The sequence below is a fragment of the Saccostrea cucullata genome, unplaced genomic scaffold (assembly GCF_032062105.1).
Source record: "Saccostrea cucullata isolate Sc308-1 unplaced genomic scaffold, CSIRO_AGI_Scuc_v1 ctg4572, whole genome shotgun sequence".
Taxonomy (NCBI): Eukaryota; Metazoa; Mollusca; class Bivalvia; order Ostreida; family Ostreidae; genus Saccostrea; species Saccostrea cuccullata.
This window is the reverse complement of record NW_026922105.1, coordinates 5,214-77,302: the sequence shown is the minus strand read 5'-3', so window position 1 is coordinate 77,302 and position 72,089 is coordinate 5,214. Positions and strand designations below refer to the sequence as shown.

The following is a 72,089-nucleotide window of genomic DNA, read 5'->3' as shown; positions in this document are numbered from 1 at the left end:
AAACTAGATTAAATCTAATAAATCTGATGCTGAAGGAAAGCAGTCTAGGAATTTTGATATTGGACCTGTCATTGGTCTAACATGAAAAATTTCAGATTTAAAGTCATTGAACTCTGACTTTACAGAATAATATAATGCGAAGGAGTTTTCTTTCATACAAGGGCAGCACATAAATCTGACAATACAAGTGCAAGTGGGGGTGCTAAACAAATATTTCTACCAAGATTTGGTCAATACATAATTTGCTGGACCCTCCATCAAAATATTTCTCCCAGTTGCCATTTTGTCTTTAAGTCAAAAAGTTGTATATCAGCTACTTCATAACCTGTTGCTAGAATGGTCCAGTGGTTGGCATGGTCTTGTTTTATTCTAAGGATGCTGACACAAAACAAAGCATTCACTGCTCAATTTCCTGCAAACAATTTTTTAATCCTTAACATCTTGAACTGGACATTTTTTGTATAAATTTTAAAAGTTACCTGGCATTCATAGGAGCAATCATCTTTCCCTTTGGATGAGCCATATACAAGAGAGAGGCCTCATATCTGACTGACTGCTCCTCATCATATAGAGCTGAATACAGCAGAGTCTCAGCAGCCTAGATATCCAATATCAAACTGAATAACTGTTAAACTTGTGCATTTTCACTGTTTAAAATTCATTCAAATATCTGTGCAATATTACAATTTTAGTGTGCTGTAATATGAGCATTTCATAAACATATTAATCATCTAGTTTGAATTTTTTTAATAAAGAAACAATTCAATATCTGTAAAAATTCGGGATGTCAAATCGGTCAATTTTTAGTACTCGGTTACTCGGACGTTTTTCCGATCGAGTACCCGGGTACTCGGTAAAAAGTATAAATAAATATGAACAAGTAAATTGATGACTGTAAAACATTGTAAACTCTTCGACTTGTAGAAATAAAACCACATGCTTTGATTGGAGGTTTACCCATAAATGTATTTCTATCGTAACAATGATAAGCACTTCGTGCCAGACAAAATTTAATATAACATTTTTTTTAAATATCAGATAAACACAAGAACTAAAATCATAAAACGTTCACACTATTTTTGTTTAAAAAAAAACTCGTTCCATAATTGTAACTCTTTTGTTGCATTTGACGTTCAGGTATCAGTCGTCACAGCTACGTAATCAAGTTGAACTTGGACTTGATCTTGAGTTCTCATAACAGAGCGGATATACGATTTTCGCACACTTTTTCACTCCAATATTTTATAGCATTACGGGACAGTATTTTGTAGTTTGGTGCAACGATCGCCATCAGTTTTTAAAATCTTTGCATTCAACCATTTGTATTGGCGTGTAATCAGACTCAAACATATCAACAATTGCACGTGTAATATCATCTGTCTCTTTTTCGAGAACTTACTGCTTCTCGGAGAATTGACAAAATTATCTAATTTTTTAACATAACAGACCTTAAACGATGTTCTTTAAAAAACAAACAATTAAAGCAAATCATAAATAAGGGTGGAAGACAGCCAAAGGTGAGAAAAGTCAGGCAACAGGTGCTTGGTCACGATAATTACTATATAAACACTGCCAAAGGCGATAACGGTCATTTAGAGGTGTGGGAAACCCTAATTACTGTATATACAAGTGCAATGAGCATTTTACGTTTTAAAACAGATTGTTTAAAGCATAAATAAATAAGCTAAGAAATATTCAAAAATATACATCCGAGTAACCGAGTACTGATTTTAGTATTCGATACTCGGACTCTCTCTTACTTGCCCTTCCTTAACCGGGTACTCGTTGACATCCCTAGTAAAAATACAAAAAAAAAGATAAAATAATTTCGCTTGGCAGTTCAAAGCCAACTTTATACATGTACATCAATTATTTCCATACAAACTGGGTGTACATTTAAAGACAATATCTGTAAATGAAAATAGTTTCATTAGCCAACAGAATGCTAACTGAAAGCAATGCAAAGCAGCAATACAATTCAGTCAAACCTCATTATTTCAATATCAATGGAACCAAAAAAACTTTCAGATATTTATTGATTTAAAATATCAAGAGTAAAATCTGGTTTCAACTTTTTGGCATTTATATACGTACATGTTCATGGTGGTATTTGCGGAGGGCATGACACCCCGCCCTTTTTATCCATGGTGAGTTTGTGCTGTTGATATGAGACAGAATGTAGTCATAGGATTCATCTAGCCTGGCATTCCCTAGGGTCTCCAGTAGGATCACTTTATGGTGGTCATAGTCCTCCATCTCCCTCCTTGACATCAGAGCTCTCTTCTGTCTGTATATCCATGGGTCTGAAATTTTTATATTAGGAAATAAGCAGAACACAATTTCTGTGGAAAGTCTACCATACATTTGCCCTCTGCATACTTTGATGTTTTTTTCATAAAAACTACTTCCATGAATATTTAGAACTTCATTAGCTCTTAAACCTTACTTTGACAGATTTTTAATATTCTACTAAACATGAGGTGTGTCCCAGGAAAACTTATTTAAAATCTCAAAAACTACCTAACAAAATTATTCAATTTATTTTCTTTCTGAAAATCATTTTTTATTTGTGGGAACCCTTTTTGGTGTAATTCTGCCAGTAAGCCTGCTCACAAAATTATTTCTCGGACTATACTCATATATGATTACTAATTTAATTCAGCCTTACCATGCACTCCAAGAGCTGAGTGAACCCAATTCATTATCTGTCTTGCTCTCTCTACTTGCCCTTCCTTAAACAGTTTATGGCTTACAGCTCCTAGGGCCAACATGCATCGACTGTGTGTATCATTAATGTAAAAGGCTGCAGAAAACTTCTCTTTGTGTATAACAGCATCTTCAATTGTTTTCAGCATAAACTGTATACATGTACAAGAAAAAAAAATCATTTCTGTTATTAGTCACATAACTGATATATCAGCAGCAATGAGTTTGGCTTACAACATTCAATATGTAGGTTACATGTACTGTAAAACATATTTGCAGCTTTATTAAGGCAAATTTTTGAATCATTATAAATTTAACTCATTGTATCTGTTCATGATGTTGAAAGATTGGCTTCAAGAAAAAAAACTAACATTTTGCTATTAGCCTGATTTCAACTACTATGCTCTCTATTACAATTTTAAATGCTTACTGTATAATATAAAGCAACTGATAATCATCTGGTCAAAATACTAAAACTTTCTTTTAACGTTTAATTTATAGAATCTAACGGTATACAATTATATAGGAGTCTTTTTCATCTCAAGTTTCTTCATCCTTCTATCAACACATATAAAATCTGCATTCTTACTCAAAATTTTTTTTGAAGAAATCTAATAACTGAAATATGCCTTCGGCTCTGGTGAGCTACAAAGGTGTACTATGTAGTTTAACTGGGTGCATGGAATAACTGGCTTTAGTGTCTTTCTTTTTTAATTTACCTCAGTTGGGGCTCTGTCACTGACTGCAACATGTGTCAGAATCTTTTTGACAAGGGTGTGATCGGGAGTAGGACTAAGTAAAACTTTCTCTACCAGTAGTCTCTCAGATAGTTCTGTGTTCATTGCTCCAAAAGCATCGACCATATTCTCTATAGCTCTTCGATATTTAAAAACCCTGGATATTTAGAATCTTTTCATCAGTTAAAAAAGGGAAGTTTTAAAAAAATCCAAAAAATTGTCCCACTGTGGATTATTTGAAATTGATATCAACAATAATACTTTCAGTTACAACATGTACCAACCTGATTTTGAAAAAATAACTTACATTGGCTTCAAAACATTGAAGTAAAAATCAGCTATGTTCACAATTTCTTCCTCTGGTAACCCCAAGAGTTGATTCACAATGTTACGGAAACATAACCCAGATACTGGAGATCCTAAATTTGAGATAAATTGAGTTTTGAGAGCTTTTATAAATCTTCAATATCAAATCCTTTTTTTTTTTTTAAATTCAACATTTAACATCACTACAAACTTAACAAACCTTGTTCTGGTTGATTTTCCATACAAGTCAAGTTTGAAATTATGTGTCTTCTGCATTCTGTCACATTAAGATGTTTTGGGTTGTGTTTTACCTGCAATTTAATAATTGCATAGGACTACTCCTAATTGGTAATTAAAGCATGAAGAAACTCCCTGGAGATGTCATATTTTTAACCTTTATCTTAATTACATGGCAATTTGGGTATAAAAGTTTTATTACTGCAAGGATTGAACAACATAACCAACAATATACATTTCTGATAAATACCTTTACTTTTTATTTCATTTTAAGCCTGTGCAGAGTAAATATACTGGGGTAAACATGGTATCTGTCTTAACACTTTGATTGAAAAAAAATACCTCTGTTTAGGATTGCCTTTCTTTTTCTGACAAAATATTCAATATGTCTTTTATTATCTAAACCAAACACTTGATCAATTTCCAATCATTTTTTGTTAATATTCAATCTATAAACTTTCATTTCAGAATAAAAACATTGCTTACAGAGCCAAGATGTATTGGAGATTTCAGGAGTTGTTTACTGGGCTTAATCCACTCTCCTTTGTCCATATGTCTTGTAAGGAAACTCAAATGTCCTTGACTTGTGTAGGTCATTTCAGGGTATTCTACAATACAAAATTACAGTCAGCAATAATACTGCAAATTCTGTTGATTAAGTTGCATGATATTCACTATAAATATGTTTGCCATAAAAAAAATCAGCAATGCATAAAGTGTCTCTTTAACATGCATTATAAAATCAATTTTAAAATCAATTAAGAGAAAAAAATTACCTGTTGTACTAAATTCATTTACAGCTTTAACTTTTCTCATGCCATAAAGAGGATCAAACCTAAAATACAAGAAATAAAAACTTCAAATAAAGCTCTCGTTCTACCTGTCCATCAACCTTATACTACAAACATTCTACTAGTACTTTTACTAGTAACTTCTACAATGTTATGATTATGCAAAGTCACAATATTTGTTCTATGTTGACAGGATTATTTTTTGATTGTTTTTGTATGTCTTTCATGTTCTTTAGACATTCTGTGACAAACTTCCATGAATTTTTTTTTTAACTGTGTAGACTACATAGTTTTAATTTCTCCAACAAGAAAAATAAATGTATGTCTATACAGTAACCCAGGTCAATATGATCAGGCATCTCTTTTTTCTTTCCCTCTCCATACAAACATACCCTGGAGGTGTCTTTGGAGATGTAAAGTCTTCCTCAATCAGGACACTATGAATTGTTCCAAGATAGTCATGGTAGCGCATCGTCTAAAATTTTTAGAAATAGATAAAAGCATATTCACTTCATTTGTAAAACTTCAATTTGAAAATAGAAATATATACATTTGTTGTATCTCTCTATTATATAAACATACGGAGAACATATATCTTCAATTCTGTATGAAGTTTGTCCGAGGTCAGAGGTCAATACGTGACCTAATCACACGGCGCAATAATATCTACCGGTGCATATAAATATAAAATGACTTGCTCTACTTGCTTTTCATGTATAAAAATGAACAAAATATGCAAGTAGAATAATAATTATTTTATTTACAACGTTTACAAGTATTTCATATAGTATTTTGGCTATCGATTTAACCTAACGTGTACATGGAGAATATACCGTTTTTGTTTACAAGTTTTATGTCACTTTGTTTCAGCTGTACAGTCTCTAACGTTTATCCTTATTTTTGGGGTAGACTTTTAGTTAAATCTTCACGATAAACTATAATTTTTTCATCAAATTCTACTCACGATAAATGTGTAAATCTGTTGGAAAATATCAAAGCATTGCAATCACGCCGCGCCACAAACAACTGATACACACCTCGGCGCTGTCGTAGTTCAATGTTAAGTTTTCGCTAGTGTCCCCGTGATTTGTTTACATCATAAATATGCCTTTAGTTATTGAAATCGTAGGTTAAAAGTTTTTGATCTGAAATACTTGGTTGTAAATAAACTGGCACGTTCAAGTGTTTCCATCCATCAGATCATCCATTCCTTTATGGCGACCGAAATTCCTCCAACTTTTTATCATCAATCTTCGGACGTGTTTCTTGTGTCTTTTCAGCATTGATTATCAATTTTCACGAATAGAAATATTTCCGGACAACAATCTGTTCACTATTACTGATCACAAGTAGCCTTTCACAAAATAGTCCCTTAGAAATAAAATCCTTAGCCTTATAAGTCAGTAATGAATTCGAAGCGTAACCGCCATTCAAGCCGATTTACACCTTGCGTCATTTTTCAAAATCTACGACGGACGGTTAGTGCAATAATTTATATTCGAAAATATTTAGTCGTCTGTCTCAAATGTATATATAAGTAATAAATAAGAAGTTTATAAATTTCAATGGGAATTGAAGTGGGTCGATACGTGATCAAATCTTCTGAGAAGGCCTTCGGCCTTCACAGGATTTGATCATGTGACCGACCCACTTCAATTTCCATTGAAGTTTATAAACTTCTTATTTATTTCTTAAATATGTCCATAGGACAAGAATGTCTATCCCAGATTTCATTAGTAATAGTTAACATGACAATTCAAATAAAAGTATAAAAATTAAATGCATACAATTATTCCTATGAGCTGATTTTGTGAAATTTTGATTCTGACAGGGCAAAACTGAATTTCCTACAAAAGTTCAATCTACCATCTACCATTATAAGAGGTATATTTTTACCTTTTGATATGAAGCCTTTGCATTTTTCACAGGATGGTTGAGTCTTGTCTTTTTAAATTCTAAACCATCTTTAATTGAAGACACTGTATATGTAGCATTGTGCTCCCCTATTTGAGGAAAATCAAAGTTATTTAACAATCAATGAATATATTTTTATCTGTACAAAAATTTTTAAGTGATTCTGGTAGTTTCAATTACCGTATAATCCCTATTAACTGCCCCTGTCCCTATAAGTGCCCCCTTAGGTCTTTTTCAATTGTCAGGAAATAAGGGCCCCCTAAACAGTGATTAAAATCAACTAGAGTCGTATCAAAAATTGAAGAAAGTGAATATGAAACTTGTCTATTATTCAATTTCTCATTGGAAAATGAATAATTTAGCATATCTTCACTTTAAGTAAAGTTAGATGTTTTAGTGGTTCCTTGTATTTACTTTTTTTTCAGAAGATTTTTTATAAGTTAAAATACGATATTAAATATTATAAAGAGAATACCAAAATAAATAAATACCTCTTTTTGCAATTTTCTAAGTGCCCGGGCGGTAAATAGGGATTATACGGTAATTATTACAGCTTAACACTAGAACTCTAGTTAGTTATATACTTATCATGTAAAGAATGTATGTTTAACAAGTTTGAATATCAATGTTGTTTGTTTTCTCTACTTACAGTAAAACTCATTTATAACAAACTCACTCAGATCTATGAAATTACTTCGCTATATTCATAATTCACTATATCCATATAAGGAATTTGTTAAATTTATATAGCTGGGGATCCAAGTTAACTTCACTCTATCCGCGAATTCATATATCCCTGTTCGTACTAAACAAGTTTTGCTTTACAGACATTGACATTTGTAGCCATTTATGGTGAGAACCTCATCAGTTGTTCGAACTTATGTTCAAACCATTTGTATATTATTTACACAATAAAATATTTTCTATTCAACAGGTCAGGAGGATTTCAAAATATGGAAGTCAAGAACTATAACTGAAAGTTGCTATAAATATACATCGTGCACGTAAATATTTTCCAGTCCAATCAGACAACAGCATTTTTAAACACCCCAAAACATAATCCAGAGAAACAAAAAGAGAACACGTGCTTTTGTTTTTTTCTTCAAAAAGATTTTTTTGACAAAAAATCTTAAGAATTAAACTGGCAATTTTGGAAGAATAAGGTATTCCCCATATATTTACTGTGAACAAACTTAACATTTTCATCTTGAAAAAAAAATACTGCACGTGTACAAATATGCCATTGTTTACGGAAGAATAGATCACACCGTCAAGTTATCAATTATAATATTTGGAGAACATACGCTATGTCGGTAAAAATAATTCTGCTTATAGCTGTCCGATTTGCATCGATATCGCATTGTTTTCATACGTATAAGACTACTGAATACATGTGTTCATCGTTTAGACTACATGTAGTCTTAATTTAAAGTATCACGAGTTTCATGAGCGCTGAATACCATGTTATGTACACTTTAAATGGACACAAGAAAAGGTGTAAAAGGTAGAGAAAAGGGGGTGTAGATTAATGCTTGAGACTGGACGTTAATTTTAATAAACACTCAGGGAATAATAAAACTATTCTTAATATATTCCCATTAGAAAATATTTTCATGCCTGGCTCTAAAAACTGAAATTTGGCCGTATTTATATCAAATTTCTTGACATAAGTTAAATTTTTGGGATTACAACCTCGTATTGACGGATGTTTAATCCCACTTAGAATTTATTCTAAACGCTCAAGTTATGTTTGTTCACGGTAGATTTGTCATATATGCTATATCATTCCTAAATGGGCATAAAGTTTACAAAAAAATTGTTTTAAAAAAATCTTTTGAGCAAAAAAGTTTAATACCACGTGTTTTATTTATTTTCTCATGGGTTTGTCTAAATGCCGTTATCTGATTGGTCAGAGAGATAGGCACCTTGTTTATCCTGTGTATTTATAACAATTCACGGTTATCTTCTTGACTTCCATATTTGGAAATCGTCCAGACCTGTTCAACTATGTATGCAGTTAGTTTGTTTAATACCTAGGAGCAGAGGAAAAGATTTTCAAAGAATTAATGCATTTTCACTATATAATGAATAGAGCCCTGCCCCAACACCAGAACCCCGACCCTGGGGCCATGAAATTCACAATTTTGGTAGAGGACTCAATGCTTATTACAATTATGCCAACAGTTTGACTGCTGGTGTCCAGGTGAAAAGAACTAGGTTTTTAAACATAGGACAGATGAAGACGGACAAAAACGGATAGCAATATGTCACCTGAGTAGACTCAGGTGACCTAAAAATAGTCTACCTTCACTTCCATTCTCTGAAACATGGTAAGTAAAAACACCACTGCTTCTCCTGCCAGGAATCTGAAATACAGATACACTACTCAATCATGCATGACAATAACATGTGATATATACTATCATTATTTTAAAAGTTTGAGACTTTTCTAAATATTTTACATTTTCTAAACTTGTACAAGAATGAAAGAGGGAAAAGCCTCTTGTTTCCTACTATGAAATTTTATTTTGTCCAAGAAAAAATTTTTTTTTTCCACAAATTAATGTTACAATGGTTGTAGCAAGACATATAATAATGAAATCAATTTGGAAAGATAAAATAAAATGCCCTCCAGGGTACTGTAAACCAACTATTATTTGCATCATCTTTCATTTGCAATTCTTCAGTTTGGAATCAATCAGCGATGATTAATTTTTGTGACTGAGGAACCATCCTCTACTTACACAAGTAAAAAAATGCTTTGGGATGATTAATATTCGTGAGTTAAAGTATATCGCGAAACTCGCAAATATTTTTCGCACACGAATAAAAGTTGGTTTACAGTATATCTATGAAATTACCTCTCCTGCTTCATGGAGTTTGGATGCAAATATAGATGCAATACTTTTCTTGATGGCCACCACTTCTTCTTCTTCTCCTTTTGGATGATACACATGGTCCACTATTCCTCGTGTAGATATCACAAAGGAAAACCTTTCAAAAAATCAACAATTATTACTTTAAAGTCTGGTAAAGATGATGACTGCATAAGTAAACAGTTTGAACATTAATATATTTATAATCTTAAACTTAATAGTGTAACGTATAATTAAGCAGCTCCCTTTTCCAAGTACATGTATAATAGAAGTCTTTGATGATTGCAGCTCTACTGGTTTTACTTAGCAAAGGTAGAGAAATGACCAATTATTGACTCAAATGAAGACTCTTGATTTAAAAGTCCCAAGTTAATAACATAGCAATCAAATGATCCTGTGATGTCAAGACGACAATGGCTGATCAACTGTTCACTAAAATATACCTAATACAAACTGAATTTTCTGTTATGAATGACCATTGACTAAATCACTGATATTTTGAATATGAATTTAAATATCCAGCCTTATTTATTTCAACTGTCAGCAAGAAAAAGGCTGAAAAATCTGCGTAAACATTATAAAATAGCCACAATGATAGCAAGGTAGACACAGCCAAAACAAGTAACTTACCCTTACAATACAATTTGATTTGTCATCAAATGACATGTATTGACCCATTTTATACACAAAATTATATATCTTTGTTTTTCTCTGTTTTCGTTTAACATAATATTAATTTATATCAGAGCTACTGATTCTCAATGTGTGGAATAAAGATGATTAGCATAGGTAATCAGAGATAACAGATAGAACTCACTTCAATGAATGTTTTCTTTAAGTAACTGAGACAAAGTCCCACATTAAACAAAAGAAATAATCTAGAAGTTTACATCCCAAGATCATTAGATGCAACATTTATGCAATTTTGTTCTGATGGGGATTGCAGTTATTTGAGAATAGACTTAGCAAAAACTTTAACCTGTTCACTCATCTGGAAAATGTAGGGCAGATCCAGCCTCCTAAACAAGCCGGATAGTGTGCATACTTAGATTTATAATCCATGCAAATTTGGTCAAATTGGGTAAACAGCTACTTAGAAATGAGATCTACACCAAAAATGTTAACCTGTTCGCTCATCTGGAGAATGTAGATCAGGGGCCCGTGTTACAGAAGGACTTGTACGACTTAAAATCTTCATATAATGTTTTAATTAATATTATATCGAAAATTATTTGAACTTTTTAAAAGGAACGTGATAAGATATTTTTACACAATCAATTTCAAAGATAATTATTAATTTTGCAAACTTTTACGATAACTTGAAGTTTTTGGTCTTAGTCGTAAGTTCTTTTGTAAAACGGGCCCCTGATCCAGTCTCTGAAACAAGCCTTTTAGTATGCATCCTTAGATGTATCATCCATGCAAGTTTGGTCAACATATGGCTCATACACTAAAACTCATTTAGTACGAAAATGGATATTGCAAATTCAAGGATATAGGGAAGTTATCTTCAATCCGCTTCGATGAATATAACGAATTACGGATCCGATATAGTAAAGTAATTTCATAGGTCCCATGACTTCGTTATAAACGAGTTTTACTGTAGTTACTTGGAAATGAGACCTGCAAAAACTTTCACTTAAATCCACAAGTTTACATCCTTGGATTTGTCATCCATGCAAGTTTGGTCAACATAGGGCTTAAGTTACTTTGAAATGAGACCTGCACAAAAAAGTTTAACTTGTACCAACAATGTTAATCTGCTCCAAAAATGTTAACCTCATGGTCATTCCTTATTAAAGTTATAATATTTTTCATTTATACACAACAAGATTACCACTTTTCCTAAGGATTAAGAATAAAATTAATTTGTGAAAGTGCAAGAATGTGTCAATCAAACCCGCCAAAAATGTGAAATTTAAATATCTTTTATATGAAATAAGATTTTTAATTAATTTATGTGTGAAATGCTATTAAAACATATAAGTTGTAATATTATACAGAAAATAACTTCAAATCTGTGTCCAAGTACCTTTAACCTGGAATGCCGAAGCTGAGGGTATTACATAAGCTTTCCCAACTTTGTTGAGGGATAAATATATCAAAAGCCTTATACATGTACCTAAGAACTGATATATATTTATTGACTGAGCTCGAGGGCAATATGCATTTTGTCGGACCCAAGAACCAAACTGCCTGCCTGGGGCCATTAGGGTCAAAAAATTGCATTTAGCCCTAGAACTCGGTCAATAAATGTTTTGCTATATACTTTTATTTTTATTTTTTTTAACAAACATGTATTTTGTACTGTCTGTCACTGTTGAATACCAACGAATGAAAATGAGATTAAGCTCCGCCCATTCTGTGATGTAAGAGGTCAAACATCTCATTTACCAGTCCAACATCTCACTCAGCAGTCAAACATCGATTTTTTATGCCCGCTCAGCAAAATATTAGAAATGTTAGACTTTTTCCATATAGATTTGTATACAAACAAATTTTGAAAGGTATAACAATTAAACTTTATGTACAGTTATTGAAAAGAACTTTAGGAAGGAGAAATCTGAAATTGCAACAGCTATCACAATGTTGTCAACTTTTGATTATAGACAGTTTTCAGTAGACCCAAATTAACAAGAGTTATTCCCCATTGGGGCCATATTGGGGGTTCAACCTGGTTATTTTCCCTCTTTTCCCCACCAGATATAAGAGGGTGTAGCAGAAATATTTGGGGAAAAATTTTTATGGAATAAAAACTATAAAATAAAGGCGGATCTAACAAATATATATCTTTTTCAGAAAACAATGCTTCCCACCCCACAATTGCCAGTATAGAAAGTTCAAGTTGGTTGAATAATGAAGGAATGTGAGCATATTGACCCTCGATATGGCGGCCAATGGGAAATAACTTGTTAATTTGGGTCTACAATGGTCTATAGATAATATATCTATTGACGTCTTTAATAATATTAATTTTACTTAAGATAGAAGTACAAGACCTATAATAAGTTATTCTTAGGATAATACCAAGACCTTCACATATTTCAGTAGACAAACATGTTAAAGGTGCAGTTGCGGATATATGTTATTTACAGGTCCAGTACAATCACTAGATTCATCTACGTAGGTAGAATTACCTACGTAGCTTTATTTACCTACCTCAGGTAGCTTTATTTAGCTATTTCAAGGTAAGTTTTCAAAAGTTTTCTTTTTATTAAAAAGAGACAAAAAGTCGCAATTAAATGACTATTGATATTTATACTATGGAGGCTTAAAAAAACAATCCAAAGCAGAGATAGTTTATACATTGCTGCGTTTGGACAATTTAGAGCAAAACATGTAATTCCATTGTTTGGATAACTGTCCTGTCTATTAGGCACGGTGAGGCATCACTGAGTATGATTACTTCACATTGTGCTGAATGATTACTGACCTATTATCGTGTTAACCGGAACTGGACTTCTTTGTCATTTCATTCAAGGAGTAACTGTTCTAACTGTCATACATAGCCACAAAACTTTCAGAACTTTGATTGCAATTGCGCAGAAAAAGACATTTTTCCAAGAGGGATTTTTTCATGAGTTGTTTTCAGATGAGTTCAAAGTTGAAAATGATCACTGCATCAAAATGATATTTTCTGCACACCCTGAGAAAAATGCTTGTTAATAGAAATAAATCAATTTGGTAGCTAAATAAAGCTACCTCAGGTAGGTAAATAAAGCTATGTAGGTAAATCAAGCTACGTAGCTAAATCTAGTGATTGTACCAGACCTGATTTATAGTGATTTATGTCTCTGGTTGTATTTCACCAAAATATATCATTTTGCCCTGCAAAAGAGTAGTACCTTAGTGATCATGAAACAGTCTATTTATTCAACAAAAATTAAATAAAGTCACAATATACTTAATTTAGCTAATTTCAACATTTATGTTTGAATTTATTTTTGAGAAATTGAATCATCGACCAGAGTTCTCCACAAGGGGTTTTACCATGGCGGCCCGCCATGGTTAAATTTTTGTGCGCCATGGTTAAAATCGGCAGCCGCCATGCTTAAATTTTATTGCATTTCAATCCTGACACCTACTTTTTTAATGACTTGAGTAGTTAATTGTGTTTATACTACGCCTGCCCTGCACCTCGCATGCCTCGAAGGAAAGCCGACTGTACTAAACAAACTCGTTAATCAGCGAGCCGACTATGCTGTGAAGCGTGACAATCAATGGAGAGTCAATCAGCTGATCAGATGATTAATATTTTGAGAGTTTATTATCCTGTACACATGTAAATAATTTTGGGGAACGTCAACATTTTCACTACATGATTAGATATACAACGGCTTGAGCGTTCATTTAAAAGATGACAATTACAAGCATGATAATCGGCATGCATGCTGTGTCAGAAAAAAAATACTCTGTAAAAATTTCATATTCCTCTGTAGTAATCAATTTCCCATGCTTTGTTTTTAAGCTTTAACTTTATAATCTTTTTGATAAAATGTGCATAGGGCCTACGTCTCAATCGCCGTCTTAACAATCTTAGTTTTAATCGCCGGTATAGTCGTAGTTTTAGAGTTACTTCCCGTTGTTATGAAATGTCGCGTGGCACTATTTTTAGCACTGGGCATGTGGAGAAGTAAACAAAACTTGGTGGAAAATGCAATGTCTAGAAAAATAAAACGTTTAGAAAAAAGGGACACTGCATGGTCCAAATGTTCCTTAGTGTTTTAAGTTAAAAAAATACTACTCATTCATCAGTTTTAGTTATAATGGAACAAAACATTTCATACAACAGACTACAATTCTTATAATTATTAGTTTCTGAAAAAATATTGCCATGGTTACTGATTTACTGTATCAACAATTTTTCTTTAAATTCCTTCAGAAGGTTACTACAGTTTTGGGAAAATTTTAGTACATTTGTGAAGTAAGATACAGGATAAATCCTTTACAATTTTTTTTTTTACTTTAAAAAGTGATAGTTATTCCATTGTTTTGTGTTGCAGTGGTTAATTTTAAAAATTGTAAAACCAATCATTGGTTAATGAAGAGTAGGAAGACTAACACGCATTTGGGTCACATTTCGCCTTCGACAGCTTCCTCCCTGGTTAAATTTTCAAATGTGGAGAACCCTGATCGACACTCCGTTACTTTACGTATCAGATATGCCGTATCCACCATTTTCTGCAAAGCAAGATGGAGCCAATAACTAAAATATTTGGAAATAATTCACCTCTCTCCTTTCCCCCGACAAATATTGTTATTTCTGATTCTCCTCCTCTCTCTTTCCTTTTATTTTTTAACTCAACTTGAGACTCAGAGGTTTCCCACCAAACGACAGTTATTTCGATTAAAGTGAATTACGATCCCGATACTAATTCAATGATGTATTATTGTACAGAACGATACCAAAAATATTTTTCAAATTTGAAAAATAGTTATTTCAAATTTACTAAAAGAAATTTGGGATTTTCTTAGTATTTTTGAATTTCAGTGTCACTGAAGAATCCTGGCTTTTTCTCTTCATTTTACCAGGAGCGGGCAGCAAACGATAGACAAGCAAATTCAAAGAATTTTGATCCCCTGTGCGTTTTGTGTTTTAGTGGGTGGAATGAAATTATTTATGGCACATTATGTCAAATATGCAAGTCTTATCATGTGTCACGCAAAAGTAATCACCAAAGTATGGTTTTTCTTTTTATTTAAATTAGGTCAAGCATTACGCAGCTGTTAAGGTCAAGGGGCAAAAAAAAAAAATAAAGCATACTCATAAATATTTTGTTACAGGCAATGCAAATGCCAATTTTGAAAGCCCTATCTCTTCTCTTATAAATTTATAAAAAGTATGTCAAACTTCAAGGCCCCTGGTCTTTTAACAGGTGAAACAGAGGTGTAAAAGGAAAACTATACATCTCTTCTCATTCAAAAGTTATGACCAAGGTTTAAGTTTTTGAAGAGTATGTCAAACTTCAAGGTCAAGGTCCAGGGGTAAAAAAAATATAACTTGTATTTAGAAAGGCCTTGTCACATGTAAAACATATGTGTATTATGAAAGCCCTAACTCTTCTCTTTCAAAAGTTATGGCCAATGTAAAGTAATATATAAATTTTTGAAAAGCTGGTCAATCTTCAAGGTCCAAGGGTCAAAAATTATATAGTTTATTTAGAAAAGTCTTGTAACAGGCAAAACACATGTACATGTGTAACTTACGAAAGCCATAATTTAAGCTTATCTCTTCTCATTCAAAAGTTATGATCAAGGTTAACGTTTTTGTGGATAAACTGAAAGATATGGACAGACGAATTAGATTTAATGTCCCTTCGCTTTCGCGAAAGCGGGGGACAAAAACTACAAATATGTATCCCTTTAAAAGGGGGTTTCATTTTTTAAGTTAAGGACAGATGATACAAACAAACTTTTGTCAAAAATTTTGAAGATAACACCTTGGATCATGTTTTAATGAATAAAATGATTAGGTTTCACCGCGTAGTTTTTAAATTTTTATTGAGAGCTGCACAAAAAATGTTATTTGAAGTGAAACATATTTGTATAGAATAATAAGGATTGTTTCAGAAGGGTAGAATTTGAACGTCACAGAAGATTTACAATTTCTTTATATTTTAGAAATTTAATATTTGCATCATTTGCAATGAAATTAGGTCAAAAAAAATATACCAATCCAGGCATCCAATTTTTGTTTGTATCATCTGTACTTAAACCTCCGTAAGTTTTGTCATTATATAGTGTTAGATTAAAGATTTATTCAATAGTAAAATATTTGGAGAAGCTCCGAAAGGTAAGATATGTATTTTAGATATAATGCAAAAAGACGTGATTCTGGTACATGTACCATGGTAGAGTTTCAATAAGTCAATTCGAGTGCGTGACACAATATTCCAAGGGCAACTAAAATATACTTACCATTTTGAAAAATCATTGTCAATACCCTTTACATCTGAAAAGAAGAAATATAATGCAATTAAATAAACAAAAGAAACAAACAATAGAAGTTGTAGGTTTTGGTTAAATTTGGCCTGGATATTAATTTAAACTAAATAGATATTATTTAGATCAATATGATAAGCCCTGTAGTAACCACTAAATCATATGAAATCCACCAAATAAATGATATGGCTATATTCTTTTGGCGAGTGCCTTTCAGAGCCCGACGGAAAGGGACTGCTTGGTTGCGACCCCCCCCCCTTCCCCCGCCCCCTCTACTTATAAAGATGAAAATTAACTTTTAAAATTAAATAATCCATCAGAGCTAACAAAAATTATACCCATAATTTTATGTAACATTTCCTGACTGTCATTCGTACCCATTTGACACACTACCCGCACTCGTTTTCTAGAAAATTGGAGACGGCCTTGCCTTTGCATTTATTAATAATAATATCACTTCCATGAAATCTATTAAAATATCTATCTTTTAGCAGTAAACAAGGCCACTTAATTATAAATGATACATTAACATCATTTATTGATGTAGATACGTAGTATCGCTATTGAAAAGGGAGGGACCAGACACAGAAAAAATCAACTTACCCGGATTAACTTTGACAAGCAAAAATAAAAAGTCAAAATTCCAAATTTCTAAAATCTTATTTCTTTGGAGGAGGGGAAACTTTTTTGGTTACCAATGTACCACATTACATGGTTTCATTATACTGCAACATTGGAAAGGGGGGGGGGTCAGGCTTTCAATGAATATTTTCAATAGTAAAAAGTTAATGTTTGGAATAAGGGACAGCCCCCGACCCACTCCTGAAAACGTCCCTGTGATGCAAGACTATCCTTTATTTCTAGTACATTATATCCTTAAAGCACATTTGATATAATTAAATGCGTTTTCAAACCATATATTAAATCTTACTTGGATTCTCCTCCGGGGCAACATTTACGGTATAAACCTTCAATAACAGCTCCTGTCCGCCATTCAATGTTTGGATGTTGGTGTAGCTGACCTGTAAAATCAAACAGAGGGATAACTTACAGTAACCAAGTTTAAATGTCCAGTGAAACAAATATAGGTAGCAGAGCAAACACATTTAAAAACAGCAGAGATGGAATTTGGCTCCATGGAATGGTGAGCATCCTTTGTTGACCCAAAACATCCACCATGAGCTCTTTATCATGATCAGACGGATAATCCGTGGACAATTCACCGTGAAAACAAGTCATGGTCGTACAGTTTGTATGAAAAAAGTCAGTCAACATTTTACTAAACGAGAGACCGTATTTGCCGACAAAGTCATTGTATCTACCATAGAGTTTTCCAAAATTTGACTTTAAATAATATAAGACGTGTTTCCTCAATTTATTTGCAATATCTTGCCTCGTTCAGAAATTGTTTGTATTTGGAGCATACTATCGAATAACGAATCAATTGGGAGACGTAAGCTCCATATGCTGGTGATGATGGTACATGTATACTACTAGAATAAAGGAAGTTGATAATCGAAAAATTGAAGACTCTCGATTATCGCAAACTTTTTTGTTAGGATATCAATATTTTTTTTTCTTAGTAAAAATATTCGAGTATGATACAGATGAGTCGGACTGTGTGATATCCTTCATTTCGAGTTCAAAGTAATATATACTGATTCAACGTTACATACGAGGGTTGTCCCAAAAGGTCAAGTTCAAGTTCAAGTTCAAGTTCATTTATTCACTCAACACCATTTTAATACATGGTACATGAGGACAAAGAGAAATATTTACAACATATATATATAATCAGGTCAGAGGTATATAAGTATAAGATATACAAAATCTGTCGTAGACAGAGAAAACAGTTTAGCCTCGCTTTGCTTAATTAAATTTCTTTCCTTGTCATAGCAAAAAGTAACATTTTATGATCATGCATTTCAAGTTTCATGATGATATTACATCTAATAAGAAAATTATGTAAAAATAAAGAAAGAATGTAAGTATACACCGGCGCACGAAAGCAAACGTAAATAACGTCTCTTATAACGTCATGATCTCTTTATCTGCTTTCATGGCTTTACTCGCGTCCATTAACATTCAATATTTCCTTTTACAGTGAAAAATCACTCTTGACTAAGGGACTTATTTAAATTCACTATTGTCCGTTTGTTTTATTGTTTTATATATTTTTTAAAGCAGATTCAAATTTTAGTCGAAATTTAGTCGAAAGATCGCCTTATATTGTAGGCAGGAGAGAATACACATGTTTGACGTCCAAATTGTTTCCAATGTGTCTGCGTTTTACAAATAGTACTCTACTTCTTACATGCCGTAACTATTTTCGGTAGGGAGGAAAACTCTCAATGAATATTGTTCCATTTAAAAATAAACTTTTTAAATTAAAATCTGGTGTGTAATGTCACTTCTTTACTCATTTTCCCGTCTATGATGTAAATAAAGCATAGTTATTCAACACAATTTATTACATCTCCTTGCGCCAGTTACGCGTTTGACGACGTCATTTTCATGAAACTCAATTCCAACGATACTATGGAAATCATGACACCAATCGTTTGTTTTTAAAGCTATTTATATGAAATTTGGACATATTATTAATATTTTGATTCTGGTTTCAGTGATGTTAATTTTAGTTCAATGTATTACATAGTACTAAAGAAATAAAAGCAAACGGATTAATTATATGCGTAAATTATTCCGAATTTTGTTCGAGCGCCGACAGGCCTTATCGGCCTTCATAAAAATCATCCTAATCCTAATTAAGAACACTGAAGTTGTTATATAATTAATATATACTCGCACTTTTGAATGAAAAAAAAAATTATGTAGTTTTTGGAGATCAAAAATCTGTCGGAATGATCTATTGGTACTAATTGCCAATCTAATTAAAATTAGATCCTTTGATCCGCTCACCTAAGATCGCTACCTTTGTGTAGCGATCTTAGGTGAGCGGATCAAAGGATCTAATTTTAATTAGATTGTACTAATTGCAATCCTTTATCAGGAGACGTACGTATGTATTTTTTATATAATCACAAAAAGCAGAATTTATTTAAAATTGGGAAAAGAAATTTAAAACATTTTCTGTGGTCTTCAACTTGACATTTAGATATATTGACGAAATATGTGTACATGTATAATCAATTAACAAACGTTATTTCTATATTCATATGTCGACTTATATATCCCAGTAAACTTGTAATAAAAGGTACAAGAGAGTCTGACACGTCTGATAATTTGATATTTTGCTGGTAGAAGACATTAATGGTAAATCTAAAACAAAACTTTATGATAAACGTGAAGACTTCAACTTTTTTTTACCGTCAATGAAATATATGGAGGTAACGAAGAATATTCAAGCTCGAAAGTCCCTTAAGCTGAACAAATTGGAGCAGAGCAAACACGGACCTCCAAAACATCAGAGGTGGGATCAGGGGCCGTGGAGGAGTGAGCATCCCCTGCCGACCGATCATACCCACTGTGTGCTCCTTGTTCTGATCGGTAAATAACGGAAAATCCGTCGACAACTCAGTATGTAAATAATGGACAACAATTATATTATGAAAAACATCAGTCATGCAGCATTTGACTCAATGATAAATTGTATTTGCTGACAAGGTCATATTGTATCGACCAAAGAACTTACGACATGATGAATTTAAACATGCTGATATTCTTGTTTCATCAACTTGTTTTTAAACGAGATGCTGGTATTCTTGTTTCATCAACATGTTTGTCAATAATTTACCTCGTTTTAGAAATTGTACATACGTAGAGCATGCTCTTGCGTATCGAATCAACTGAGAGATATAAACTCCATATGCAGGTAAGGGAGGTATATTGGTGCATAAGGAAGGGAAGTTGACGATAGAAATGTTACTAGTAGTCACCAGGTTATCATAGAGGTTGGTTGTAAGATTATCATTAACGTCTTTTTCTATTCAAAAATAAAAATATGAAACAGATGTGTCAAACTCCAACTCTGTGTTATCTCTAATATAAAGCTCACCGGGATAGAGCATCGACAACGGAATGAGAATAACTACTAGTATTGTTAACTGGTCGTCGATGTAACTAAATGTCGGGTTGAAGGCCATGTAGAAAGCGTTTTCTTTTCAAGCTTAAGGAAGCTCTATACACAGCACACTTAAGAGTTCTATATATCTTTTTATACAGTTAGAATGATCTGCCCTTAGAAGTGAGATAGAAAAATGGTTATTTACAGTTATTTGTATTTATATGCAGTTAGAGTGATCTGCCCTTAGAAGTGAGATAGAAAAATGGTTATGTACAGTTAACTACACAAGTAATAGATTAAACTATTCTACAGCATTATGTTATACCAAGCATAAGTAAATGAATTAATTAATATTTTCCACAAATTTTCCCTATGTTTGTAAACAACAGTGATTTCTGCTCACAAATAGTCTATTGTCTTTGAACATTTTTCCTGCGGAAATAAGGCAGGTACGTACCCTATGTCAAAAATTAACTAAATAGTCCAAATATGCACACCTTTAAATGATATATTTTTCTCCAAGTCCAAAAAGCAATTTTTATTAGTGTTTAGAGCTTCCTTAAGATTTTGGACAAATTCTACTTCATACGAAAACAAAAAAAGATCTGCTATTAACCGGGCGCAATTGGTACCCATGGAAATTCCAATAGATTGTTGGAAGACCTGTTAAAAAAACAACACATAGATATTGTCAATCAGAAACATATGTTTTTAATATCAACTTCAGAGTAGTTGTGTGTACAAGCGGTATGTGTTTAAACAAAATAATTTTGCAAATGAGTGAAATGACCAATTGAATGACAGGGTAAGTTAATTTACGAATTCTATCTTTATTGAAGAAGAAGCTGTCAATAATATAAAAAAAATCCTAGACTTTAATTTATTTACGTTGTGGGGAATAGTTGTGTATATAGTTTAAAAGTTGCAAGTTTTTCAACTGTTGACTTCGGTAAAATCTTTTTCATTTAAAATTGTACAAAAGTTCCTGGGAATTTTTAAGTATCTAAAAGGTTTTGTTCATTCCACATTTTTCTTTCATTTGTAAAGAGAATACTTAAAATTTATGATATTTTATGTTTACGGAGTCCATTCTTGCTACTGAAAAGATATTAACAATGTTTTATTGAAAAGAAAAAAAGTATTGAAACAGTTAATATCCGTCCAGGGATGCAGCAAAGGTAAAAAAATGTCTTAAGTACTTAGGCCAATATATCCTTTCTATAATTATACCTATGCATAATTTATCAAGTGAGTACAAAATTCCAATATGACAAACCTTTTTTGAGAAGCAACTTATCTTTCTTTTACCAAAGCTTCTCAGTATTATGTGATGCAAGATAAGCTACGAAGATACAAAAGTCCTACATTTTCACACAAAATGACCAACAGCTCTATATTTTGGATGTTTTATAATTCAAATCCATGTTGGTTGTTTGGAATATTAAACATTTTCAACTTTCCTTACGTTTGTAGCAATATACTAGTAATCTTATGGCCTCCTTATATCTTTCAGTACATGCTCTATGCCCAAACAGTTTCTAAAAGAAGGCAAGCTTTTGGCAAAGGAATTGATGAATGAAGGATATTACAGAAGAAGTTTATTCCTCCATGGAATTCCTTCTTTAATGCTTTTAAAGGACCTGATTTATACAGTCATGTATTGTTTCAATGGATCATACTAGGCTAGGATTTTAATACTGGGCGTTTTCTCAATGTTTCATTCAAATTTTATATTATATTTAAACATATGAAAATGAATGGACAATATCTGGCTTAAATCTTTGTTGGAATTACCCTATCCTATGAAAAAAACGTAGTTTTTTTCTGATTATGATTGGTTTCTTATTTCAACAAATAAAAAAAAATATGTTAGTAAATTTGACATTGCACAGACAATAACAAAAAAGATTAATTTAATATGAACTAACATTTGATTAATCGAAAAATTTGAACATTTAACAGTAGAAGTATATAAAAAGGTTAAACGGATTTTTAAAATATCCTCTTTACATGCAATTAAGCCAACGGTTTTCAAAAATATACTCCTTTTTATTAAAAATTCTAAATTTGATTACATAGGCCATTTAAAATTGTCTTGATTATCAAATGGAGTAAACTTAATGAGATCATTTAATACCATGAATCCATAAATTATATGTAAAGAAAATTTTTTTGCACTTGTATTCGAGTTTAAATTTTTCAGCGTTACTAAGTGCAGTTATAATGAAACAAGGAAGGTGAAATAATTCAATACCCAAAGTTAAAAAAATGTTAGCTTTAAATCAATGGCAAAAATAGAGGTCTTTCTTCGCGTTGGTAATTTATGAATTTTTATTAGTTTATGAACTGCGTAGTTTAAAAACTACGCAGTAGATAGCAAATGCTCTATGGACGAAAACATTATTTTGCCACCGAAAACGTGTTTTCTCCTGTATTCTAATTATTCAAACAAAAATTCATTTGGTTTGAATTTTCAATTGTCTGCCTTCTAAAGTTTAGAATTACGAAATAAAATTCAACAAATTTAAACACGTTGTCTTTCCACAAAATTTGATTTTGACAATGCCTTTACATTGCTTAGTTTCATTATGGCTTGATTCATACATGTCATCTAATGAGAAAATTGCATTTAAAAAAAGAAAATGTTGGAGTGGAGGTCTTGGGAAATCCTTTCTTTATTGGCACGACATGAAAATGATTATAATCAAACTTTCATTATTAGCTTTTTAGTTCTAAGTAATTGCTGTTATGATTATGCATGTATAGTGATCAAAGGCTTGCTTCAGTTGTTTTGTTCTTTTAACTGTTTGAAGGTCGAGTGCATTCTCTAGATTGTTTTAATTTTCTTCCCCAAAGCTTTTGTAAATCGAATGATGTCTTCTATGCCATTGTAAATAATAGGTATAGTATTTCAAAAGGAAACTATGCCGTCTATAGCAACAACCTTAAAAAATAAACTGACATACACCTATCAGGCCGTATTTACATATTCTTGAGCAGTTCTTTAAATTTCTTTATCAGCTTTTTACAGAAATTTGTCCTTCCACGTAAAAGACTTTGCAAAACAATGGATAAAAAGAACACATATGCCATCGGAAGCAAATTGAAAAGGGGGGGGGGAATGTGAAAAAAGAAAAAAAATTCAAAACCTAAAAAAAAAAAAAAAGAAAATGGGTGGATGAGGCGGACGAAGTGCCTATAGTGCGACAGATAAGAAGGGGAAAAATTAATTTCAATTATATCCAAATTTTATTTGATATTTCAGCTAATATTTAAATATACTTACTGTAAAATCTCTACAATTTACAAAAATCTCACCAAGACTGAAAATATTTGCCTATGAAAAAGCATACACGCACTAAAAAGAACAAAAAGGATCATTTTCTTATCCTTTAAAAAAAAATTTCAATATGAGTGGGTCTTCCCTCCATTTTTCTGAAAGATAATTCTGAAAGTTTGCAATAAAATATACATTTTTTGGTTTACAAAACCATGGAGCGAAGACCCACTATACCTTAAAAGTACACTTTTATGACAAATTAAACATTCGCATCTTTCCGAAAAATACTTAAGTCCATTAAGTAAAGGGTCATATAACAAACATAATTTAAATGCCCAGAATGATCATGAGCCTTGTAGCATAATGGTTAGCGTGTTAGTCTCAAAGAAGTATGATACGTCAGATTTTTATTGCCAAGGGTTCGAATCCCACGAATATCAAATAATATGTATACAGTTAGGGGGTTGTCATTTTTTTTGAAACATAACATTGATTAATAATACTGATTGTGAATCTTTATTTTTCATTATAATTTTATTGATTATCATGTACAGGTATTATTATTTACTGTATCTTGACCTATTATACAAGGAGAGGGTGCACATAGGCCTTGCCTGTTGCCCAATCCTTATTGAATTATTCAATAAAAATATTTTTAAAGTAATCCCACGAATATCATCTTACATTTTTATAAAAGAAAGTTTTTTACAAGATTTTTTTTCTCTCAAAAATTTTTTTTCTCATAATTTCATAAATTTAATAATGAGAAGTTAATTTAAATGCTCAATTCACGTACTGAATATGATTTCTTAATATCCGACGCTATCGGCATTCTGCCCGCCTTGTTCACCCATCTTCTTTACAAAGCAAAAAAAAAAAAAAGGAAAATGTCTCCATTTCCCTGGCAGGACAGTTAGAAGCTTCTTTCAGTACCAATTTTTTCTTTTGTAAACACTACCATTCACCCTTTTGACCTAAAGTAGAATGTGCATGTTGAAAGTGGGGGGGGGGGTTATACTTGCTCCCAATGTTCAATATCGTTTATATAAATTAAAGAATATTTCTGTTCATTGGAAAGTATAAAAACTTGAATTTTTCTAGTTATTTTTTTTAGTGATCTCAAGACTTTGTGTCTAGAAAGTCAGTCCTATAAATTGAGCAGGTGGTCAGAATATTCCATCTAATCAAATTCAGTATGAAACACATCGGCCAAAATCCAATGATAGGTTGTATTTGTAAAAAAAAAAAGTCAATATAGCGACCATAGCATTTAAGGTATGTCACCTTTTTTGAAATTTGTTAAATCAAGGAATTTTGAGAAGTATGTTTTGGATAAGTACTCATATAGTATGACTAAAATTCTCAGAGAAAAAAGGGGGTCAGTGTGCATCTTACTGAGCTACGGTACAATTAAGTTGATTTTTTTTTGGCACTTAAATTTTAACTCTTTGGCTAATTACTTTAACCTTTATCATGTAGGAAAGTCACGTGACAACATGGAGTAGGTGCCTGTTTTTGTCGGTCCGTAAAATATGTGAATTTTTCTAATGGAAATTCATGGATCACATAATGAATCAGTGTCAGAGGTAACAAATGTATCATGTAACTGTATTTAGTTAGAACAGTCAAACAACCGATGTTAAAATTTGTATTTTAAAGCATTCATTTTTCGAGATGGTCAACGGTCACCGATGAGTACAGTTCATTACATGTATAAACAGGTATAATCGGCAACATCGCCTACGTATACAAACGAAATACGAATTCACCTGTGTTATGCCTGTGTCATGCTAGCAAACCCAATCTATTTGCGACTGCATTGTGTGATTCTATGTTAAATCTGTGTGAATCTTGTGAAAATTAATGATGGATGGAAGAGGCTATCCCATACATAGAAATTCAAACAGGGGCAATAGAGGCAACAGAGGTGACAAATCATCTAATTTTCGAAATACTCACCCTGGTCCTTTTGATTCTCTCCCTTTACCAACTCAACAGTCATCACATAAACCCAAGTCATCAAAAAGATTCAGACCTAGCTCAAACTCAGATTCTGACCTCTCACAAGATCTGGTTGATCTCAGCAATCTGCTAGACAACATATCTGGTAATAAAGAGCTTCTTAAACAGGCCACAAGCATTATACTGGAAAAACCCGAAATAAAAAAACTGTATTCTCGAGGAATTATCAACTGAAGTAAATGAACTTAAGATTAAAACATCAGATCTAGAATCTCGTCTTGATGATTTAGAGCAATATTCGAGAAAAACGTGTTTGAAATTTACTGGAATTCCGGAGAGGCAAAATGAGAACACAAATGAGATTGTTCTTAACATTACAAATAAACTTATTCTTCCCGAGGGTGTCGAGAAATTAGACAATTTTGCTATTAGCACCTCCCATCGACTTGGCCCTCCACGCCATGATAGACCGCGGGATATCATTGTACGGTTTGTACGGTACGATGACAAGGCTTTAATCTACCAAAACAAATCCAACCTCAAAGGGTTCAACGAGAATAAAGAAAACGGGTACAGAATATACATCAATGAAGCCCTGACCCAGAAACGTGCAATCCTATACGGAAAAGTTAGACAAGCGCTAAAAAACATAAAATAAAGGGATGCTGGACAACAGATGGCAAGATTTTCGTCAAAACACATGATGACAAACGAGTGATTATTAGGTCACATGATGACCTTGCCACACCTAACTTTTATGAACAAGCGAACAGTGACTCCGAAACAGATAACGACGAAACAAACGAAGCAACTGTCAGTGATCGAACCAACCGCAACTCGTTCTCGGATGTTGTGAAAAACAACACAGACAAACACGTGGACAACACCGCCGAAACAGCCACTTCTTAGTTATTGCCACTCCCTTTCATGTTTCAACATGTTGTTTCATAAAATATAACAATTCATTATAGACAAATGCGCTTATAGACAAATGCAGTCAGTTCACAGATTTAACAATCAATGCCAATTGATCAAGCCTCAATAAATGAGTACTATGATTATTAACTTGCTTACTTACTATTAAGTTTATAATTCACTTATTACGGACCTTTGTACGTATTTATATAATTTTTCTATGTTGCATATCATTATGTTGTCTTATATCATGGTTTATTGTCATGTATTGTTTGGGAACACACATGCAAATGAGTCCCTTCCCATTCAGATTTGTATAGTAGACCTTCTGATGTTTTTGTTAGTATTTTTTCTGTTCGTATGTAAATTTCTTTTTATTTGTTTTCAATGTTTTGCTTTAGATATAACCTCATGTTTATATATCTACAACTGTCAACATATTTGTTACAAAAACTCAGACTCAACTCCTAGTCTTTATACATACATGTACTGTGTACATTTTTTACAAAATTTTCCATTTTGCGGCGAATTAAATGTCTTTAGATCCGACATTATAGACAATGGGTAATGGTATAGAGCAATATCGAGCCGCAATTGGAACTTTTTACTTTGTGTGTAGGTATGTAACTTGCTCGTCAATGTTTGTTTTTCTTTCACTGCGTGATATTTTTATCTTTTTCCAACATGTGACTCGGAAAATTCTGTTGAAAAGTTTGTATTTTGGTAAAAATCTGTCAGTACACATATCCCTTTTCATGCAATTTTTTGCTTTTATTTTGTTATTAATATCTGGTGATATAGAAACAAACCCAGGCCCTACTTATGAAAGTGTCCTTGACATTTTACACTTAAATATCAGAAGTCTCAGAAACAAAATTGATCCACTTAAAGCCATAGTAAATGATTTTGATATTGTGTGCTTTACTGAAACGCATCTCGATGACAAAATTTTGAATAGTGATATTTCTTTAGAAGGTTTTAATTGTATTTTTCGCAAAGATCGAAATTCCTTCGGAGGCGGAATCATTACTTACACAAGTAACAACATTCGAGCTCACAGACGAATGGATCTCGAACCTGTCAATATTGAAACTGTCGTGTTAGAAATTGATAACCCTACCTCTCAACTCTTCTTATGTTGCGTATATCGTCCTCCGCACGCAGATTCCACTTTTTGGAGAAACTTTTCATGGTCTTTAGATAAAATAAGTGAACTTTCCGACAAAATAATAATTGTTGGTGATATAAATGTTGATCTCTTAAGCACTCCTCACACACATATTATATATGAAATAATATCCAATTGTAGTCTGATCAACAGAATCAGCGAGCCAACGAGAATCACGCATTCCTCTCGAACACTTATTGACCCAATATTTACAACACAAAGCATTGACGTTACAGAGTCAGGAACTTTACAATGAAGCGCATTGAAGTGGTAAAATTCTCCGTTTGGATGAAAAGTTCTGAGTCATGTTTTGAAGGTCAATTATAACATAATGACACGCCCACATTTTTAGAAACGAGAAAGTAATATTCGTCGTAGTTTTAGGACATCCCATTCTTCACGACAAGCATCATGAGTTACACTGAAATGGAGCTTTAAAAAAAATAGAAGAGGGAGTTAGATACTCCCCGCTTCTGTTAAACACAAATTGCAACGAATATGTACATATTTTTGAATTTATCATGTCTATTGAAGTTACCACAACACATGTTTTGGTCGAACACGTGTTTACTCGGTGCTTATTTAGATCCTCAATTTGATTGGCTATTATATTTATGGAAAACCTGTTCTACAGGTATTTGAAGAAACAACTTGACCGTTTTATCAATTTCTAAAGAAATGGGCGTGTCAAAAGATGACAATAAACACTCTAAATATAGCTCAAAACGTTCCATTCGAACGGAAAATTTTACCACTTCAATGCGCTTCATTGTAAATGTAAGCGCGAATCTTAGCGACCACAGAGCAACTTATGTGTGTCTCACCATGAACTACAAAATTAATCATGCGTATAAGCGAAATGTATGGCTATATAAAGAAGCAGATTTTGAAAAACTCAATTCCTTAATTCAAGATTGCGATTGGGACAGCTTAATAAATAACGTCCAAGATGTTGACACTGCTACGGAAAACTTTACTGCTCATTTCTTATCGTCTGTACGAAAATGTGTTCCAGAAAAGTCAGTCACAATTCGTCCGAAAGATAAACCTTGGTTTGACTCAGTACTCAGGAAAAATATTAGAATACGCAACAGATTACATAAAATAGCAAGAAAAACGAATAAAGAATCGGATAAGGCTGAATATCGAAAAATCAGAAATCAAGTCAATAACATGAAAAAATATGCGCTATCGAATTATTATGACAACATGAACCTTCAGCTATCTGAAGCGAGCGTGAATAATACTAAATTATACTGGAAAATGCTAAGAGATGCTTTTCATGTAAAACCAAACAAAGATATTCCACCCATACAATACATTTCTGATAGCGGAGAAGAAAATATAGCTTTCTCAGATGATGATAAAGTCGATGTGTTAAACAAGTATTTTTCTTCTATATCCAATGTTGATGACTCTAACAAACAATTACCACCACAGTATTACCTATGCAATGACACACTAAGTGATATAGTAATTACTGAGCAAGAAATTGTTGATATAATATCAATACTCCCTGTCAATAAAGCAATAGGTCCTGATGCAATAAGCCACAAGATGTTAAAATCTACTATTAATTCTGTGTCTAAACCGTTATGCTGGTTATTTAATAAGTCGCTGGCAGAAAATATATTTCCAGATAAATGGAAAATCGCTCATGTACTACCGTTGTTTAAAAAAGATGATCCTTCAGTAGCTACTAATTATAGACCGGTATCATTGTTGAGCTGTGTTAGCAAAATTATGGAACGAATTGTTTTTAAACATGTGTACAATTACTTTCATCAGAATAATTTATTCTACAAATTTCAAGCAGGCTTTTTGCCAGGTCACTCAACCGTTTACCAACTACTACAAACTTATCACACTATAATTAAGAATATCGACGAAGGAAAATTTTGTTGCATGGTATTTTGTGATCTGTCTAAAGCTTTCGACAGAGTATGGCATAAGGGTTTACTTTTTAAATTAAAAACTTATGGATTACGTGGAAATATTCTTACCTGGATAGAGAGTTACCTGTGTAATAGAAGACAGAAAGTTATGTACAAAGATATTTTTTCGTCTAACAGAAACATTAACGCTGGTGTACCACAAGGATCTGTTCTTGGTCTTTTACTTTTTTTTGATTTATGTGAATGATGTATCAGAAAACATGATTTCATTGTGTAGATTGTTTGCAGATGACAACTCGTTGCAAAGTTCCTCTTATAATGTTGCAACTATTGAATATACTTTAAATCATGATTTAGATATTCTGGACAAGTGGTCTTCCAAATGGCTTATGAAATTTAACCCATCTAAAACGAAAGCATTATTCTTTACATTAAAATCCAATTATTATCTCCCAAAATTACAATTTCAACAATGTAATCTAGAATACATAACCTCTCATAAGCATTTGGGTTTACTTTTGAGCCAAAATCTTAATTGGTCTGATCATGTAGACAATATAGTTAAACAGGCTTACCAAAGATTAGGTCTTTTAAAAAAGCTGAAATACAATATCGGTAGAAAAACTTTATCTAAAATGTACATAACATTCATTAGACCGCTACTTGAATATTGTTCTATAGTTTGGGACGGGTGTTCTTTACAAGATGTTGAACGATTAGAAATGGTGCAGCTTTATGCTGCAAGAATTATTACAGGGTTACCAATTATCGCTTCAAGAGATGCATTATATTTAGAAACAGGATGGGAACCTCTTGCAGATAGGCGAAAAGTAGCAAAACTAAATACTATGTACAAGGTACATCACAACTTAGTACCCGATTATTTAAAAAGTATTTTTCCCGCAACAAGACGTAATGAATCAAAGTACGATACACGCAATAGAGAGGACTACACTATTCCTAGATGTAGACTTGAAATATTCAAGAAATCTTTTGTTCCTGATACAATAAACCAATGGAATAGTCTGAGTATCACCACTAGAAACAGCATATCTTTTAGCAGCTTTAAAAATAACATACATAAAAAAACCAGCAGAACCCCTTCTTATTTCTCCCATGGTAATAGACGACTTAATATCATACATACTAAACTACGACACAATTGCATTTTAAATTATGATCTTTATAGAAGAAACATTATCGAGAGTCCTAACTGTTCATGTGGTACACCAGAAGACCCATATCATTTTTTCTTTGTCTGCAATAAGTACCAATATGCTAGAGAAAAGCTATTCAGAGATTTACTGTGTCTTACGAAACCAAATATCAAATTGAACATTATTGATTGTCATTTACTTCTGTGGGGAGATGAGTCACAAAATGTAGAAATCAGTAAATATATTTTTCAGTCAGTTCATAAATTTATGAGATTCTGGTAGATTTAATTAATTATTACTGCCTAACACTTACACTCTATATATCTATATAATTATATATTTATCATAATTATGTAACAAATGTATGTTTCAATTTAACAAACTTGTTTGTACATCAATATTCCTTTTCACTTATTTTCCCTATGTATATACGAGGGCTGTTCAATAAATAATGTCCTCGGTGCTCAGAGAGAAGAAAAAGACGCTTTTCAATGATTTAGTCTTCATGATTTTACTAATTAATATCTTTTAAGTAAAATACATGTACGTAACATTTTTTATCAAATTTCTGGTCATTTTTAGAACTCATTTTTGGGTATGACCCTTAGTATACTGGAAAATGGCAGATCCAATGATTTCCTGGACTTGTTTCTTCCTTCTGAAAGGTGTTTTTTCTAAGTTTGGAAATAGAAACAAGTCAAAAGGTCACAGATCTGGCGAATATTATTAATGTGAAAAAACAATAACTTTCTGTCTATCCCAAAAACCCCTTAACTCTTCAGGGCCTGCGGGTTTGGACGCTGTCTTGAAGAAATTTAATGTAGTGGATTCCTGATTCTGGGTCCTTCCTCTAATAAACCTTTTGATTTTTTTTACCAAAAAAGTGCTTTCTAGACTTCTTCAGAAATTAAACTGTCTCTCCGAATACGATTTTGAACAACAGTACCACTAATGTGTAAGAAAATTACATATAAATCTGTCTTTGTGCTCATGCAAACCTGTTCACTTGTCAGACATTCGTTCCTTTTATCAAGTACATCTTGTGGTAAATTTTGTGTTTCGGGTTTTAAGCAATAGATTCATGTTCCAATATCTGTTTGAAAATAAAACAAATGTGGATAACTACAATTACTGATATCTTAAAATAATTATTAAGAATTTTGTACACGATGTCGTTTTCACACTTTTTTCAAAATATGGGGTGACCTTTGAGTATCAAGCTTTTTTACCGTCAAACGTTTCTTAAATTCAGTGTTAACTATCCCCGATGTGATGTCTATCAAATTTGCTATGTGTCTTAAAGTCTATCATACATCATTGAATATTCTTTGTTGAAATTTGGCGAACAGTACATAAGTTGTTATAATTTTTGGTGGCAAGGAGGGTACCCATTTTTGATGCCCATTATATATTTTTTTATCATTGAAATCCACCTGCCCTTTTGTCTGTAAAACAGGCATTTGTTGCTGTAAATGTCGCATATTTCAGTGCATATTTCTTTGGGATTTTTAACAAGTTTTACGGCAGCTTTAATGAACCTTTTATTTTCACTCTAGTTTACTGATTCTTTACTATTCAATTATAATGCAGTGTCTCGAAAAGCCCTTGTTTCCCAGCTTCTCACGATGAAACTGTGAGATGAAAAGTGGTCTCATAAACTGTTTTAAATTCATGAAAGATTCAATAATGAGAGAAAGTCAAGCTTAATGTCATATGATATCTATAATGTATGTCATATAGTTCAGGACATTATTTATTGAACAGCCCTCGTATATTGACAGTTGTATGGTGAGAACCTAGTAAGTTGTTAGAACTTGTGTTCAAACCATTTGTATAGTATTTATACAATAAAATATGTTCAAACTATCATGTTTTATCAGATTTAACTATAGCAATAAATATAATCTTATTCTACATATAATGGTTTGAATAATATTCATCATTGAACAAATCTTGCAAATAAATGCGCGAAAATTTTTATGCGACCTTTCTGCACTGAAAAAGAAACATATTTGGGGTATTAAAAATCTAAATAGGCATTAAAATACTTTCTTGTATCAAACTTTTTACAACTTGAGCGCTGATCAGTCACAAGTATCGAGTCGTTTAAAATAATGAAAGAAAAAGTTGGGGCCAGTGATGTTAAGGACAGATGATACAAACAAAAAAAATGGATGCCTGGATTGGTATATATTTTTTGACCTAATTCCATTGCAAATGATGCAAATAATAAATTTCTCGAATATAAAGAAATTGTAAACTTCTGTGATGTTCAAAAGTGTGTCCTTCTGAACCCATGCTTATTAATCTATAAAAATATTTTTCACTTCAAATCCCATTTTTGTGCAAATTTGAATAAAAATCTAAAAACTACGAGGTGAAAGTTATTTATTTTACTCATTTAAACATGACCCAAGTTGTTGTTTTTAAATTCTTTGACATTTGTTTGTTTGTATCATCTGTCTTTAACGTTAATTTTGAAATATTGGTCAAAATATGTGATTTTCCGGCAAAAAAACTCTGAAAATTTTAACTTGACTTCTTTAACATATCTTCATTTTTCGACAAAGTTTGTTGAGGGAACTCAAGTTGTAAAATTTGTTCTAAAAATATGAATTGAGACCTATATTAAATATTCTTAGCATATCATAACGGAAAATATTTTCCGAGTAAATTTATGTTGGGATTGTAAATATCAAAGAAACCCCCTTTGAAATTATTTGACTTGAAGGGCTAAAGTTATATTAATTTAATAAATGTGCAGAATATGCAGAATTTTCTGCTAAACATCCTTCCTTCACAAGAAATAGCTATAGTCACCCTATAAATCTTGCTTCTTTGTGGATTTTTGAGCATTTTTTTAATTGAACGTTGAACAATTTACGTTGTTGAATTTGAAAATGTTTTAAAAATTGAATTAGAATAATTAGTTTTGAAGTAAGATTCTGCGTGAACTTTTCTGAAAAAACTGAAAAAAAGTAATGCTGACTTTAAACAAGATTATCGAATAGGAACAACAAAATTATCAAATATGAATCACCATCACATTTCATCGAACATGAATGATATGTTTTTAGAATAAGTAAAACAGAATTTTACGAAAAGGAATAACAAAAAGGTTAATAATGCAATGTTTTACACGCCATGCCATATGCAAGTAGAGGTAATAGCAGAATGTTACTTTACAAACAAGAAAAGTTCACTTTTTTCTCATGCAATATAGTTGTAATTTAGCCATCATTGTGCACAGTCAGTAAAACTTCCAAACCAGACACAGTCGTGGTGTAACAACGAAAAGTGACCCCCATAGAATATCGACCGGGGGTCATTTTTCTACGAAGAAATTTGACTCACTGGTCGATATCTTACGTGGAAAAATGACCCACTATATTGTAAAGATTATTGCCTTGGGATCGTTTTCTCCGTGTGCATTGTAGAATAATGACCCCTTGTTTTTTTTTAATACAAAAAAAACAAGTGTTTTCTTCTCGTGTAGAGTTTCATTTAAAATATATTGAATTATTGCTTCATAGAAATATAAAATCAGATCGCCATAAATGGAGCAAAATTAGTGCCCATCGAAATTCAAAATTTTGATGGAAGATCTGGTTTCTAAAGACTACAAAACGGCGTCAATAAGGAACTCCAGCTTCCTTTTAATATAAACTTCAGGATATTTTAAGGTAGGATCATTATGATTTTTATCAAGGTCATTTTCGTTAATGACATATGAAAAGATACTAAAGTTTCCAGCTTCCATTTTTATTGAGGAAGCAGTTGTCTGTGGTTTAAAATTGTATTGTTTTAAATTTGTCGCGAAGAATGCTTGTATAGAGTGTACAAAAGTCGTACGTTTTGATATTACTGACTTTTGATTAAATTGGCGATTTCAGATTTTCTAAAACTTCTTTAGAGAATTTTTTTTTAGAAACATCTGATGTACAACACATAAAGAATAGCACACTAACTCAGGATACTGTATTATTTATTTATTTTTTTTTTTTTTGAAAAACCTACCCGCGCCTCTCTTATCCGCCTTGGAATCAAATGGTTGTCGCTTAACTGATATAAACTTGAACATACTGGTGAACAACTATACAATTTTCCTCTTTTTGTTCATATTATTTGTCAAAGGTTTTCAGGTAAATTGTGAATTTTTTCTTCCGGTTTCCCCTTCTTTCCAAAGAATGGTAAAAGGTACCTGTTATTCGTCAGCAATCTTCCTTGGCTACGATATAACAGGACATCTCGTGTTTTGAATCAACTGGAAGACATAAACCCTTTATGCAGGTGATAATGAAATATAATGTAGTCTACGAAGACCTGGGGGTCGTAACATAAAGGCTACTTAACTCTAAGACCGTGCTTAAGTAGGACTTAAGTACAGTCTAAAACTTAAGACCCGTACTAAGTTTTGGCAATCTTAGCAAAACTTAGGCGGCCGGTAGAGGTGACTTAAGTATATCTTAACTTTCTTGTACATATATTTAGAATAATTATTTAATGTTGACTTTCGATGTTAAAACATTCCTCTATTCATATTATGAATTAAAGAAAACTAGAGGTACTGTGAGCGATGAGCTCACTAAATGATACCCCCCGCCTCCCATATGGTTATAACTGGTGAAAAAGTCCACGTTTTTCTGTGGCCGGGAAACCCAAAATATGTGTCGGATCAAAAAGTAAAATAGGAGGTGCACAATGGCAATATGTACGGAAGCCCATTTAGGACCTATCAAAAAATATTTTTGAATTCGTTATAACGATTTTTAAGAATTCGTAATAACGAATTAAATTTGTTATAACAGATTTATTGAATTCGTTATAACGAATTTAATTTATTTTAACAGATTTATTGAATTCGTAATAACGAATTTAATTTGTTATAACAGATTCATTGAATTCGTTATTACGAATTTAATCTGTTATTACAGATTTATTGAATTCGTTATAACGAATTTAATCTGTTATTACAGATTTGTTGAATTCGTTATAACCAAATTCGTTGAACTGGTTATAACGAATTCAACAAATCTGTAATAACAGATTAAATTCGTTATAACGAATTCAATAAATCTGTAATAACAAATTAAATTCGTTATAACGAATTCAATGAATCTGTAATAACAAATTTAATTCGTTATAACGTATTTTAAAAGGCTGTAATAACAAATTAAATTCGTTATAACGAATTCTAAAAGGCTGTTAAAACAAATTAAATTCGTTATAACGAATTCTAAAAATTTGTTATAACAAATTAAATTCGTTATAACGAATTCTAAAAATCGTTATAACGAATTCAAAAATATTTTTGATAGGTCCTAAATGGGCTTCCGTAAATATGTAATAAAGATTCTGTGAAAGTTGCATCAAATTTCATTCAGTGGTATGAGAGGAGTTGCGGATAAGAGATGGGTACCCCAAAGCGTAACAGACGGACGGACGGACAGACAGACAGACGGACGGACAGACGTACAGACGGACGGAATTAACGATTACTAGATACCCTCCCGCTTTTCAAGCGGTGGGTATAATAATTATCTCGGTTTGACGCTGATTTAAGAATTTTATTTTTTCGCTGGGGGGGGGGGGTGATCACTGACTCCAATATCACTCCCAACACAACGTACATGTAAATACTAATTATTACTAATATTAGAAAAGGTATCTGTAAAGTAGAATAAATGTAGAACGCGACAAGTGCGGATTTAGACAGGGCTCACTACAATTAGAGAGAGAGAGAGAGAGAGAGAGAGAGAGAGAGAGAATTGCTGATAGATGGAGACATACGAAAAAATATCCCGAATTTGTTTTTTGTATCCTTGATTAACTTGCAAATGAGTATATCATAAAACTTCTGCAGTTTTGGCTTTTGACATACATAGCCTGATACATAGCGGGGATTCAAAATGTATTGAACTTTTTAGAGTTTCAATTTGAAGTGGATAGGCGACCGATTATCTTTTCTTGTCTGCGATAATAACAGGGTAAGTGAACATTTGTCAAAACAAAAGAGTTACAAAAGGGAAACTGAAAACATCTCAGGTGATAAAACAATTGTCGTGAACATTTACAATGAGCCACAAATCTCCACTTTCTGACCGTATGTTATTATACCCCCCGCTTGAAAAGCGGGAGGGTATATAGTAATCGTTAATTCCGTCCGTCCGTCTGTCTGTCCGTCCGTCCGTCTGTTACGTTTTAGGTACCCATCTCTTATCCGCAACTCCTCTTATACCACTGAATGAAATTCTATGAGACTTTCACAGAATCTTTATTACATATTGCCACTGTGTACATTGTACCTCAGTCCTATTTTACTTTTTGATCCGACACATATTTTGGGTTTTCTGGCCACAGCAAAACATGGACTTTGCCATTATAACTATATGGAGGCGGGGGGGGGGGGTATCATTTAGTGAGCTCATCGCTCACAGTACCTCTAGTTTGTTTTAAAACATTCCGAAAAATTTATTACATAGTTATGATTTTAATACGAAATCTAATCTAACATAACTTAAACCGATAGGTAAGGACGTAAACTTTAATATGTGATTAATTAAAGCTTAACTGGGTCACTTTTAGCAATATATCTATATAAAATCAAAAACCATAGGTTGACTCATATGAAATATTTTTAACATAACTTTGACTTAGGTAAGACCTACCTAAGTTCGTTTTATGTTACGGTTTAAAACATACTTAAGTAGTACTTAGTCAGGTCCTAAGATTATGCCTAAACTGTACTTACGACCCTACTTAAGTCAAAAACTTAGCAAGCTTTATGTTACGAGCCCCAGATCTTCCATCAAACCGATTGTGTTCCTTTATTGGCTAATCCTTTCTTTTTTAATAAGATCTGTGAAGCAGGATTTATTTAGAAACTTCTACATGAGAAGAAAACACTTGCCGTGACCTTAAATCGATATTTTGATATATCGACGATGCAATATATCAATTAACAATATAGTTACTTTAATTCATATGTCGATTCAATACATCCCTATGAACTTCAAATAAAAAATACCACAGAATCTTCCACATCTGTTTCATACTTGGATGTTTTACTTACTTTAAACGATAAGGGCCAACTAACAACTTAGATGTGATAATTGAGATGACTTCAACTTTCAACTTTTCCATTGTCAACTTTTATCTTTTAAGTAGTAAAAATCGTGCTAACGCCTGCGAAGGGGAAGGAGAAATTCCATTTTTTTTAAATTGACAACTTTATTTATGCAGTAATATACCATTATCACCTGCATATGAAGTTTGTCTCCCAATTGATTCTATAGGCAAGAGTATGTTCTACAAAGGCGGAAAGCTAACGACAAATAACAGGTCTAATACGTCAGCATGAGAGGAGAACCTAGGAAATAAAATGTCACTCTTTCTTTTAAATATATATCAAGAGTGCCAATTCTTTTGGATAATAACTGAATATACATTAATAACAAACATTGATCGATCTGATTAAAACTACTAAAAATACAATTCTACGAACATAAACATGTTCCATGATTAAAACTATCTATAGTTAATTATGGTTTATCATAGTTAACGTAAGGGGGCAGTTGGGGTTTCCATTGCGCAATATTTCGCGCATCATAAAAAAAAATGAAGCGTATTTACTGTTTTAAACCATCTTTTTTCGCTTAATTATTTAAAACTTAACAAAATTAAAAAAAATTATTACAATTTTAAGTACTTAGTGATTGATTTTGAAACCGATTTTTTAAGGGATAGGTAAATTGACCTAGTAATCGTGTATTTTTGACGTTAGAACGTGACGCTCATAAAAAACAAGGGGGAACAAAAATGTTATAAAAGAAAAATTAATAAATATATGCTCTTGAAATTTAAAGTCGCGTATTAGAAGACTGAGTGGCAAAATGAAAACCATCTATCCTTCTGTGTTCAATGAACGAGACAATTTGAAATCACAAGATTTTATTAAAATCAACAGCTTAAAAACTTACGACTTCTCAACTTTATACATAACTATTCCCCAAGATAAATTAAAATCCAGGCTTTTTGATATCATTGACAGCCGCTTTTTTAATAAAAATGGAACTCGTAAATTTACTTAGTAAACCTGGTCATTGGTCATTTGCAAAATTATTTTGTTTAAAAAGATTCTGATTGACATCAAGAAGATGCTTGAGTTTCTGATTGACAGTATCTATGTGGTTTTTGGAGACCAGGTATTCCAATAATCTATTGGAAATCCAATGCATGGGTACCAATTGCGCTCCGTTATTAGCAGACCTATTTTTGCATTAATATGAAGCAGAATTTATGCAAAATCTTATGCGTGAAAAAAAGAAAACACTGGCTTTGGCCTTCAACTCGATCTTCAGATATATCGACGACGTATTGTCAATTAACAATGGTAATTTCCATTCCCAGAAGAGCTTGAGATAAAACATACCACAGAGTCTGACACATCTGTTTCATACTTGGGTATTTTACTTGAAAAAGACGTTAATGGTAACCTAACAACCAAGTTATATGATGAACGTGGCGACTTTAACTTTTCTATCGCCAACTTTCCTTACTTATGAAGCAATATACCTTCACCACCTGCATACGGAGTGTATATATCTCAGTTGATTCGATACGCACGAGCATGCTCTACGTATGAACAATTTCTAAAACGAGTTAAATTACTGACAAGCAAGTTGATGAAACAAGAATATCAGCAGTCTCGTTTAAAGTCATCATTTCGTAAGTTCTATGGTCGACACATTGACTTTGTCAACGAATACAATTTATCATTGCGTCAAATGATGACTGACGTTTTTCATACCAATTATTAGTCCATTTATACACTGAACTGACGACGGATATTTCTGTTATTTCCTGATCATGACAAGGAGCACAGAGCGGGTGTGACTGGTCAGCAGGGGATGCTCACTCCTCCATGGCACCTGATCCCACTTCTGATGCTTCAGAGGTCCGTGTTTGCTCTACTCTTGTTTTTTATTGTTTTATGGACTTTGAGATTGAATACTGTTCGTTATCTCCATATCCTTCATCTAAAACATTGTAATTTGATAATCTCTTCATCATATTTATTACTTTTTGTATAAATCAGGTGTTTGCGTCATATATTTGTAGTACTCGATAAATACAAGGAAATTCATTATTTTTTGGCTTTTTGAGATGCCCACTCTGCAAACAAAGCTGTAGAATTTTGCGGTTCTTACATATAAAGTACAATATAGTACTACTCATCATATACTAGTAATATAGTTAGAGCAAAAAGTATATTGCAGTATTTGCATAGTTTGCTCTGAAGTGCGAAGAATTGGCACTATCCCATATAATCCTATAGTAAATGTACCTTATTTTTAGACGGTCAATAAAGAATATCTGGACGGTAGATTTTCCCCAAACTTTTCATGTACACTGAAGTCAATGTAAGTTATATATGGTATTAAAAAATAAAAAAGTTTCTCTATCGTAATTTTCAAGCAATAAAACCCCAGTCGGCCCCTTTAGGTAAATACTTTTATTTACACTCAAACTTTCTTGAGATTTCAAAGTTTAAAATGTCTGAAACCATAATGAAAATTGGGGAGGGGGATTAAAAATACAAGAAAGTGTTATATTTCAATGAAAAATGTGCATGTATAAATTGAAGACCATACAATATAACAATATGAAATCCATAACAAAAATACCTGAACTTTGAATTACTATAGTAAAAACTAAAGTAAGCATTTGTACTTTTTGTTAGGGTTGAGGAAGAGTAAGTATCCGCCGTGAACCAGCCACACCGTAAGTCCCATGTCAAATGCCCTTGATCAAGTAGACAGAATGTTCCGTAATCAATTTTAGCATAAAACAAAGGCCCAACAATGGCTATGAAACAAATCAACCAAAATAAGATCCAATGATAGGTTATATTCGCTAACAAGTCCATTATAAGGACCATAGAATTTACGAAATGCCGACTTCAAACGAGGTAATGTAAATATCCGTAACATCAATTTTCTTTTTTGAATATCAAAGACAACATGTTTGCCTTACGTATCCAAAGTCTCTATGCAGTCAAGAACGGTACAATGAAGCAACACTGTGTTGTTGAACTATAGTTAGGAGACTCTGGACCAGAATTCAGAACATGAGCCCTTGACAAGTGGTAGTAGTAATTTTCTTTTCATCTGACATGAAACCCCTGGCTAATGATTTCATCAACCAGGTCTATAAAAAAGGGCCCATTTGTATCTTCGAAACAGGTTTTTTTGTCAGCTAAAAGGGATTGGAAATCCAAAAGTACTAGTATCGTTTTTAATAATTTCACTCATATAAGCGTAGTTATAATTCTGGACATTGCAGGTGAACCATTTGTGTGTGAGGAAAAAAATTTAAAATGAAGCAAGCTATTGACAAACAGGTTGTTGAAACAAGAATATCAATTAAACATATGGAGATAACGAACAGTATTCAAGATCAAAAGTACATAAAACAATACAAAATAGGAGCAGGCACGGACCTCAAAAACATCTGAGGTGGGATTAGGTGCCATGGAGGAGTGAACATTCCCTTCGACCGGTCACAACCGCCTTGTGCTCCTTGTCATGATCAGGAAATAACGAGAAAATCTGTCGTCAATTCTGTGTATAAATAATGGACTAACAATTAGGATGAAATATGTCAGTCAGCATTTGACTCGATGATAAATTGTATTTGCTGACAAGGTCATTGAAATCGGTCATAGAACGAAATTATGTCTTTAAACGAGACTGCTGATATTCTTGTTTCATCAACTTGTTTGTCAAGAAAATAATTTTTATGACTTTTTTTGGCTCAAATTTGAACTAAGATTGGAAGCTTTAAAAAAGCTTACATAATTGTAGATTTTTTGGAAAATCATATTTTTTGGGTATATTTTAAAATTCTTGAGTTTTGTTATTGATTTCACTTATATTTGAAAATACCTCAAGCCCATGATTGTATATTTTTTAAAACCAAATTAATTGTTCTATACTAATTGAGAAGCAGAAAAAGTGATTTTTTTCATACGCTGTTGTATATAATTCCCGCTAGATTTCCAACTCAGTTTCCATTTCTATTTTCAGTTATTCAATCTGATAAGGAAAGAAAAGTACACATGTATTATCTTTAAAATCCCTTACATCTAAATATATAAGACATATCAGCAATTATGCTTTGGATATTTTACAATGCATCTGAAACTCCTCTTTAAGTCAAATGCTGACTGACTAATTTTTAGGCCATAATTTAAACACTGATTTCCATTTTTTTCATGACAAGGAACACACGATAGGTGTAACCGGTCGGCAGGAGATTATCACTCCTTTATGGTACCTGATTCCACCTTTGATAATTTAGAGGTCCGTGTTTTCTCTGGTCCTGATATATACATTGTATTGCTTAAATGGACTTATGAACTTCAATACTGTTCGTTTTCTCTACATACTGTGGTTTCATCAATTTTCGTTGGCATCAATTTTCGTGGATTTTGTAAAACAGACGTTTTCGAGGATACGTAATTTCGTGGACAAAAGCATTGCCAATACAAATAAATGTCATATTTCGTATTTCAATGAACATTTGAATTCGTGGATCTGCTCAACAACGAAATCCACGAAAATTGGTGCTCAACGAATATTGATGAAACCACAGTATCATAAAAGTGATACTTGCATAGAAATATCTGAAGGTAGTAAGCGGTTGCTCTGACGTAACGGGATATAGGTGATTTAAGTTCAATTTAGTGTTAATAGATGTAACGAGATCTATATGCGTACAGGTTAAGTATGTTATAGAGATTATGAAGTCTATCTTACCTTTGCTTTAATAATGAACTTTCCAAGATCTTTGATGGAGGTGTGACCTTCATAACGGTAAACGTACTCGTAGCCCTTTTTGAAATTGAGATATTTGGACTCTATTCTTGATGCAGCAAAGAAAATTGCTAGCAAGCGTACTGTCCATATTGACCAGTTGCCCATCGTAGGGCACCTTGTCCGTTTTAATGCAATCAATAAGAATATACGAGAAGGTATGTGATACTGCGCAGAACATGCATGCATCAATGCTACCTTCCAAAAGAAATTTAAATTCTTACAATCTCAGTCGTTCTTATATTTCTTTGCTATTTAAAGAGACCTTTAACAGGCCACAAGACCATAAACTGAGAACAGACTTATGTCAAAATTTCAAATCGATATAACTTCTGAAATAACTTTTATAATAAATAAAATTTTCATCATATGTTTGAATGGAAGTGTTTTGCACACTTGCACATTTTTAAGCTAATACATTGAATGAAACTGGAGATATTAAAAATCAAAATTTTGACTTAAGTCTGTTCTCAGTTTATGGTTTTGGGGCCAGGTCTCTCTCTCTCTTGCCTGACAACCGGTGTCGCAGAGTAAGATTTCCCCAATAGTCATCTTTCCCCTGGGATACTAGATTAGGATTTCCTTCCGGGGGAATCTCTCACATTTCTTTTGCAGAAAAGGACCCCTTCATTATTAAGTATATGAAAGATATGGAGATAACGAACAGTATTCAAGATCAAAAATCCATAAAACAATACAAAATAGGAGTAGAGCAAACACAGACCTCCAAAACATCAGAGGTGGGTTCAGGTACCATGGAGGAGTGAGCATCCCTTGCCGACCGGTCACACCTGCCGTGTGCTCCTTGTCATGATCAGGAAATAGCGGAAAAATCCATCGTCAATTCATTGTATAAATAATGGACTAACGATTAGTATGAAAAACGTCAGTCAGCATTTGACTCAATGATAAATTGAATTTGCTGACAAGGTCATTGTATCGACCATACAACTTACGAAATGATGATTTTAAAACGAGACCGCTTATATTCTTGTTTCACCAACTTGTTTGTCAGTAATTTACCTCCTTTTACCTGTCCAGAGGTTCCTTGGAATGTTTTAAAGTATCCATAACTGATTTACACCAGTTCTTGAATATATTGTTGATATTAACCACAGCAACATTCATTTAAGGAATTTTATTAGATTTGTGTGAGTTATTGTGTAAAAATCACACAGACTTGTCGTGTAGGCATATTTCATGAAGCGCACTAGCATTTCATGATAAAATATGCCTACGTGCTAGACTTTGTGATTTACACTGACACCAATAAAAAACACAAAACTTGAAAACAATCCTTATACCGTGAAAACTGTCTAATCCGACACCTGAATAATCCGACACACTGTAAATTCCGACGTCAAATTTCTTTCCCATTTTACTATTTTCCATGATTTTAACACTGAGCAATCCGACACCCTGTCTATTTCGACACAAAATTTGTCTCCCAGTGCATGTCAGATAAGACAGGTTTCACTGTATTTACATTTACATGTTTACCAGTTCCAAATTATACTCAATGTTTAAATTTCTCGCTGCACTTTTTTGTTACAATTTTATCTACGTCTCTGTGGCCTTATTGTGTCGTCACTTTTTTCGCGAATTTCTCCCTGTATAGTTCTACACGTGAGTATACACAAAAAATGGGATTCGAGTCATTTTCGCAGTTAGGTTATTCGAAAAACACAAATATAAATATTGGATTATCAACCTAACTTCTCATATTCGGATGATTCAAGTTTGATCACGCCACAGTCTCATAGGACACTCATTCATAGTAGTTGCATTTTATTCGAAATTATATTATCCAATGATGTAGAGAGTTTTTTTTTAAATTAATCACTTTGCATTGTGTTATTCAGAAATATCGCAAAAAACTTTGTAAAGGCAATATTCTTGTATCCATTTACAAATTTATAAACTGTTTTATTGGCACTGTAAATAAATTGAATTTGATGCATTTCTTTAAGGTTTCGTTAAAGGTCAACATGACTAAAAAATTATTTTTACAATAGCTCCAAAACTATGTGTGGGATAAAGTCAAAACGTTTACAGTTTATAAATATATCATTGATTAATAAATAGAAAGTATCGCTTGATAAAAAATATTTTTAAAAAGATATTTTTTGAGAAAAATTGTATCAGAAAATGTGCATATTGAAAGAAAAATGCACCTGCTTAATTCTGTCTTTTTTGTGAAAACCATCATTGCAGAAATAATATATGTTTATCATTGAAGGGCAAGTTGGACGTGAATGGTCTCTGAAAGACTGTTATTGAAAGCATGACATGTATAAAGACAAGACCCCTATAAAATACTCCATTTGCAATGTACTTTCACTTTCAAGTCTTAACATTTGGACAAAATAAACAGGTAAAATAACTTTCCAGAGGCTATCCAAGTCCAACTTGCCCTTCATTGATAAACATATTTTGTTTCTGCAATAATGGTTTTCACTAAGAGCGCGGAATTAATTAAGTGTATTTTTTGAAAATATATGCATTTTTTAAGAATAATTTTTCTCAATTAACGTTTTTTCCATGTATTCTTTTTATCAAGAGATACTTTCATTCTGTTAATCAATGATAATTTTATAAACTGTAAAAGTTTTAACTTCATACCCCACATTGTTTTGGGGCTATTGTAAAAATAAATTTTTGGACATGTTGACCTTTGAAGAAACCTTAATGTCATTTTTAAGTGTTGACTGACATAAATCAATGAAAATTCAAATTCTAGTAACCAACATGAATAACTTGAAAACCAAGGGGATTTCCCTTCAATTCTTTTAGGATCGTACACTGATTTTATTTGTCGTTGCCGACTCAGCATCGAAAGATCGAAATCTTATCTAATTTAAAAAGTTAAAGACTTGTCACGTAGGCATATTTTATGAAGCGCACTAGCTAACCAATAACTCACACTAAATTTAAAAACATTTATTTCTAAATCAAGAAAGAAATTGATTTGAATTGAATTTCTCAAAGGCATATACATTAAAAAAAATAAAGTTTTAAGGGGGGAAACAGTATGATTTATTGGAGTATCGTGGTCCATGCAAATCTTATCAATCCATATTTGTGGATTTTTCTGTTATAAAAGAAAAAAGAAAAAAAAGATCTAGAAATACTTTTAAAAAATAAAAATATACAATACTTATCTATGAATTTTTTTTGTGGAATACATCAGAATTATTCGGACTCGAATGACTAATTCAACGATTTTCTATTGAACTGGTATAAGTATTTGGACAGGTTAAAGAACGAGGACAACAAAGAAAATATTAAGGGATATGTATTATGGCTAAATATTATTTTAAAAAAATTTATTTGAGCATGCCTTTTGATTCCCGATAAAACAGTGAAAATAGACCAATGATCGCTTGCGCTCAGGTAATTCGATAGGATCACTATGCCAAATTATATAGTCTATTGTTGCATACTAAAGAAACATGTAAATAAAGCAATCGTAAATTATCATTGTCTTTACAATGTCTCAATATATTAAGAAATACTTATGCATAAAGAATCCATGTGATGCTTTGTAGACAAGATTGTTGTAAAATAATTAGAAAATAATACCTGTTTGCCTCGTCCGTTGTTTATAAATTGTGCGTTATTTGGCATGTTTTTGTTGCAGAAAAAAAATTGCATTCTAAAGGTGCATTGTTTACTTTAAAAAGCACAATCATGTATTTAGAGTAATCTATTCATAAATAGACGTTGCATAAGAAATGTGTACAGTCACTGATCATATTTATTTTTGAATTATAGGGTAAACAAATCTATTAAATAAGTTACTTATTTTATGTGTTTATACTCATTTTTTCATCTTTGTAAGCAATTTTACTTTGGAGGGCACAATCAAACATGAAAAGTTCATCAGATGATGTTATTTATGAGGAGGCACAAGCATGTAGTAATATGTCTTCTATAGTATTCTATATAGTATATAGAATACTATGGAAAACATAGTACTACATGCCTACCCGATAACTGAATTCCTAACAAATAAAGTATTGCTGGAATAGAGAAAAAGGACTTGTATTTGCATGAAAAATTTCAAAATTAAATGATACCTTTAAGCAGATAAATAATGTTAGTTGCTTATACATTTTATCTGAAACATCGGGGATATATAGATTTGCGTATTGTTGCATGTTACCAGAGTCAGTTTGTGCAAACGTTGGTATTTGGGGTCGATTTATCTATTCCTTGTCCAAAAACATACTTCCTTTATACTGTTTACCTGATTGCAGATATTTTTTTTCCAGAATTATTCATTTAAGAAGTTTGTCGATACATATTGGCTCATACATGTATCTTTTTAGCTACAAAAGAATATGAACAGGTACTTAATAAGGCCCCTTTTATTCTTTTTTGCCTTTTTGTACGTTTGTACTTTCCAAAACAATACCCCCCGGCATGTCATTGTTGGATTCAGCTTTCACATTTCTTGTATATTGCTATTATACATGGGCACTATACAGTCGAGATAAAAAAAAAATAACCACTGTGTACTTTTTTTTAATGGCAGGAGAAATTGTGTTACCAACGAAATTTGACATTGATTGTACATTTGAACATATTTTATTGCATTAAATATATACAATGGGATTGGGCACAAGTTCTAAAAACTTAGTCTATTGTTGCATACTAAATAAAGCAATCGTAAATTATCATTGTCTTTACATTTATTGTACATGCAAGGCAATACAGGCAATAACCAACTGAATACAGATTTAATGCGGTAAAATGTACACAAATGCATTGTAAGCTGCGTGTCGTCAAGTTCATGCAGGTAGCCAGAAAGCAATCAGGTGCAACGATTACAAATCCTTAAGCGTTTACTGTATCAAGATCTGTAATGGAAATAGGACAATTTATACAGAGTTTGGCTATTTACGGGTAGTTCTCAGCTTAAATTGCTTATTGGAGGGTTAACATGGAACAAATTTTGAAGGTCAACATCGTTGCAGCCGTTGTTTTAAATTTTTGTTCCGCAAAACTTCTGAAGCTTTAATGAGAAGTAGAATACATGATTAAATGACTATCTATAAGTATACACTACACACTTAAGAGTTCCAATGTCATGGTAGTGATGATGGTACTGCATTTAAAGTGGTACCTAACCTTAAATGTAAAAATCTAACATGAAACTCAAAGTTCGATTTTTTTAATTTATTAACTAAAGCATTTCTTCGACAATTTTTTATTCTTATTCATGAAAAGAAGAAAACACTTGCTGTGGCCCTCAACTCCACATTTAAATATATTTATTTCCATTGTTATGTCGACATGATATATCCTGATGAGCTTGAGATAAAAGATACCACAATCTGACACATCTATTTTATATTTGGATATTTTACTTGAAAAATACGCTAATGGTAATCTAAAATCCAAACTCTTTAATAAACGTGATGACTTAAACTTTTCTGTCGTCAACTTCCGTTACTTATGCAGAAATACACCTTCATCACTTGCATACGGATTTTATATCTTTCAGTTGATTCGATACGCAATAGCATGCTCTAAGTATGAATAATTTCTAAAACGAGGTCAATTATTGACAATCAAGTTGATGAAACAGGAATATCAGCTGTCTCGTTTCAAGTCATCATTTCGTAAGTTATAAGGTCGATACAATGACCTTGGCAGCAAATACATTTATCATTGAGTCAAAAGGTGACTGCCGTTTCATAACCATTTGTATTCCATTATTTAAACACTAAATTGACGACGGATTTTTCCGTTATTTCCTTCACATGACAAAGAGCACACCGCGGGTGTGACTGGTTGACAGGGGATGCTCACTCTTCCATGACACCTGATCCAACTTCTGATGTTTTGGAGGTCAGTGTTTGCTCTGCTCATATTTCGTTTTGTTTTGTGGACTTTTGTTACATACTGTTTGTTATCTCCATATGTTTCATTCACAACTTGCCGAAGGAGGGCTGCAAATTTAGACCTGTACTTTACAGTTTTTGAACTGTATGAGTTCTTTTTGGGGTACACACCTATTGCGACGCTGGATCTTTGTCTTTTCCGGTCTCCATGTCATGCATTGAGGTTCAAACCCGTGGCTTAAGGATCAATTCGACTCCGCAACTTTAGCGAGCAAATAGTTCAAATTAAATTCATGTTATTTAAAATATATTTAACGAAGACAAGTATTTGATTTCTTATATGCATGTGATATACCCCATTTAAGTAAACAACATCATTTCTTTTATCAATACTTTGTTTCTCTTAGTTATTTTTTTCCAAGGGGAGAATGACAACCATTAATCTCAAGCAGAAAACATTTTTATATTTTGTATTCGATATACAATGTATTTTTAAAAATTCTAAACAAAATCTTTCGGCAATATAAAGAGGGTCCTTAAATATGGCACACTATGTATTTTTGAAGCTGTTTGGGTGAGAGCAATTTCATAGTTTACAATAGTTGTCTTTCTCTATCTCTCAGACAAAGTTTATTTGGAAAATCAGAAAGTAGTATATGTAGCTTATACTAAAAAGATCTTTCCTCCGGATGGTATGTCAAATGTCAAAGTAAAAAAGCGTTGAAAAAGTATTTATTGTCTGGTCTTTGTCCCAAAAATCTGCCATGAAAATAACCGTTTACTTTTATAAATGTTTCGGGTGACGAAAATGTGACATAGGGTCATATAAGACCAAGTTAAAGAATATGAAAATATGTGCAAGCAACCTTGAAATTTTTTTCATTATACAAAATACTGTTGATACCATTAAAATAATAATTTTGTTTAGTTCGTGTAAAGTGTCAATTGGGATGGCTTGATACATTTAAAGATGATAACTCTACTTAGTGTTTCATAAGCATGATTCAGTGACATATTACACGTATTTCAAACATCAAGGTTAATGTAACCTCCGATATTCACCATTATTTGACGATTTAATTTAAATCCTCGTATTTTTAGAATAGTTTTGTACAGGTTGTATGTGCTTTATGGCCATTCCATTTTTTTTTTTATAAATATATCTTATGAACTCAAATGGTACATTTCAGTTGAAGAAGAGCGGTAGTTTACACTACTGATACTGTCTAGTTATTATTTTCTAATTTAATAAGAATGATAAAAAATGTTTATACCAATGCCTAATTTGGGCTAACAGGTCTGATCTACACTCAAACGAACTGCATGCATGATGCATTCAGTAGCATTTAAAATCCAGGAAGAAGTTTGGAGGACGGTAAAAACTGCCATTCTTGATCGCAGATCAAAATGGCGAGGAAGATACTGATTGTTCTTCTTTTGATTTCATTATTGGATATTTCATATCAGGGGTAAGGATTTGATATAAACAAATAAAATAAGTCAGCGTAAAAAATTATTAAGTAATACATATAAATTGACAATTTAAAAGTTTTTGATGGTTCTTGTACATGTACAGGATCATTCAAAGGTTGAGTTTTCATAATCATTTAATATCAGTGAGACAATACAATATTACATCTGAAATTCCTTTTTTGATTACTTAATAATCTAATTATTAATCAATGAATTACTCAGTAGATCGAGCATTTGCCTAGTATTCAAGCTCAAAAATTCATAAAACAATAACATGTGTATTCTTTGTGCCACGATTTCTTTTGGGTACAAACATATTTGACCTAATGAAATTGACCTTAATTAGAGTTTGACCGACTTTTCCTAAAACAAAGTCAATTTTAGCCTTGGCGATAACTTTTGAACTGTTGGTACTAAGGTTTCTATATTTAACATTTCAATTTATTGTTACAAGACCTTTCTGAAAATATAAATATTTTTGACCTTGACCTTTGCGTTTGAACCACTTAAAAAGGGTTTTACCTTGACCAAAACTTTTAAAGAGTTAGTATTAGAGCCTTGATATTTCACAGATGAATTCCCTTTGACAAAACCTTTGTTTAGATATTTACAAATGAATATTGACATTTTGACCTTGGAGATTGACCTATTTAAAAAAAAACTTAACCTCGGCCATAACTTTTGAACAGTTGGCGCAAGGGTCTTAACATTTCACATGTATATTTCTAATGACAATGCCTTCCCCTAGGTACTATTTATTTGACCCCTTGACCTTGGAGCCTGGAGACCCACATTTTAAGTGTAATTTTGGCCATAACTTTTGAATAATGTGTACTTGGATTTTTATATTTTACAGATATAATTATGGAGACAAGTCCTTTTTTAAAGAAAAAATTTTTCTTCTATTTTCCTTGACCCTGAAGTTTGATTTGCATATTTGAGAAACTTTGACTTTCAGCAAAAGCTGCCATACGGGGGCATCGGTGTTTCACAAACATAACTTGCTTCATTATTTCAGGATGTAATCAAGCAATTGGCTTGTACGATAATTTGCATAAACGCTGAAGGCTTAAAATGGCCCCTTTAACGACCCCAACCAGGGTTATTTGAAGTACGAAAATAGTGTCCACTGATATCGTTTATTTCAATTTTTAATTATGATATACACAACGTTATGAGAAATCAATTATCTGAAAATACCGTGGGATATGCATGTTTTCTATATTGTCTGAAAGAAAACTCACTGAAAATTGATGTGTTTTGCAACTTGCGAAGAAAAAAAATATTGGAAAGTGCATAAGCCTATGCATGAGGTCACACCATTTAAAATATTATATGAAAATTATCGCATAGTTTTGTATCGTGTTGTATGGAATTTCAACACATCAGAAAGCCATAATTTTTATTTTCTTACATAACTATCATCATGTTCATATTTAAAGAAAAATCTAGGCCAGATTTGTATTGAAACTTAAGTTTCCTCATCACTATAATTGTTCGTCTTTGCAGATGTCACGTGGAGTTGGAGGCATATCGGACATCAACGATTTACTATACAAAATGTGGTGAATGGGGAAAATGGTGGAGATGCTCAAAAACAAGGTAATTTCAGGCCAATGCCTAACCAAAATTCTATTGTATTTTTGAGGAGGTTTGATCCTGAGATTTTGAGAAGACGTTTGTCAGGACATTTAGACTGAAACTTAAGTATCTTTTCTTGGTTTTTACAATGTATGTTGGTTCCATTATGCCAATTAAATTATACACAATAAAAACCCACATTTAAAATCTAAACAAAAACATTAAATTGTTTTTACAAAATTTTGTGGCGGAAGGTTTTCTAGAAGGAAATGTTTCAATTTTTATTTCAAAGTTTTGTACAGTACTGTTACGTTTAGCTCCCGAGATTTCCATGCAGGCATTTGTTTTATGCACCTAGTTAATTTGGTTGATCTTCCAAAACATATAAAATTAAACATTTTGGAGTTTTACATCGTATTGTGACAAATAGATAAATATTTATTGTGAGAGTCAATAAAAATCGTCCAATTCTGGCCAAGGTTTATTTTTTTTTTGTAATGTCTTATAAAACATCCTACGCATAATTTTCTTTTTTGAATATGTCAAATAACTTCGACCTGAATATGTACAAATTATATTCTGACTGCTGTAAATTCAGAGAATTTTCAGAAGTTTAGGTGCAAATAGTCACACGATTAATCATCTTAAGTAATTTAAACCTTTTTTTGTCTCAGTTTTTAAGGTGTCCATGTTACACAGAATAAGAGTATACCTGGTACCATACTTTATTCTTATAAAAAATATTTGAAGACCACTTTCTAGAAGCAAAATTTAAATACAGTGCGGAAAGGCCATGATATCAATTACACCATAATTGAAATAAAAGACGCCACAAAATCTGCAGCATGTGTTTCATATTTGGAGGTTTTTTGACTATAGACGATAAGGGCCAATAAATAATTACATTTTTAAACTCCTAAATTCCTAAACGAAGTAGAATTTTCGAATTTAGACAATTTTCCCTCTTTCTTGCTTGTGAAAGTTTTTTCCAGATAAGTTGAATATGTTTTCTCTGGCTGCACCCCTACCCACGTTCAAAAACGATACTCTGACCAGTATGCTAGCAATGACTTTATTTTAATGTACATAAGGGATGGTAAATTTTGCATTTTCAGATATTTTGTTGCTCACAGCATAGATGGTTTTGTGTCCCTGATGAATTCGATCATATCCAGTTCGACTGCGATCTTTTATTTTATTTTTTTTTACTTTGAATTTCTTTATCCGTTTGAAAACTGTACAGCGTAAAAGACTACTATTTCCACATATCAAAGAGATATCTTTACACTAGTTTTTCAGCAATTTTTGTAACGAAGCACAGTATTTAAATATGATTTCATTTTTATCTTCTTGATAGAGGCAAATTTATCATCTATCAGCTCAGTGTAGTGAACATGCTTACTTCAAAAAATGATTTTCTTTGTGGCGAAAGTAGGAAACTAGAACTAGAGGTACTGTGAGCACTGAGCTCACTTAATGATAACTCCGCCTCCCTTATGATTATAATGGCGAAGTTCTTGTTTGACTCTAGGAGACCCGAAATATGTGTCCGATCAAAAAGTAAAATAGGAGGTGCATAATGATATTATGTATTAAAGAATCAGTGAAAGTATCATTAAAGGAGATGGGTGAACTTAGCGTGCAAAAAAACCCACAAGCTTCAGATATAAAAAATCATATTCAAATTGTGATTTTAGTATTTAGAGTAAAGTTCTCATCATTGATTTTTGTAAAATCATGATAAACAAAAAGTTTTGAGGAAAATTTTTCGTTAAAATTTATTCTTTTATAAAGAAAAATAATGTGGTATCCATTGGGTTTGAACCCTGGCAATAAAAATCCTGAGTTGCATTCTCTATTGAGACTATCACGCTAACCACTACGCTACACAAGTCCTGATGAAATGTGGCATTTAAATCATGTTTGTGATATGACTTAAGTTATGTCATAAACTTATATTTTAAAGGTATAGTGGGTCATTGCTCCAAAATATGTATGTTTTTATGCAAACTTTGAGGATTACCTTTCAAAAAAATGGAGAAGACCCACTCATAACGTAAAATAGTGTTACAGTGTGAAAAAATGACTCGTTTTGTCCTCTTTCGTGTGTGTGTATAATATTTCATAGGCAAATAATTTCAATTTTCATAAGATCTGTGCAAGTTGTAGAGATTTTACATAAAGTATACTCTTATGTTAGGTGAAATATTAAGGAAAATTTTGATAAAATTGAGATTTAATTTTTCACCTTCATGTTTGTCGCGCTATGGGCTTATCTCTCGTCATGTTCACCCATCTCCTTTTTTCAGTGATACACATGTATAGAAAGAGTTGCGGATAAGAGATGAGTACCCTTCAATATTAAAGAAAGAATGGCAGTTTCCATGTATTGCTATAGGAAACCCAAAATATGTGTCTGATCAAAAAGTAAAAGGGAGGGTGCACAATGGCACTATGTAACAAAAATTCTACGAATGTCTCATTAAATTTCATTCAGTGGTATAAGAAGAGTTGCAGCTAAGAGATGGATACAACAAAGCGTAACAGGACGGCCACTCCCATCACTATATACCCCTGATTTTTAATTGGGTTACGAAAACGTAGTTTTCAGGGAAAAGGAGTTTAAAATTCTTTGATAGATTTAAGTTTTTGACTGAGAAAAAAAAAACTTCTACATTTGAAATGATAAACTGTATATTGCATTACTTAATGAAAGACCCTCATATAATTGCCCCCTATAAGTATTACTATAAGTATTCACTATATCGCAGTCACTATAAGTATTGTCCTCGTTTCCCTACGTAACATTACTTTAAATTAAATTGGTCATACCTTTTGAAAGAGGAAAAGATAGGGCCTTCATATTGCTCTTGTATATTACCTATGACAAGACCTTTCTACATATACTATGATTTTTGACCCTAAAACTTTGACCTTGAAGTTTAACCTTCTTTTCAAAAATGTTATATCTATTATAATAGATATATGCCGAACACTGTTCTATATGTGAAATTATCAGACTGTTTAAGACCAGTTGCTTGTTAACACAGTTATTGAAAACTTGTTATCAAACATACAAAGAGGAATTTTTTGGGGAAGCATGGTCAGAGGATCAGAGCTTATTTTATGATTATTTTTGTTTTTCCTCTTTTATAGAGACAAGACGGCGTATAGATATAGATGCTCCCCTGGCTATGGATGGATCTCATTTCGTTGTTGTGCTGGTAAAGTTTTCTATATTCTATCTTATATTAGCTGTAGTGTTATATTCGTTGTCCTCACGCCTTCGTAAACAAGCAAAAAGTAACTCTACATTAAAATCAAAATTCATAATAACCATTCAAATTCTTGAATGGTGTGCAATTCAATCTTAATTATGATAGATATTATATTTCTTCTGAAACAATAGTTTAATTTTAATGGTTGGATTCATTTCTTGGAAAAAAAAATCTCAACTTAAATGGTTATAGATGCGTATGGCCCAGGGTTAAAAATATTTTTTTAAATGAAGATTTGGATTTGAATAAATTGTGAACTAAATCATACTTTTCAAAGCCAAGGCTATGCTAAATAAAATTTGAATGGAACTACTCTATACTAGTTCTTGTCTGGTTATCTTATTTCAGTTCTTATATAATCAACCACGGTGAAATTGTTTACAAAATGTATTTTAGAAGCAAGATGTGTTTGTGAAACACTGATGCCCCTGTATGGCAGCTTATGGCGAGGGTTGAAATTTCTCAAGTGCACGATATACTCCAAGGTCAAGACCAAAAGGTCCAAAATTGTTAGTATCCAAAAGAAGGTCTTGTCCAAAGGAATACATCTGTGAAATATGAAAGCCTTAGTACAAAAAGTAGCCAAACTCTAAGTTCAAGGTCAAAGGTAAAATATTTTTATACCCAATGAAAGGTCTTTTCACATTGAATACACATGTGAAGTATGAAAGCCCTTGCTTCAAATATTCAAAATTTATGGCTATGATTAAAGTTAGAAAATTTCTGATAAAAGTGGGTCAAACTCAAGGGTCAGGTCAAACGGTCAAATTGGGTGATACCTAACGAAAAGTCTTGTCACAAGGTTTACACCTGTGAAATATGAAAGCCAAAGTTCCATCCAGTCAACAGTATGCGGAAAAACAGACAAACAGACACCCGAATCTTTGATTACGGGGGCATAAAAAACCATATATATTTCAGTACACAGTGTCTTCACAAGAACCTGCATATGACATACTGAAGTCCAACTACGGTAATTTTAAACTACTGATCTACCTCAATATTATTTAGCATTATGCGGAGGGAAGACAACGTACCAAGGGGCATGTAGACAAGGTCAATGGATCTCTGTTAAAGGTGGTCACCAATATATAACTGCAGATGGTGAATGCAAATCTCCAGGAAGCTGTGTCAAATGCAACAAATATTATTACAATAATGGACATTGGTGCACAGGTAATACGAAATTTTTATTTTGTCAAACATTGAAGCTACCTGTTTTATTAAATGAGTGAAGAACTACTAGCTCTTTGATTGGTTGATATCATATTTTGTTGAGAAACAAAATCTATATTATTCAACTGCGCGTTAATTTCCAAGTGAACAAAAGGATTTATTTTTTCTTCATTTGATTGAAAATAGATCAGAAAATTTCAAATTGATGCAAATAATTCTATCTGTGAAGCTATAACTTTCAGGCATATAAAACCAGGTGTGTGTACAGGGGGCCTGTCCCTTCGACACTTTTAAAAAATGAAACAAAACAGCATTTACGGAAAAGAGACAAGAACTTTTTTATCGAAATATTGATGAAATATATGGAGATAACGAACAGTATTCAAGATTCATAAAAGTCCATGAAAAACTACAAAATAAGAGCAGAGCAAACACGGACCCCCGAAACATCGGAAGTGGAATCAGGTACCATGGAGGAGTAAGCATCCCTTGCCGACCGGTCTCACCCGCCGTGTGCTCGTTGTCATGATAAGAAAATAACGGAAAAAATCCGTCGTCAATTCAGTGTATAAATAATGAACTAACTCTTAGTATGAAAGATACCAGTCATCATTTGACTCAATGATAAATTATATTTCCTGACAAGGTCATTGTATCGACCATAGAACTTTTGAAATGATGACTTTAAACGAGACAGTTGAAATTCTTGTTTCATCAACTTGTTTGTCAATTGACCTCGTTTTAGAAATTGTTCATACTTAGAGCATGTGCTTGCCTATCGAATCAACTGAGATATATAAACTCCGTATGCAGGTGATAAAGGTGTATTGCTGCATAAGTAAGGGAAGTTGACGATAGAAAAATTAAATTCATCTCGTTTATTATAGACCTTGGTTGTAAGAGTTGACCTGAAGGCCACAGCAAGTGTTTTCCTCTTTTCATGTACATGTAAAGATTTTGACCATTACTTACGTTGAACATAAACACTTATTTTTTCCATATATTTTGTTAAACTTGCGATTTATAACTTTTGTTATGTCGGGAAATTTGAAGGGGGACAATGGAAATCATTCAATTGTTAAATATTCAAAAGTTGAAGATATCTTTATTTTTTTTTTTTTTCATCCATAGTATCAAAATATTTCCATTAGCAAGCTTGTTGCGTTTCTCTCATTCATATGTATCTATATTTTAGCCTGTCCAAATATTCCGAATTGTCTTGAGATGCACTGTAATGAAACTGCTGCTTCCACAATTTGTGCCAATTGTGATGGAGTTGTAATGGATATCCCATATCATAGAGCTTATAAAAGAAGTGATGATAGAAAAACGTGCCAACGTAAGTTATTTTAGAATATCATTCAAGATAGAAAAGTAATAGAGCTGTTGATTTTTTAACTGACTGAAATTATTTAAATATTGTGAATATTTCTTTTTAAACGAACTCAATTTTCTTTTTTTCATTCATATGCTATAAATGTTGATATATTATGTTATTTCAGATTTTTTAGTAACATAAAAAAAGTGATAAGGTGTGAATTTTCTAACAATTTTTTCCTGCAGCTTTTTAAAAACTTCAAAAGATCAGTAGGCATTTTATAAACGAGTTTCTTTACGCATTACATAAGATTCTGGGCCATCATTCGTTCTTTTCTAAACTTTTCATTCTTTTTTACAGTTTTCGTTCATTTACCGTCTTCTTGGATGTTAATTTTAATTAGTGAAAATTAACAGCATGTACATGACATTTACGCATGGGCCTTGACAAACCGCCATGTAGTCAGTTGCAGTAGTGTTCTAAAACATGTAACTGCTCTTCTCCAAATCGTCTATTTGTGGTCCAATACCAAGAAACCTAAATATAGGTCTTCAACTCTCTACAGTAGACATGCTTCTTCCATAAAAGAACATTTGGTCGTGGATCTTACACACCTATATACTTAAAATATTCAGGTCATGATTTCAAGGAATGTAGATATGAAGTTTTTCTTAAAATAAATAGAACAAAAATTAAAATTCACTTATAACTACACCTATTTTTTTTTTATTTTATCCTTCAACCAATCATCTTTGAACAAAACGCAGATTAGAATGAAGAGCGAAAAAATACCTCGATGAAATGCATACTTTTGTACTAAAGTAAAAAGAACAAAGAACTTCATACGCTTACTTTGATATCCGCCTCCATTTTCAATCGATTTAATTCAATACTTATGGAAATTTGGCCATATTTTTTTTTGTAAATTTTGAAAATTGGCTTGGAGTTAGGCAGCAAAAAATATTTCAGTCACAATTTTTGTTTGACAAAATATAAAACTTTAATCTTTCGATTAATTTGTAGTAAGGAGTTTTAAACATTTTTCCAGAGGCCTGTTCTTGGAGGAGTGATAGCACAAGGTGTTATCCTGGATATTGCGCTGGGGAGCTTGCGGCTAACTGCAACTGTACTACAGGTTTTACTGGAAGACATTGCGAACAAAGTAATGATTGATTTCTTGAACCTTGGCTGAACTTCAAAGTAAAAATTTTTATACATCTTACCGTTAATGATTGTGTAACGGGGTCTTCCGTCATAAAAAGACAAAAATAGAGTCGGGTCATTTAAGAATCTTCTTCTGAAGAACCGCTGGGCCAAAGAAGCTGTTGAAGCATCCTGGGGTAGTGTAGATTCTAAGTTGTTCATTTCATGACCCCCCCTGGGGTGGTAGGGCGGGACCATATGTAGGAAAAATCTTTAAAAATCTTCTTCCCAAGAACCTCTGGGACAGAAATGCTAAAACTTAAGTTAAAGGAACATGGACACTGTTTCGACTGATTTTTAAAAAAATCAGTTTTGATGTTTGCAATTTCTAATTAAGGCAATTCAAATGATCAGCAAAAATATGTTGATTTACAAATGAGATACAAAACTACGATATCTTTATCATGTAATCAAAGCTCTTGCCTTGATTATGTTTACATATAGAAAATATCATATTTATGACAAATCGAGATCCAACCAATCACTAGAAACTGTCTAATCTTATTTAGAATAAACTTTTTTACTGAATAAATCTGCTTTTGACGAATACATATTCATATATTTAACCTCTGTAATTAAAAACATAGTGCGGGTCTTTTCACATAACAAAGGTTTTGAGCTCAAAATCTGTCTTGTATATAATCTCGACAGTTGAAATTCAAATTTTTCCTTATCTTTAAAATTACCTTAGTTAAGTATTTATAAACACAAAAAATGGGGAAGAGGAAGGGTTGTGTGAAATTTTTTAGCTGAAACTGTGTTCATGTTCCTTTAACGCATCCTGAGATAGTGTAAATTCTAAATTATCCTGGAGGAAAATCTGGTGAAGAACAGCAGGGCCCAAGTTTCTCAGATGATCGTTTTATCCCATCAGCCTTCTGTTCTTCGTCATATGGCTTTACTTTCTTGATTTTTTTCAACTTTTATTTGAGAGCATTGCAAATATAAAATGACAGAATAAGCAATAGTATCCCTCGTTATTAAATGGCACACTTACAATTTGTCGTTAGGTCGGATATTGACTTACATATTTCATTACAAACTGTTATTTATGTTTTGTTCCACAACTTATATTATATCAATGGTCTTTTGAGTAAGAGTAATTTTGTATCATCGTTTTTCATTTGTTACTTTCTGCTTTACTTATTTTTTTGTATTTTTAGCTCAAAATTTTTGATCGAAATTAGTCCTATGTCTGTCGCCGTTGTCGTCGTAACCTTTTCACAATTTCATCTTCTTCTCCAGAACCACCAATTTCAACCAAACTTGGCAGAAAATATCCTTGGGTGTAGGGAAATCAAGTTTGTTCAAATGAAGGGTCAGGTCTTCCTCCAAGCGAAATTATTACGAAATAGCTAACAATTAATGACATCATTGAATAATCTTCTTCTCAATAACTAATGGGCCAGAAAAGATGAAACTCATATCGAATCATTGTCAAATCATTGTAAATTCAAATTTGTTTAAATTATAACCCCCGCGGTAGGGTGGGTCACAATGAACGATCAACGTTTAATGTCGGAGTATACAGGAAAAGTCTTCAAAAATCTTCTTAAGAACAGCAAGCAAATGATTGGTCATATTTATGTGAAAGCATCCTCAGGTATTGTTAATTCAAATTTGTTTAAATTATGACCACGGGGGTAGGGTGGGGCCACAATTGACGATCAAAGTTCCACATAGGATTATATAGGGAAAATCTTTAGAATATATCATTGTGGAAGAATCCTCAAGTAGTGTAGATTCAAGTATGTATCAAATCAAGACTCGCAGGGCTAGGGTGGAATGAAAGCTCAAACTTGTCGGGAAAAAAATCACAGTTAGTTAAAAGAAATATGTAAGCATCCTTTTCAATGGATGTTAAGAAAGTTAGTTCCACGATGAAATATTTTCTAAAAATTCAAAGTAGTGCTTTACTAACGAGATGAATTTTCAAGTCTGACAAAATTACAAGAGTGTGCTTTAGATTTATAGCAATTCATTTCCAGCAGGAAATTATAGGGATTTTCTTCAATATGAAAATATATACAATGTATATTAACATCTTTAAAGCACTAAAATTAGTGAATGTATAGAATAATTTAATTTTGTTTAAAATTTAAAATTGTAAATATCATCTCATCGTATTTCTTTTCGAAAATAAAAGAAAAATGTGGAATGAACTTTCTTAACACCCTTTAGTTAATGAAGATTCAATTTTGTTCAAATCATTCCCCCTCAACCTTTTAGGGGTAGGTCGGGACCACTTATGCACTTAAGCATTTTAATATTATACTGATTTTTTTTTTGGCTTTTTTTCATAGCAAAAGTGCTCAGGTGATCGATGTGGCCTTTTTTATTTCTTTATATTTGCAGTGACAGAATATGCAGATATTCTTGACAATCTCTTCAAGCTAAAACACAACCACCATGTGTTGACTAATCCCTCAGACTCGGTAGACCCTGGTCCTCATCCTGTGGTATGGTCTAACTATAAAGACTGGAACATTGTAGAGACGATATGGAATGCTAAATATGTAATAAAAGAGAGGTTGCATACAGATAAAGACCACTATATCAGAAAGTTTGTTTATGGGATTATAAATGCCTCTACTACTTTGAATTACACCTCTATTGTTTGGGATACAGTAAAAACAATGCTGAATACAACAAACACAATGGGGTTGTCCAATTCGTCAAAGGAAACGAATTCTACAGAGGAAACCACCTTTAATGTCACTCATGGTAGCACAATACACATAACTACAAGAAAAAAAGATCAAATGAAATATTTAATTTCTGTATTATTAAAGTGTTAACAAAATTATTATTATTGTTTAATTTCAGTTCCAAGAGAAATTCAGGTTATTAATTCATACAGATGTTCTCAAGCGTCATCTGAAAAACCAGCAACAGCTCCATTTCAATGTAAAAAAGATTTTTTACTGGAATCTGGATCGAAACCTTTCAATTTTAGCACCGGAGATACGTACGTACCATGTTTTTGTTTTTGTTTTTTTAAAAACATGCATTAATTTTGTAAAATAAAAACATAAGTAAAATACAATTCCAGTTTGCTAACATTTACAATCCAAAATACAAGTTTTGTAAACGTCCCGTTTTCGGCTTGAGATTTAATTTTGCCAAGCACACAGTCGCAAATTTTCCGAGCATTGTCAAAGCGTTACATTGGCGTAATTTTTGTATCTGACCAAAAAGGTTGTTTCACAGAATGATGATCCCATTTAAAAAACAATTACCGAATTCTTAATGTCAAAAACACTATAAATATCAATAGAAAGTCGTTTGATTTCTTAAATAGATATTAAATTAAGTGTAAATGGAAGGTCAAGAAAACAATGTGAAAAATACATATTGTTTAATACATGTAATTATGACTCACTTTACTTGTAGGTTATCATTTACAATAGTGGCGAAAATTGGAGGACATCTAGTTATGGAAAATAGAGAAAAGAAATACAATGAGACCCATTCATTAGTGGGAACCACCAAAACTCTACAATATGTCTTTCGCTGGGACTTTGTTCTTCCTTATCACTGTATAGAATCTGCAAAAACAATAAATGATGATTGCAAAGAGCCTCTTACTGTTCCTGAACTGACAGAAAATGTAAGCTTTGAGTATATTTAAATACCTTATAGTTAAATAAAGTTATGTACATATACTATGTATCAATGTCACAAATATGTTGAAATACAGAATAAAGGAAACACAAATGAGCATCATTCTTACTTTTTTGCGAACTTGACAAAATGTAATTCGAATTAATTCAAAAACTATCTTAAAGTCAATATAAAGTTAACTCAGAAAGAAACTAAATAAAGACCATTGTTTTTTTTTTGTTTTTTTGCAACTTTAGTCTACAATTACAATAACGTGGGATGATTGGTATGATGACCTGGCAGGAATCAAGGAATACCATTATGAGATACAGTCAGTTTCAAGCAGAAATAACTTACTTAAGGAGGATGGTCCTATCAAAGAAAATGGAATTGGAACCATTTATCTCAATGAATCATTCGTAATATGTTTTTATTTCATTTAAAAGATAATTTGCTATAAACTGTTCTTCAACATGGTCAACAGACACATTTTGTTTTTAATGTTTGTTTAGGTCCATGTTAGCTTTGCTCCTGATTTGTGTCGTTTCAATTGCCCTTTGAGTTTGTCATCTTAATAATTCATTTTCAAATCAGAAAATTCAATATTTCGTAACATTTATTATAGAAAACATTAATACTCCCAGGAGCTGCAGGTCTTTTTTCTATACACTTGACTGTGTATGATAGAGCTGGAAATTATAAAACCACTAGACGTCTTGTTCTTTATGACAGTAATCCCCATGTATCACATAACCCTCATTATGTAACCCGTGTCCAAACTGGGTCCGAAAAAACAAACTATACATGGGTAGTTCATAATACCACTGTTGTCAACGTACAGTGGCCTAAAAGGTTCCGGAATGTTTTACATGACCATAATAAATGGCTTGATGAAGTCTCACCAAGCCATGGAATATCGAAAATGTATGACGATTACTCGGGACGAAGACCCATCACAAAAGTTAACAATGTTTACGGTATGTATTTCAATTGTTTTTAGTTATCTAGCTAACGGAATGATAAACTATGAATTGTATTTATACGTATTTTTTAAATATAATGCCATGGACATAAATTTCAATGTTTTTAAAATATTGTTTTATTTTTTTATTTTTTATTACAGATTTAAGATATGAAGCTATGATGATGTAATTATAGACATCAAACATTATTGAAATAATAATCTTGATATTTATTTTGAAAATATTCATTAAAAATGCACACTATTACTGTTTTCAAGCAACTTTATGAATAGTGTAGTGGCTAAAAGGAACTCGTCTTAAGAATTCATGGTTTGAACCTAGCCATGACCAATTTTTGTAATCGCACCATATTTCATTATTTGTATTTTTTTTACAGGGTGTCTTAATTTCATGGTGGAGTTTTCCATTTATGATGGAGCAGGTTTAAAAGACTCTAGACCGCTATCTTCAGTAAACGATATCTCCACTGAGTCTGAGTTTCTAACAATGGACTGGTCAGATGGAGATAAAGCTGTCATCACGGTTGTTGCAATAGATATTTTTAACAAGACCCTAAATGACACTCTCACAATTTATCGAGACTCCACTCCTCCGATTATAGAGAACTTGTGGCTGACACGCGGGGACAGACTGAATGTCAGTGTACACAGACTTGAGGACTTCACAGAAATGACGTAAAACCTTTTAGATTTTTTTTTAATTATTACTTTAACATTATTTAAGTCATGTTTTAATTGTTCTGTTCAGTTCCTTTTGAATTTTTTTTGTCAGCCAATAAAAACGGACAAAACAAATCTTTTAAACAGTATTCATCATAAGAAATTCATATAATATTACATTTATCATCAAATTCCATGGACTTCTTCAAAACATTATTAAAAAACTTTCCTCGACTTCCTGATTTCTTTAATGCTATTAAAATTAATACATTTGTTAATTAAGAATTGAATGGTTGGCTTATGACTACCACAGTGGCATCGATAGCATCTACTGGAGATTGTACGATAATTTTACCGGAGAAAATATTCTTCATGGCCACGAAGATTTGTTTGCCCAAGGATCATCTATAGTAAGACATCTCATTGTTTAAAATCCTTTGAATTGTATTACTTTGACTTAAAATTTGCAATTTCATTTTATCACTTGTATAACATTATTAGAATGTTGTCATAATATATGATAAATATGAAATTCCGTTGCATAATTATTCTACAGGATATCACTGAATGTATTCAGAATTATGGAAACTATAGCAGAGGACCAAACTGCTACCAAACAAATCACTGGGGAGCTTATCATAGACATTTTCAAGTAAAACCAGAGGTTAAGAGAGATGGAGGACTCGTCCATGGCAAAGATAACGGCTTACATGACTCAGACTATTTTCTTGAAGTAAATGCAACAAACAAAGCTTTACTATCTACAGTGTTAACCAAAAAGGTACATGTGTGATGTTTCTATCGGAGCTGTAATGAAAATAATTTTTTTAGTCAGGAATGCAGCAATTAAGAAAAGAGTTACTTACAGAAGAGAGAAAGCTCTGATCATAGTCTTTGAAAAGTCACCTATAAAAATACTAAATACTATTCTATCTAATGTTTGCTAGATAACAATTGACATTTCACCTCCACATGCGGGAACTGTACAAGACGGAATCAGAGGAACTAGTGAGGTAGACTTCCAACAAAGTAAGACATTAAACGTTCACTGGGACGGATTCTTTGACAAAGAGAGTGGTGTCATGTTCTACATGTATGGCTTCCACACGGAACCAATTCCTGCAGTAGCTTTTCAATTGAATTCAAACAATCATATTGTAAGTTTTTTGTAAGAGGTTGTGATAAAACTGCAGTACCGAAACGGTTAAACATTTTCCTTTTTTTATTACCAAATTATCTGTAAAATTAAGTTTAGCTTTTTCTCTAGAACTCATAAAGGTCATGAAAAGAAATGAATTTTTGTTCTATTTTTTCTACAAAAATTCAGTGTTCCTGCACTTGTAGGTAAGGGAAACATATGCAACAGAAGTATCTTACACAGTTGCTACTGAGGGGACGTATTACGTTTGTGTTGTCGCCTACAATCGAGCTCTGGAACCCTCTAAGCCGATCTGCTCTGACGGCGTTACAGTGACTACAACGGTACCAATTGTGTCAGAGGTGGACATAACCAATGCTTACGTTAGGGAAAGTTTGGTTACAGACATAGGGAAAACAAATTATTGGGTCATTAGTAAAAACAGACACAGAAGATTAATCACTAATCCTACAGATGAATGTGTGTAAGTTTTTGTCCTTTAATTTTTCTCCGCTTCTGGTTGCGATTTGTTTAGTTTCAATAGACTTAATGGCTAGATATCTGTCCGTTCTCTTCATATTTCATTCAAATTTATATAAATAAAAAAAACAGGCTCTGAAAGTCATTTTATTTAATTTATTGATAATCAGGAGAAAAGCTGTGCCATTGTCTGACATTGACATCTTTCCTGTTGAATATCACCAAAATGGTTCTTATGTTCAAGTAAATGGCTCAGATTTCTGCTCCAATACCTCCTCCAAAGCCGCCATTTTAAGTATTGTGTTATCTAAATCATCACATGTGCGTATTCAATGTTTTAATATTTACTACTATTCAAATATTGCGAAAAAATGACGAACAAAGAAGGATGTTTTTAAATTTTTAGAACAATGCATTATAAATTAAAGTTAAACCCTTTTAATGAAGGATGATTTGGTAATGATCTGACGTGAAGAACAGCAAACTCGTTAGAAAATCTACATTAACAGTTAAACAGTTGTTAAATTCAAAGTTCTGTTCTGTTCTGTGATGTAGACATATTTTTTTAATGGTAGATCATCATCACTTGGTCTGCCAATGAAACAAACATACATGATTACGAAGTTGGATTAGCTACAGAAGCTGGAAGCCCATCTCCAGATTTGATGGCATTCAGATCTACGAATCAGCATCGCCGTATTCATTTGATGCATACTAATATACCAGAAGGAGAACCTTTTTACTTTGTCATTAAAACCATTGGCAAAACAAACACTCAGGGAATACAGGTAGTACACGCGTACACTGCGAGAAAAAACTTTTAGGCAGATCCCATACCTTCATGTGACATTTTCGTTTAGTAAGAAAGATACATGTATGTGAAAAGATAATTAAATTCAAAATCTAAATGAATATAGTCCTTGCGTTATTCTATTAACAAAAAAGATCACTTATATGGTTTTTTCTTGACATCTCCCTTTGAATTGCTTATAGAATAAATGTTTTGTATCCTAAGTTCGAAAGCAGTATATAATTTCATTAATTATGTTATCTAGTCTTTAGGACCTTGTTTTGTTGATACAACACCGCCAGTATTCTCCCCACCAGTAAAAATAAGGCATCAAAATGGACACTTGGTCGTCACCTGGAATGCAAGCAGTTTTATTGATGCAGATGATCCATTTCCTCTTTCTCTTCAATACGCTGTTGGTAAAGTACAATTAAAAAAAAACATTTTCAAATCAAATAATGCCATAGGCTTTATCGTCTAATAGACATGGTCTTGAAATATTGAAAATGTCATCTCTGAACAAACATTCGACACTTTTTTACGATAGTCTGTTCCTGATTTTTAAAAAGAAGGCTAGAAATAACTTCTAACGGCAAATAATTATTATTTGGTCCAGCATAGTTTTTTAACCTATTTCGAGTATGCTGAATCCGAAAAAATATGCTGGTCTTCATGAAAATGACATTAAAGAGGTCAAAATGGCAATTCAAAATGGCGGACATCCAATTTTTCTAATTTTCTCTTAATGTCTTTCGAAATGGAGAAGTAATAAGTGAATATCTAACTGAGTGTAATAAAACTGTAAAAAATATAATACAATGCTAACATTATTAGTTTAACTCAGAAAATTTAGTCGTTTCTTCACTTAATTCGAATTTTCTTTGATTTATTTGTTAATTGCTTCTATATTCTTCTTTGCTCATTATTTTACTTTTGCAAATATCCATACACTGCAGATTTGTAATTTTTCCCTCTGCATCTCACTATTCTACAATTGAATGATGGTACAGCTGTAAGTTAAAAGTCAAAATGGTGATTCAAAATGACGGCTTTTCATTTTTTAAAATTATTTCTTAACGTCGTTTACATAGGAGAAAGGATTTGTGAATATCATACTGAGCGTAGTACAGCTATGTAAACTGACAATAGAACACTTATATAATCATTTTACATTGGAAAATTTAGTCGTTTAAATTTGAAATGTGTTAATTAGCTCAAAATGGCAATTCAAGTGACGTCATATACACTCGAATTTCGTAAAATACCGAAACTGCTTAATCCTGATTTGTTTTGCAAAAAATAAATTACAGTTTTTTTTATGTAATAATGTTCAAAAATGCTATGAAAGTTGGAGGACACTTTTGTTAACGATTTAGGATTTTTATAACATGGATTTTTGTTTTAATACTTCTATCAATAACATTATATTTTTGACGACAATGCCGAAGACATTTTACCTATTACTTGCCTCATCATGCTTCTTCATATAAAAAATTAATATCATACAATAATGGCTGTTTTGAGGACAATATGAAAATTAAGCTACCCCAAGTGCAGTATTCTCTGAGCATTAAGGCAAGTGAACATTGTAGTTCGAGGGTTGCTAAATCATATCAGTTGTTGGAATTTTTTGATCTATTTTTAGTCCAGTGTAGAAAAAAATAAATGTTTTTATGTTCATGTGGAAGCATGTGGTCTAGTGCAACTTCGTATGATTTTTAGAATGATGGACTACGAAGAATTAAAGTTCTAGTGATTGTTACATCATATAAATCTGAATATATTTTATCAAAATGTAAACATATTTATTAAGAACTAGATACTCTTGTTGCTACAGCAACAAATAAGGTCTTCCGTTCTTCTCTATTTATCTGTAAGAAGGATATTTTTCTTTTCAAAAAAAATAAATGAAGGACAAAATGCAAAAAAAAAAAAAAAAAAAACCTCCATCTAGGCTCGATCCCAAAACCATTAGAATGAAAGTCTGACACGCTAACCACTGAGCCAGCGAGCTCGACAACAAAAAAGGTATTTTGTAAACTTATCATTTTAAGGTTGAAGGAAGTAGTTTCGTAGTGAAAGAAATAGTTTCGTAGTAAAGTCCGAGTCAAATTTCTTAAAAAACTGATATTATCCCTGTTTGATGTGATATTTGATGTAGAAAAATGATTAGAATAAATATGTCCACGAACTCAAGCTTGATTTTGACCTTTGGGTGAATGGGGTAAAAGGTCAAGGTCATATTCAAGGTCATAAAAACACTTATCAACTTTAGTTTAACACTTGAAGCTGAATCAAACTAAATATAATAAAGATTTTTTAGACTCTTGAGTAAGGTCAAGTCAAAGGTCAAGGTCAAATATCAAAGTCTAAGGTCAAGGTTATTTCGGGGAAAGATATATAAAAGCAATTGTAATACTTTTCCAAGGTTTATTAATAAATTCATATCAGTTTATTGTCTTGATCTGTTACCATTGCCAAGATCTGGCTATGCTTACTACTTAGTTTGAGGACCGGAAATCATGTGACCGGAAGTCAGTTTTTAAAAAGATATTTGTAGCTACTAGAGACATTTGCCATCTGAATAAAGTGTCCAAAATCATTTCAAATACTCATTCTATAAAATACATTTATGGGATAGTATGATACTCAATTAATAAAGTTTTTCTCCCATAACCGGAAGTTGCTGTTTTTGTTTCTTTTGGGACGGACATATATCGGAACAACAATTAAGATGCAATAGTGTGATGCCAAGAAGTATTCCTAAAAGAAAAGTTAAAATTCATGATTTCTTTGATCACTTCCTGTGACGACCGGAAGTAACGGCAGACAATCTTATCTTAATTGTTTTTGCCAACTCATCAAGATTAACCACTTTATTAAGTTTGGTGTCTTAATCTCTCACCGTTTACGAGATCAAGCTATGATAACTTCTCATTTTGAGGACAGGAAATCACACGACCGGAAGTGAGTTTTGCAAAAATTTCCTGACGTTAATGTAGACAGTTGCAGTCTGAAAAGCATATCCAAAAATCATTACAAATACTTAATAAATAAATGATATTTATTGGATAGAAAAATACTAAAATTATGTAGCTTCCCTCTTATAACCGGAAGTTGTCTCTTTTTGTTTCCAGTGGTACTGAAATCTTTGAAAACAACCAATAAGATGCTATAATGTTAGGCTAAAACAGTTTCATAAAAGAAAAGTTGAAAATTTTGATTTTTTGGATCACTTCCTCTGACGACCGGAAGTGACGGCGGACAATTTTATCACAACTGATAATGCCTACTTATCAAGACCTATCAATCTAGATAAGTTCGGTGTCTTTATCTTTTACCGTTTACGAGATCTAGCTATGTTAACTTCTCATTTTGAGGACCGGAAATCACGGGACCGGAAGTGAATTTTAAAAAGATATTTGACGTTACTGTTGACATTTGTAGTCTGAACAAGTAGAGCTTTTTAAAAAAGCTAACCGTCTTTAGCAACAATTTTAAACAGTAAACAGCCCTACACTTATCAGTCCGTATAATTTTTTGAATTTCTTGATTTTGTTTTTCTAAATTAGCTTTTTTACGGGCATTAGCCCTACCATGGTTGTCGCTCGGTCATCTCCGTAAACTTTGACTGAGAGCTTTCGGCAAACCTCGGCTGATTCCCATTCTCTCTTCAAACAAGAAAGGGGAAAAGAATAATAACAAATTGTAAAGCCTGCAAGCATTAACAATCTAATTTTATTCATAATGAAATCAAAGAGACCTTTTTTATTTACTGCTATATAAAATAGCATGTTATTAAGAAACAATAACCGCTGATTTTGTTGTTCGTTTTGTCATTTTTTTTTAAGATTGGAAATCTTGCAAAATTGTTAAGTCGTACGAAAATTAGATCATCAGAAAGTTATCTCCCTTGCCCTGAACAACATTTCAACCAATGAAATAATTGAAAATTTTCTCATCATGCAATTTCTACCAATCACAAAAGAGAGGAAGTACATAGTCCGAAGACTGAAAAAAACTTCAACTATACAATACCGTCTTCCAAGGAAGACGGTAATAACATATCCAAAAACCATTTCAAATACATTACGCATAAAAAATATTTATGGGAGAGAAAAATACTGAAAATATGCAGTTTTTCTCTTATAACCGGAAGTTGTCGTTTTTGTTTCCGGTGGGTTTTATATATTTCGAAACAACAAACAAGATGCTATAATGTGATGCAAAAAAGTTTCAAAAAATAAAAAGTTGAAATTTTCGATTTCTTTGATCACTTCCTGTGACGACCGGAAGTGACGGCGGACGATGTTAACCCAATTGGTTTTGCCTACTTATCAAGATCTATTACTCATATAAGTTTGGTGTCCAAATCTCTTACCGTTTCTGAGATATGACTCGGACAAAACTTTTTTGAAAAAAGCGGAAATTGGACATAACTGACGAGCGGAAGTGAATTTTGAAAAACTGGAAACTGCATTAGAAAGATATTTTGACATTCTATCATCTCTGAAAATTTCATCTGAATCCGTCCACTCATCTCCGAGAAATCGGCAAAACAAAAAGGGAAAAAAATAATAATAATAATAAAAAGAAAAAACAGTAGAATCGCTATAAGGTCTTCCGTCTGAAACGGAAGACCTTAATTATCAGTATAATATACGTAAACCATAAATTTTTTTGATTGTCAAGCTCTGAGTCTGTGTCCCTACATTTGCATTTTGTTATTCTCATTCAAAAATTCAACTGCATTCTCAAATATTTCATGCTGTGAACGGATAATCTTTTATTGAACAGTGTATATAAATTTAAAAACTTTTGAAATTTACAAAATCTGAAAGAAAAAAATGTTTGTATTCAATCCCCCCTCGATTCTTGATAAAACCTTACACTATCCTAACAAAGAAGTGTGGGTCAAGTTACCTTGTACATGTAAAGTTCTTGGAGTGTTCGAGAAAATTTTGTTGTCAAGAGAAGTGTTGACATAAACAAAGTCAAGAATGCCTTAAATTGGTCTATTGATATGTAAGCTTGTACGTGATAGGAATCACGAGGAATCTGCAGGCGCTCTTATATTGCATAAGTATACAATTTTTCTCACCAAAATATGCACACAATGTGATTCCAAATGATAAATTTTGAGAATTCTCTATCAAATAGAATGACCTTCCTACCCTAAAAGACAACAAATCTATACGCGGTCACAAAAGAGCTGCTGTCTTGATATCAAAGTTTTTTATACCCCCACTTGAAAAGCAGGAGGGGATAGAGTAATCGGTATGTCCATCCGTCAGTCCGTCTGTTACGCTTTGGGGTACCCATCTCTTATCCGCAAAGCCTCTTATACAGAGTGTACTACTGAATGAAATTTGATGGAATTTTCACAGAATCTTTATTACATATTGCCATTGTGCACCTCCTATCTTACTTTTTGTTCTGACACATATTTTGGGTTTCCCACATCAAAACATGGGCACTGCTATTATATTCATATGGGAGGCAGGGGGTGTCATTTATAGTGAGCTAATTGCTCACAGTACCTTTAGTTCATTTTGCATAAGGTTTTGGAAAACAAAATATACTGTTAACATTTGAACATAAATGTGTTGTTCCTTGAGTGACTGATTGATTGTATATTGTTTAACGCCGAGTCGGCAATTTTTCAGCCATGTTTCGGCGGACTATCAGTTTAAATAAACGGCTTTTGAAGGATTTTGTTTTCTCTGGCGGTCCCCAGTGAGCTTATTCTTTTTCGAACTCCATAGAAATGAT

General features: G+C 32.4%; 3 protein-coding genes and 1 long non-coding RNA gene across 4 annotated transcripts in view; 3 read left to right on the top strand and 1 right to left on the bottom strand.

The window, feature by feature from the left end:
* The window catches only part of LOC134261187 (uncharacterized), a gene marked incomplete at its 3' end in the record, with an annotated part of 131,369 nt that extends 113,847 nt beyond the window's left edge, over positions 1-17,522 (bottom strand). Inside the window, exons 1-14 of the mRNA XM_062743635.1 lie at positions 17,441-17,522; positions 16,486-16,519; positions 9,553-9,685; positions 8,997-9,057; positions 6,674-6,780; positions 5,170-5,252; positions 4,763-4,821; positions 4,473-4,594; positions 3,970-4,060; positions 3,751-3,862; positions 3,426-3,600; positions 2,669-2,858; positions 2,095-2,303; positions 480-598 (exon numbers count right to left, since the gene is read on the bottom strand). Coding sequence (XP_062599619.1) covers positions 480-598; positions 2,095-2,303; positions 2,669-2,858; positions 3,426-3,600; positions 3,751-3,862; positions 3,970-4,060; positions 4,473-4,594; positions 4,763-4,821; positions 5,170-5,249 — 1,157 coding nt within the window. The remainder of the gene's footprint in view (positions 1-479; positions 599-2,094; positions 2,304-2,668; positions 2,859-3,425; positions 3,601-3,750; positions 3,863-3,969; positions 4,061-4,472; positions 4,595-4,762; positions 4,822-5,169; positions 5,253-6,673; positions 6,781-8,996; positions 9,058-9,552; positions 9,686-16,485; positions 16,520-17,440) is intronic.
* A 32,491-nt stretch (positions 17,523-50,013) lies between these two features.
* Positions 50,014-54,909, top strand: LOC134261185 (uncharacterized). Its single transcript, XR_009990761.1, has 3 exons — positions 50,014-50,104; positions 51,618-51,710; positions 54,846-54,909. It is a non-coding gene; the product is annotated as an uncharacterized LOC134261185 (long non-coding RNA).
* Positions 54,910-58,516: 3,607 nt separating this feature from the next.
* LOC134261186 (uncharacterized) lies at positions 58,517-62,295 on the top strand. The gene is made up of 4 exons (XM_062743634.1): positions 58,517-58,623; positions 61,020-61,388; positions 61,491-61,632; positions 62,058-62,295. Coding segments are annotated over exons 1-4 (750 nt in total). The 5' UTR covers positions 58,517-58,622.
* Positions 62,296-63,631: 1,336 nt separating this feature from the next.
* Positions 63,632-66,736, top strand: LOC134261184 (uncharacterized; the record flags this gene model as incomplete). Its single annotated transcript, XM_062743633.1, has 8 exons — positions 63,632-63,924; positions 64,193-64,319; positions 64,466-64,690; positions 64,857-65,066; positions 65,254-65,531; positions 65,698-65,848; positions 66,103-66,315; positions 66,583-66,736. Coding segments are annotated over exons 1-8 (1,642 nt in total), but the record flags the coding sequence as incomplete, so codon positions are not given.
* Positions 66,737-72,089: the final 5,353 nt, after the last annotated feature.

Bases quoted from the DNA above. Each gene is read 5' to 3' on its own strand.
- LOC134261186 (XM_062743634.1), top strand. The intron at 61,389-61,490 runs GTAGCACAATAC...GTTTAATTTCAG, and splicing joins CACCTTTAATGTCACTCATG to TTCCAAGAGAAATTCAGGTT. The intron at 61,633-62,057 runs GTACGTACCATG...CTTTACTTGTAG, and splicing joins AATTTTAGCACCGGAGATAC to GTTATCATTTACAATAGTGG.